Below are 71,195 nucleotides of genomic sequence, written 5' to 3'. Positions count from 1 at the left end.
CACAACCTTTCCTTCATGTTGTCCTCAATCGAATGTTTATTTTTCTTTTAATTATGCAGGCATCACAAGCCATATTAAAAGCAAAATCTAAAATCTGTTTTCATTGTCAAAAACATGGTTAGTTCTAGTTCTTTGCTGACACTAAAACATGCTTACTCTTTTAGCATTTCAGTCCAAAAATGATTTCATATCACACTTGGTTTATATTTGGTGCATTTAGATTAACACGTAAATTAATAGTGGTTAACATGTGGGAATGGATCCGACAGCTCAAAACTAGCTAATTCCTAACCTCCGGCATCTTCCTCATCATCTTTAAAATGTAATATTTGACCAGTGCGAGGCCATCTTCTTCCCATTAGATCACACTAATCTGCGTACTGATCGAACAACTGATATAAAACCCCAGCAGGATGACTAACACTTGATGTCGTTGACTATTAAGTAGCTGGGGATGGCAAGATATATAGTACCTTAGCTTGTTCTCGATTTTTTTGCCTTTCAAACCTGAACATCCGAGTAAAATAAAATGATAAGACTACCATTGAAGTCTCTGTACTATAAACTATTGGAGTTATGTTAGCATGTACGTATAGCAATTAGACCATCAGAGTTGCTGTCAATTGTATATCCATTGCACAAGGGAGCAGCAATACTTTGATTTCAGAATCACAGGTTGTTGGTCTTTCAAGTCTTGGACTTCTGTAGTCATTTGCTTTCTGCATGAATGAGTAGTACGTTGTCCCGTAGATGTACATAAAGAATGCATTTTTCTTTTGCTAGATTATTTGACATGTTATTTGCTAGACTGAAATTTGCAGCGCGGATATGATTCTACCTAATCATTATTAGGGGTTCACACAATATAACATCCAACCCTATATATCAGCTGATAGAGAAACTGATTTCCTGTCATATACCTTCATGTATATAGCTTAAAAGGCTTAACAAGGTCATCAGGCAGGTCTTGCAAAGACTGAACTCTATTGCCTTAATTGCAGATGGGAAGCCTTGGAGATCCCTGATGAGAAGTACATAATCAGGATCAGCGTTCAAAACTGCTTAATCCATTGCAATTACAATGGTATTCAAGTAACGGCCTAGTATGTAAATTTGATGGCTTATTGTGCTCCAAAATCTCTAGCAACATATTCATTCAATTAGTGTTCCTTACAGTTTATTGGCATTGTTTTGAAAGGGCAGTGTTTGTGGTCTAATTTTGGCGCAGCTCTAGTTTCTTTCATTTCGATCAGCTGAATATATAAGATATTGTCTAAAATTGAGGTTGGTATATTTAGCATTATCTATATATCGTACTTGCCAAGTTTTACTAATCCCAGGAAGATTTCTGTTCTCTCTATGGGTTCCCTTGTAGACAGGTTAAATGAAAGCTAAAGTCGTCAATGAATGAGAATATTTGGTGAGCAATAGCTATTGTATAAAAAATGGAGGTTCTAATGTTGGTATGTAAACTGATAGAACTTAAACTCACAACAACAAATAATGAATTCATCCCACATTGACTTCCAGACAAAGATATCCAACATCAGGACTATAAATGAAAGCAGTGCCTCCTAAATACACTTACGGAGCCACGCGTTGAGCACATAGCGAACTATTCTTTCGCCTTTTACTAAAGAATACCGTGTGCGCGGCGCTTTAAGTGGCATACGCCTATTTTTTGAAGGGTGTACCTCTGCGGGTGCCCCTAAAATTTCAGTCCAATTTTATTCTTCAATGTCCCTCTTTTTATCTGGATATATTAGCGCCTTTTTAAATATCTATAAATTGTTTTTACTGGAAATAATTGAAAATCTGCTAGCTGGAAATAAACTAGAATGAGTATATCTTAAGCTTGTTAGATGTATCTACAAATAATGCATGCACTTTTGTTTGATATTTAGCATGTTTAGGCTGAAATCATTATTACACGTGCATCCTATCAGCCGAGTGAAACTGATCTCCTTCGTATAAATAGTTTGAAAGGGTTCATAGATTCTATCACGCAGGTTTTGTAACTGTATCGCCTTGATGCAGAGGGAAGCGTTTGGAAGAAAGGTTCTTCAAGAACCGTACTGACCACTGAGAAGCACCTAATTAATTAGGATCAGAGTTTGACTACTAAGAAAGGTTCTAAAACAATTCGTTTTTAATTCAAAACCAGTTTTGGGTGGTCTGTAGCACAGTATAGTAAATTTAGTTTCCAAAACTTCGATTTGTAAAGAAAAAGAGAAGAGAAAAACTGCGGATGAAAATCGAACTCCGGTGGACTTTGGAAGTGGAGTCCTAATACTAAACCAAGCCTGCAAAAGCTTTAGGGTTTTGTGTTCCCTAAATGATCATAATGTTTTATTGTTGCAGCCTCAAAGTCTGCAGCGACATTGTTGTCAATTTTCTTGTTTACACAGTTTTTTTTTTACATTAGTCTGAACTCTGAACGGGGCAGTGTTCGAACTATATTTGGAAGTTCTAGACTTTTAGTTCTTTCTTCTTGATTTATTTTTTTGGACAAATTTCTTTCTTCTCGATCAGCTGAATAAGATTTTGGCTAAATTAAGTGTGGTACTTACTATTAATGACGAATGATACTTGCAAATTTTAATAGTATTGATTGAGGCTGCTTCTTATCATCTTCTGTTCACCTATGTTTCCATATATATCAACCACTATACATGTGTTGACAGGTAAGATGAAGCAGAAGTCTTCAATGAGTGAGAGTTTTAATTTGGTAGGCAAGAGCTCTCTGTATATACCCAAAATGGAGGTTGAAATGACACGAAAAGGTTGAATTGGTACAGAATAGTTGAAGCTATCAGTAACAAGTTATAGAAATCCAAAATAAGAAGTACAAGAGAAAGCAGTTGCATCTAGAATTGCTCACGGAGCTCTGCGTTGAGTACAAAGCGACCTGTTCTTTAGCTAAAGATTGCGCACGGTATGAACGCCTATTTTTGAAAGGGTGCACCTCTAACCTCTTTGTGGGTGCCTCCCAAGCTAAGTAATTATGTGATAATGAAAATATAAGATAGAACAATAACGAGTAATAGCAGCGGAATATGTAAAAGAATTTTATTTTTCTATTGAATAAACGATATTACAATGATTACACTTTAATCAATAATAATGTTATTCTCAAAAGTAAAAATAATTCTTACTTGATAGTCACAACTAAGTATGAAACAACCTCACTAAGATCGTTGTAGTCACACGAATGATCAGCCTCACTAAGAACGTTGATGTTGCCACTAAGGTCTTCAATCAAGTCACACAGATCTCCTACTACTAAGCTCTCCTTTTTGTGAATTTTCTTCTCTTTGATTTCACCTTCTTTCTTCTCTTTATTTATTGTCCTTGTATTGCATAGAGGCTTTATAACCTACTGCCTATATATCCTATATATACCAGCCGGCCATCAATCCTTTAACCCTAGTACAATTAGGCAATCAACCTAAATCATTTCCTAATACATCCTTCTATAGAAAAGGAAAAACAATACATATGGAATACATTTTAATATAAATATATTTGAAACTATTTTTCAAAATATACTTTATTCTACCCATATATAATCCCATATATATTCGATTCAGCCAAATCACAAAATCCTTGCTGCAAGATATTTCCTAGTCCGACTAGGAAATGTCATCAATGCTCCCCCTTTGTTGTGCTTCACTCCTTTGGGCATTCATCATCATCATGGAAGCCAATTCATGTATCTTCAATCTCCCCCTTTGGCCTTCCATGCACCTTTCACCATCAAGTACCTATACACTCACAAAGAACACTATAAGTACACGATTAATGAAATAACCTAATCTAAATCACAAGTTGAACCTCCCCAATTCTCAATATGAGAATACATCACTTGGTATCAAGAATCAATGATCATCCTTTTCAAGATATCAAGTGACATGATCATAGGTTTTAATAGACAAAAACCAATAACAACTTTAAAATTCAAATAAACATGAATAACCAAACATAGTTTGTGCATAGCACTTAGGGTACAAAGCAAAACCAAACTAATTGAAAATAGTTCTTAGTAAAATAAAACATGTTAAAGCTTAAATAAGGACTTGATGTCTCCCCCTAAGGTGATGAAGCCAAATGAGCATCCTAGGCATGGCCACCACGGTGCCCACGTCCTCAACGAGCACTCCGCCTATGACCACCTATGGAGTTGTAATTTTTCCATTCATGGGGAGCAATCTCTTCATTCTGAAAAGCATGACCATTGAATGTCGGAGGAGAAGGAGGAGCATCATCAACAACTACCACCGGAAGTGATTCTTGGGAATGTGGTTGAGGTCTTTGAAGATGTTCGTGATCAGCCAACCACGCCGTCCAAGTTGCAAGCATGTTACGCTCGGCACGACGCTCTTGTTCCTGAAAGATGGTATCCCACAATGGACTCCCCTCCGTTGGAAGAGGAGGAGGGGAAGGGAAGAGTCCATACGAGCTAGAGAAGGACAAAGACCCGTAAGAAGCATTCGGTCCGGCAGGAGGAGCTTGAGGAGGTGAAGTCCACATCATGGATTGTGTCTCCGACCTGAGATCAATGAGCAACTGTATGGCTGCTTCCATCCGATGGAGGTGCCTTGTGACATTGTCATGACCAGTTTCGTGCAACAGCTGCACACAATTGATCTGTGTTTGGAATTGACCACCAATCCGTGAGAAGGCGTGATTGATTTCAGCTAGGGTGACTGAACGAGCAGAATCATCTTGTTGATGACGAGGGGCAGCTTCACGTCGGGCCTCCTCCGTCTCGCGTCGGTTTCTCCTTGCTCCATTCATGATGATGACCTGCACACTTGGGACAAACCGTGATGACAACAAGTAGGGAGAAAGATGAAGAAGTAAACACAATGAAAACAGATATATATAGAGGCACCAATGCAAGAAACCCTGAAAAGGAGTAAAGAGGAAAACCAAACAAAGGTCTAAGCAAGTATATCGGCAGAGAATCAAATCTTGGAGGATTCCAAGTAACCCTAGCTGCAAAAGGAAATGAAAACAACCAAGACACATGCATATCTTACATGCCGTGGTGAAGAAGAGAAAATCACACAACATCAAGCAGCTATAGGAAATCAATCTGAGGAGATGAATGTGCACCAATGCATGCACCATGCAAATCTAGATGTATACGGCAAAGAATGCAGGTGGTGAAGCTCATAATGAAGTACACCGAGCCATAAAGAAATGTAAAGATTAACCTAGTAAGAAGGAACAAAAGATGCACCAGATTTGATTTCCTTTTGCAACCTGGACGACATGAAGATCTTGAACACAATTAGGACATATAAGAGATTTCCTTCTATAATTTAAAAAAAAAACTGGTTAACACCGAGAAGGAGTATATGATAGATCAATAAGGAATGACATAGCAGAGAAGATTTACATGCATGAAGTAGAATAAATTATGAAAGGGAACAAGAATCAAAAACCCAGCAGAGAACATCGTTACATCCAACCTTACATACAACCTTTTGCAAGTAAGCAACTAACACCGTTACCCAAATCGTGAATAAACCAAGAGATGACTTGTACACGGAACTTGAATCTTTCTAAAAAGATCAAGCAGACCAAACTTTGAAACTAGGACATCTTAGACCGTATACTCAATGAGCTCGCAATAAGATTTTGAACAAAATGAAAGAGACCACAATGTTAAGAAAACACGAGACAAGTCCAAGCATATCATACAACTATAGAAAGAGTTAGTACAATGACCTGAGCATTCTTGTTAAGCAAGACAATACACTTTATCAACCACACAAACAAGCATGCTTGAGTAATATGCATGATCATTAGCTAATAGTAAGATGTGATGTGCATTTGAATATACTTCATAATGGGAATGAAATAGAGGAGTGATTAAATGCGCAAGCCAACTTAAACGACACTCCCCCTATCTCTCCAGAAAATCACCTTCTAACACCATAATTTGTATTATATATAATTTTTTTTCTTTTCTGATAATGATAATATATGCTCAGTAGATTCCTGAGGCAAATTTTCAACCACCGTGGAGACCAAACCAGCCCATTCCAACATGTATCGAGTAGTTAGTCAATCCCTGGAGAAGAGAGCTAGCCTGGCCTAAGATTATCATATCCTCCGAGGAGACCAAACCAGTCCATTCCTCTAGGAGTCGAGTAGTTAGTCAACTCCTGGAGATGTAGAACTAGCCTGACTTAAGACTGCATGCACACAAATTTATTTATTTATTTATTTTTCTTGCATACAGTCACAATCTATAACATGTATTGACTACACCGGCTCCTGATTAGGTGACTTAACTCAGATTTGTCCACCACTATGAAGTATGTGTATGTGAGAATCAAACATAAAAGCTAATGATCATGAATAATGCCCGAAAACACTGGAGGTGTGATCCAAAGTAACAATGTCATGAGCCCTAGAGAACTAACAGGTAAAATGTAGTAACTCATCCATAGTAAGATAAGATCAAGGACAAGGAAAGGTACCTTGACATATGTACTCACCAAAGCTGTTATTTGTCAATATTGAGAGCAAATGCCAATGACATTACTTAAGGTCAGAAAGCGTTCTGTATCCAGTGGTTTCGTGAACAAATCTGCCCATTGATAATTTGTAGGAACAAATTCTAATGATAGAATATTCTTATCAACAAGTTCACGAATGAAATGATAATGTATATCAATGTGTTTAGTCCTAGTATGTTGAACAAGATTTTTGGAAATATTAATAGCACTTGTATTATCACAAAAAATCACAAGTTTTCCTTGTGAAATACCATAATCCTTAAGCATATTCTTCATCCAAAGCATTTGAGTATAACAACTACCTGCGACAACATATTCAGGTTATGCAGTAGACAATGAAGTACAATTTTATTTCTTACTATGACATGCAACTAAATTCTTACCAACAAAAAAACAACCACCACTAGTGCTTTTTTGATCTTGCAAATTACCTCCCAAATCTGCATCAGAATAACCTGCAATTTAAGCATTAGTGTCATACGTATAAAATACACCACATGTTATACTTCCGGAAACATAACGAATAATTCGTTTAACAACCTCCAAATGTGATTATTTTGGGTTCGCCTGAAACCTTGCACAAACACATACACTATAAGATATGTCAGGACGACTGACAGTAAGGTAAAGCAAACTACCAATCATACTACGATATTTAATTTGATCCACAGACTTACCATCAAGATCATGACAATCATGACATAAATTTGTGGTGGTGCTCATAGGTGTACTAACAAATTTCTTCTCAGTCATATCAAATTTCTTAGTAAGATTTTCAGCATATTTTGATTGGGATAGAAAAATGTCATTCTGATTTTGTTTAATTTGCAGGCCCAAAAAGTAAGTAAGTTCACCACACATACTCATTTCAAACTCATTAGTCATAATTTTAGTGAATTCTTTTACTAAAGCATCAGAAGTAGACCCAAAAATAATATCATCAACATATATTTGTGCAACCATGAGATGACTTCCAACATGTTTAACAAATATGGTTTTGTCTATAGTGCCTTGAAAATATCCTTGGGAAATAAGATAAGTAGAAAGTTTATCATACCAGGTACGAGGAGCTTGTTTAAGACCATAAACAGATTTTTTAAGTTTCCAAACGTAATCAGGATGATGAATATCTTTGAATCCTGGGGGTTGTTCAACAAACACTTCCTCCTATACTTCATCATTTAAAAAGGAAGTTTTTACATCCATTTGAAATAACTTAAACTTATGGTGACATGCAATGGCTAGCAAAAGTCTGATGGATTCAAGTCGAGCCACCGGGGCAAAAGTTTCATCAAAGTCCAAGCCTTCGACCTGTGAATATCCTTGAGCAACTAGTCTAGCTTTATTTCCTGTAATCGTGCCATGTTCATCCATTTTGTTCATGAAAATCCACTTAGTACTAAGTACTAACAACATTAGTATTCTCAGGACGAGGAACAAGAATCCATATCTCATTCTTTTTAAATTGGTTGAGTTCTTCTTGCATCACATTGATCCAATCATCATCTAGGAGAGCCTCCTTAATGTTTTTAGGTTCAATCAAAGAAACAAATCCGAAACATTTTAGTTTGTTAGTTTCTTTAACTTTTTCTTTAACAAAACTTACTAGAGCTTTGTTTATTTCCACAATCTCTGTGTTGGAGCATCCAGAGTCATCTTCTGTGCCTTAAGTAATCTCAACAGTTTTACATCTTGTGCGCATGCCTTCACCAGTATCTCCAATGATATCATTAGATGAATGGTCTTTTCTAACCTGCTTGAATCCAGTTTGATATTTTACTGCAGGTTGTAAATTTTTGTCCACTTCCGTGACTGCTTCCTGTGATTGCACATTCTTGTCTTTTGAACTAGTTAAACTTTCATCAGATAAATATGACTCATTAAAATTATCATCAACAGATACATTTATGGAATCCATGACAGTTCGAGTTTCTTTATTATACACTCTATAGGCACGACTGTCTAGAGAATATCCAAGAAAAATACCTGAGTCTGATCTTGGAACAAATTTAGCTAGATGTTCACGGTCTTTTAAAATATAACAAGGATTTCTAAAAATATGAAAATAATTTACATCGGGTTTCTTACATTTCCATAGTTCATATGGAGTATTCTTTGTACCTTCAGATAATAATCTTAACCTAAATGTTATACCTAATATCAAAATACTCTTAACGTAATATATACTATCGCATAGTAATTTTTTCTAACTCATAAATTATATTACTAAAATTATGAGACGTTACATCATATGCTGTCCTGATAGAAAGTGAGTCATGGTGCCCGCAAACGGCACGTTCACCATCTACAAATAAGCTCGATGATAGATAGCCTCAAACATAGGAACTAAACCATAACAGTGATAACACCTAAGAACTCAATTGGTGTTGTACACACCTTCTGATCACATAATAATCATACCCTAAAATCCTTGTTAATCACGATTAATTACTTTTTGTAAAGGATAAAATTATATTATATACAATGGTCTAAATAACGGGTATCGGCATCATATCGGTTTTGTAAAATAAGAATATAACGGGAATATATCGGATTATATCGGATTTATCGTTTTTGCTAATTTTTAATTAAACTTAATATATTTATAAACATATACATCAAATATACTAAATAAACTTGAGAAATTAAAACTTATAGTAGTAAATGTACTAAATAAACTTCATAAAAAATATTTGATTATTTTGACAATTAAAATACATAAATAGTATTAATTAATAAAAATAGAAGTGATCATAAACTCTCTCGTCATCAAATGCGATCGACGACATTTTCATTTTCTTTAAATTATTTTTTCAAAACGACATGGTTTTAATTTTTTTTTTAAAGAACACTGATATATCGGGTCAAACTTATTTAACTTGATTGTTCGAGTTAACCAATATAATAGATTGATAAATAACTTATCATATATTTTCTCTTAATATCATAAATATATAGGGACATTTAGAAGATTGACGGAAGAGATTAACGCCGACTCATTGTAATAAACGTGAACCAGAATACCTAGTAAACCCAAAACCTCAGCCTTTCATGCTTTGGGAGCTTCTTATGGGATTTGCCTTTCCGAAAGTACATAAGCTTTAATCTATGGACTCGTCGAAGCCTTATGTCCGACTCTCTGCAGCACAAGACATCTCAGAATCATCTAACCCACAACAGAGGCTTGGAGTTTCCAGTTCATCTTCACTTTCAGGTTCTGTTCCTATCCGAGCTCCTCTTACTCTTGATTCTGATTCCGACTCTGAAATCAACGGTGGTAATGAACTGGGTTATATTACTAGTAGTAGTAACATTAGTGTTGGTTCTGAGTGTGGGTCTGTGAGTGGGGAGGAGTTTGAAACGGCGTCGGAGAGGCCCTCTGTGGCGGCGGACTTGGTTGAGGAGAGTGGCTCTGTTGAAAGATATGAGGTTTTCTGGCCTTCTGTGTCTGACCCAGATGAGGATGAGGATGGGGATGTTGTGGGGAGAGTTATGGTGGGTGATCAAGTTTCGGAGGGAGTTTGGCCCATTGCAAATGTATCATGGGAGAGTGATGGTAGTGAGGTAGTGGATGAGGAGATTGAAGAAGAAGAAGTGAGTGGAGAAAATGCTGGATTGTTGGGTCATGTTAAGGCTCTGGTCTTTGGGTTTGTGGAGCAGGTTAGTATTGCGCCTAGAGTTAAGATATCTGAGGTTGAGGAAGGGGAAGAAGATGAGTCCTTGGTTTTTGATGAGTTGAATTTTGTTGAATGTGGAAATGAAGATTCTGTTCAAGCTGTTGAGGAGTGTAGTTTTACCACTGCTGAGTCCAGTGAAACGAATTCTGCTGAGTTGAACATGAATGTATTGGAAGGTGGAGAGAAAGATAAGTATGTCGAAGAAGAGTCATTCGTGGGTGAAAGTTGTGAGAAATTGGAAGAATTCGGTGTCGAGGGTAACGAGAAGCAGAGTATGGGAAGTGGTCATTTATCTGAAGCTGAGGAGGATAAAGTTGAAAGTGATTGCGTTAACTCGATCACACCAAGGTCTGTTTTGGGTGAGAATGTGGCCACTGGACTTGGGATCCAGAATCCAGTTGCTAATTGGGAGGGCTTGGTTTCTATTGGAGATGCTGGTGTGCAATTTCAAGGCAGTGAAGCTAAAGTGGAAGTCCCTTTCAAGGAGAAGGGTCTCACTACGAAACAGGACCCAATCAGCTTAGGTGTGTTTGTGGAGAGTGCCACACAAGAGATTAAGGTCTTTGAGGTTGAAGAAGAGGAGTTAGTGACAAAGAAGGACTCCTTCAATTCCTTTACTAAGCAGTCTGAGCTCGTTACAGAAGTGAAGGGTGTTGAGAATTCAGACTCGGAAACCATTCCAGATGAGTTGATCAAAGAAAATGATCTAGGTGGTGAGGAAACCATGGAACCAGATTTATTGGAGAATAGCAAGAGTATGGCAGAAGAGTCTGTAATGCATTGCCTCAAAAGCAAATCATGTGATTTTCATATTACCGGAAGTTCTGACGCCAATACGTATTCACAGCCAAATCTAGTTCTGAAGATTGTATATTTGGGTAAGCGCAATCTGTCTGAAGCTGCTGGGGGTGGTGAATATGTACTATGTTCTGATTTCATAAAATCGATCACACCAAGTTCCAGTGTGACTGATGAACACATTTTTGGTGGTGAAACCAAGGTGAGAAATTGTAAAATAGGCAGAAGACTAGCTGGCGTAGCCGTAACTCATTTGGGTGAGGATGCCACCACTGGACTCAAGATTGAGGATCAAATTGTTATTGGGAAGAACTTGCTTTTGACTGGAAGTGCTGGAGCTGTGCAATGCCAAGGTGATACAGCATGTGGAGCCAAACTAGAACTGTGCCTCAAGGAGAATAATTTTCCTATAAAGCAAGGCCAAACCAGCTTGGGGCTGTCTTTCATGAAGTGGGGTGGGGGTCTTGTTCTAGCAACTGATATACTGTCTCGGTTCACTGTTGGAAATTCTAAAATAGATGTTCATGTTGTATTGGACAACAAGCAGAGGGGAAAGATTGCTATAAGAACCAGCAACTCGGATAAAATCCAAAGTGCAGGGATTATTGGGATTCTATCAATTGCAGTTTCAGTCTTTGGGTTTCTGCGTTCGAGGTTCAATGTTCAGAACTGAAGATAATAGCTGTTCTTTGTTCATTGTAAGTCCAGTTTTCATGGTGTAAAGATAGTATAGCCCTGTCACTGTGGCTTATTAATCTGTAGTACTTGGAGGTCTCTCCACTGTAGTATTTATGAGAGAAAATGCAATGAAGTCTTTCATGACTTTTATTATTTTAGTCTTAGTTTAGTCGTCTCGTCACGATGGTGCATGATCTAATTTCATTCTTGTGATGGAAAGACTAATTTCAGAAAAGAAGTCTATCTGTATAAATATAGAGTTTTTTTTCACCAACAGTCCTTCAACTCTGGTGTACCTACCAATGTGATACCTCAACTTTTAATCGTACCAATATGATACCCAGACTCTAGTATTGCTATCATTGAAGTACTTCCGTCAGTTTTTTTCAACTTCTCCGTCATCTTGGTGACGTGGCAAATACGTGAGGCCCACAAAGAGGGTTAAAAGATAAAATTAACCCCATCTGAGAGGAGCAATGTTTTTCCCGCCCTTTACCTTGAGAAAGACACCCAACAATTCCAATTTTCCCTCCATACTCCTTAATTTGTGTCTCTTATCTAAACTAAAGAACTACCCCCAACCAGTCGACCACAATCTGATAAAACCTAGATCAATCTCATTTTCTATTTTTACCCTAGCACTTGTTAAACTAACAGAATAAATATAGAAATTTATATAGAACATCTCATTTCCACAATCTCATAAGAATATAGAAACACATAACTTAACGAAATTCAAATACATGTTTAAGTACCATTAGTTGCCACCTTTTATGTTGATCTGCCATGATTTTTGCTTGTAAGAACTAATGGTACTTAAACATGTATTTGAATTTCGTTAAGTTATGTGTTTCTATATTCTTATGAGATTGTGGAAATGAGATGTTCCATATAAATTTCTATATTTATTATGTTAGTTTAACAAGTGCTAGGGTAAAAATAGAAAATGAGATTGATCTAGGTTTTATCAGATTGTAGTCGACTGGTTGGCGGTAGTTCTTTAGTTTAGATAAGAGACACAAATTAAGGAGTAGGGAGGGAAAATTGGCGCCAAAATTGGAATTGTTGGGTGTCTTTCTCAAGGTAAAGGGCGGGAAAAACATTGCTTCTCTCAGATGAGGTTAATTTTGTCTTTTTAACCCTCTTTGTGGGCCTCACGTACTTGCCACGTCACCAAGATGACGAAGAAGTTGAAAAAAACTGACGGAAGTACTTCAATGATAGCAATACTAGAGTCTGGGTATCACATTGGTACGATTAAGAGTTGAGGTATCACATTGGTAGGTACACCAGAGTTGAGGGACTGTTGATGAAAAAAACTCATAAATATATGGTACAAAACTTTGGTTATCCACCGGAATCTCCTCACAGGAACATCTAGAACCCTAAGCAAGAAAGCATTGGTTAAATGAATGGCTGTACATTACATACACCCCTCTTATTAGTTTTTGTTTCTTGGTAGGGGTGTAAATGAGCCAAGCCGAGCCAGATATTAGATTGTTAATGTTTGGCTCGTTTTCATTCGATCGAGCTCGAGTTTGGCTCAAATTTGATTTATGTGCTTCATGTTTAAGCTCAGTTTGGCTTGAAAAATCTCGAGCTGAGCTCGGGCCGGCTCATTTTATTAGATGAGGTTGAACTCAAATTGAGCGCCCTTGAATCATATGAAATTAAAATGTTAAAATTTAGAAATTAAAAAGAAAATTTTTAAATCTAATGTCATAGCATTACACAAAATCCATTTTATTTGTAATAAACTAAAAATAACAAATCAAACTCGTTATTGAATTTAAAGTCTTTAACTAATTATTCTAGAAAGAAACATTTTAGTTATTTCGAACTAATCTCATCAACAGAAGAAGATGAAAGAAATATGAATATTAAGTTTGAGTCCGATACTGAATGAGTTAGGAAATAATTTGGAGAGAAATAAATTGAGATTTAGTATTATTGCATTTGTTTCATTATTTATATTTTCTTCAAATATTTGTTATGGATGTTCTACTTAAGTTATGTGAATTTAGTCTATTTTAAATATTTTTAAAATTAATATTAAACATCATTATATATTTTTATTTATTAAAATAGTTTAAATATATGTATAAAAATAAATAAATATTTAATAATTCAAAACCGCCTAAGCGCCGTCTAAGAGACCGCCTAACCGTTTAAACGCTAAAAGGTGGCTATCCGCCTGAATATTGCCTAACGCTTTTTAGAACTTTGGAAAACATCAACTAAACCTCAACTCAATGGTGTTTGGAAACCTCAAGAACATACAACATAGACTGCCTTGGCAGTAAATTATCACTTTAAGATTTACCCAATAGGCAGATGTAAATTTCACAAAGAAGGGTGGGCAAAATTGTCATTCCCTGCCCACTGTGACTTGCTTTTACTTTCAAACCCGTTGCGAGGATTTCAAGGGGATTACAACAAGACCATGAAATCCCTACTGGTCTTAAACCCTCTTCAACTCCCCAAACCCTTCCCTTCCATCCAAACCCTAAACCCTAATCACCTCCCGCGTCCTTCAATTCAGCGCCATGCCCGCCGTTCCAGCACCAACCACGCCGCCGTTTCTCTCCGCCAGCTCCGAATCCGCTCCGCTTCTTCCAACTCCGTTGCAGCTCTCACCACCGCAGACGAGGACGACGCAGAGTCCGCCGCTCAGCTCTTCGAGGTCTGCATTTCCTAATTCAGTTTCCATTTCTCCTTGCTCGTTTCGAAAAATTGCGAAGTACCTTAGCTCAGTGAATTGAATTTTCCACTGGTTATCAATTTTCTGCTTGGTAGCTGAGAAATTGAGATTTAGAGAGGACAAGACTTAGATTCTTTATCGAATTCGGAGTGATTTTCGATGATATAAGCTATACTTCTTCAGTACATTTGATGATCAATCATTCAATATAATGATTTGTGTACTGGATTGTTTGCACATGTTTACTTTATGGATTAGAATACAATATCGCGCTCTCCGGTGTATAGCATATAAGAAAGTGAAGAAGCTGAAGCTACTTGTTGTTTGGATTAAATTAGTGACCAATTTGTTACTGTTTTTTTTTTTGATATAGAAATTGAAGGATGCCGAGAGACAGAGGATAAATGAGCTGGAAGAACTTGAGAAGAAGGCGAACGTACAGTTGGAGAGGCAGCTGGTCATGGCTTCAAATTGGAGCAGGGCCTTATTGACTATGCGTGGCAAGTTAAAGGGGACAGAGTGGGATCCTGAAAATTCACATAGGATTGACTTTTGTGATTTTTTGAGACTGCTTGATTCAAACAATGTTCAGTTTATGGAGTACTCGAACTATGGTCAAACAATATCAGGCAGGTTTTATTTCCTCTCTTCTTAACCGTTTTATTTTTACTGTGCTCATTGATCATTTCTATCTATCTTTATCATATCTGGTTTGGGGCAGTGGTCTGAGTATTTTCTTTTCGTTTTTAAGTGTCTGGGTGTCAGATATGGTTCCCTACCTTAAGTTAGTCAGTGCAATTGGTTTCTTCAGATTAATACGTTTGGTTTTGCTTTTGGCATTCAGTTGCATTATAATGTTTTAAAAAGGCATAAACTCTTAAACCTATTTATACATTAGCTTTGATATGTAGTTCTGTTCCATCTTTCTCTCTTTAAATTATGTTTCTGAGATTTTTTTTTTTGGTTTCGTTCTTATTAGTATCATTTTTCTAACTGATTGCCAATATCTGCAGTGATCCTACCTTACTACAAAGATGAGAAAATGGGAGAAGTGGATGGGAATTCAAAAAAGGAAATTATTTTTAGGCGTCACCCGGTTGACCGTATGCCAATAGATTGTTGGAATGATGTTTGGCAGAAATTGCATCAGCAAATAGTAGATGTTAAAGTTTATGATGTAAATACAGTACCTGCAGAAGTGTATTCTACTGTGGCTACTGCAGTCATATGGTCCATGCGGCTTGCCTTGTCAATTGGATTGTATGTGTGGATTGATAACATGATGAGACCAATTTATGCGAAGTTAATACCAACTGATTTAGGAACTCCTACCAAAAAAACAAGACAACCACTCAAGCGCCGTGCCCTTGGATCATTGGGAAAGAGCCGGTACGTGGAGCATAACAATTTTTTTGATTGCTTACTGTGGAAAAATCACCATGCAATGTCTTTTATAAATCTGAATTCAGTTGATTTTTGTTTTTGGGCATTCCTAAGTTATTTTTGGGTTGTTACCTAGAGTAGATTTGAAGTTTGTTGCAACAAATGGTTACCAATATTTTCTTTTCATATACCAAGAAGTCCAAGATTGTTTCTGAAACTGACTACCTTGGCTGCCATCTGTTTCTAGTAATTTGCCAGATTGTAAATTGGTAGGTGCCATGTTTATATTACTTTATTTTGAAGTGGGCTAATGTATCACTTGTTTGCAACCTTTTCTACTGTTTTTCAATTTTGAGTTTGGCAGCTCCTTTTGTGTCTTTTTTTTTGTTCTTGTATATGCCAAAAAATGATTATTTTCGAGATTACTGATTTTGTGGTTCAACTTTTCCGAACTTTATGCTTAGAAAATCCTACTGTCAGAACTTGGTAACATTCAATATCCTTTAACTTAATTGGAGAAATAAATTCTGTTAGCAAGCACTAGAATTAAGGTCTAACTCTACCTTCTTTTTCACCAGGGCCAAATTTATTTCTGCAGAAGAATCTACTGGGATTACCTTTGATGATTTTGCTGGCCAGGAGTATATAAAGAGGGAGCTGCAAGAGATTGTACGAATTCTAAAGAATGATGAAGAGTTTCAGGACAAAGGCATCTACTGCCCGAAAGGTGTACTTCTCCATGGACCTCCTGGAACAGGAAAAACACTGCTGGCTAAAGCTATTGCTGGTGAAGCAGGCCTGCCATTCTTTGCAGCAAACGGCACTGATTTTGTAGAGGTAAGAGTATAACCTGGGGCAAAATGACACAAGATTTTGGAGTAATGGTTTTAAAGATCAGAATGGCATAAAAATTTATAAATCTTTTTGAGATCGAACAACATAATTATGTAACCATTTAGATTATCTTTAGCCATTACCTGAAGCACTTCGGGATTTCCTTTACTTAGATTTTTTTTGTTGTTGTAGATTTCCTCTTATATGTTGCTTTGATTCTTGATGACAATAAGTATTACTTTCATCCCAGAGTTGTCTGTTGCCTTTATTAACCTCCAGCGTGTAATAAAAAATTCATGTTGTTTTATTTTCTTAAAGAAAATAATCTATTTATACATTTTTCTTTGCAGATGTTTGTTGGTGTTGCAGCATCTCGTGTGAAGGATCTATTTGCCAGTGCCAGATCCTTCACACCCTCCATTATATTTATTGATGAGATAGATGCCATTGGTAGCAAACGTGGGGGACCAGATATTGGTGGGGTAAGTTAACATACATCTTTCTTTTATTTTCCTGTCCAATCTCTGTATGCATTTGTAAATAATTGGGTAAAGGAAAGTGAAGAAGGTAACACAAGGAAATAGTTTGAATATGAATGATGTATTGAACTTCTAGTTTTTACAACTGAATCATATTTGCAGCTACAATAGAAACAACTATATATAGACTAGCAAAGCAAACAACACTAAGAAAAGAAACTGCACTAAGTAAGCACTAGCTAAGAAAAAATAGCACTAACACTAAGAAAAGAAGCTGCTGCACTAAGTAAGCACTAAGAAAAGATAGCACTAACAATAACACTAACAATAGCACTAAGTAGACAGCACTAACAATACTCGCCCTCAAGCTGGATCGAGAGAATCTTTCGAACCAAGCTTGAACAATAGACGATGGAACTGAGCAGTAGGCAATACTTTGGTGAACACATCGGCCAGTTGATCAGAAGAACGCACAAACGAAGTGGTCAGAATTTTGTTTTGGACTTGATTTCGAATGAAATGACAATCCACTTCGATATGCTTGGTATGTTCGTGAAAGACAGGATTCGCAGCTATGTGCATTGCTGCTTGATTGTCACAATGTAAAGTGATAGGATTCTTGCACTTGACACCAAGATCTTGAAGAAGAGCCTTCAGCCATATCAATTCACATGCAGTAGAGGCCATTGCCCTATACTCAGCTTCTGCACTTGATCTTGCCACCACTGACTGTTTTTTACTGTTCCATGTGACTAAGTTTCCACCTACAAATGTGCAAAAACCAGTCGTAGACTTTCGATCAAGGGTGTTGCCTGCCCAATCAGAGTCAGAAAAACCTTCCAAGACAAAATGACCATTATTTTTCATAAACACTCCCTTAGTCACTGTGCCCTTGAGATACCTTAGAATTCGTTTGACCAAATGCATGTGTGTAGATGTATGAGCATGCATGAACTGACTCACCAAGCTAACAGCATATGAAATATCTGGTCGTGTAATTGTGAGGTATATGAGTTTACCAACCAATCTTTGATATTCTAAGATGTGAGGGAGAGGATCACCTGATGCTTCAATATCAAATTTGCTTGGAAGAGGGGTAGGAGTTGAACAGCTAGCCTTCATGTTAGCTTTTTCCAGTAGCTCAACAATATATTTCCTCTGATTGAGAAACAAGCCAGAGGGTGATTGATCCATTTCAATTCCTAAAAAGTACCTCAGTGCACCAAGATCTTTAATGGCAAACTTGGTATGCAAAGTACCTTTAAGAGACTGAATTTCTTCATTACTGTCACAAGTGATAATTAAATCATCCACATAGACGAGAACAATGAGTCTTCCAAAAGTACCAGTTCTGACAAACATAGATGAATCAGCCATGCTCCTTTTAAAACCACATTCAAGAAGAACAGAGCTGAGCTTAGAATACCAAGCTCTTGGGGATTGTTTAAGACCATATATAGCCTTATGCAATTTGCACACAACCCCAGCTTCATTTGCTTGATGATGCCCCGGAGGCAAGCGCATATACACATCTTCTTCTAATCCTCCATGCAAAAATGTATTCTTAACATCCATTTGAAACAAGGACCAACCAGAATTGACAGCCACAGATAACAATACACGAACAGTGTTCATTTTAGCAACTGGTGCAAATGTTTCCTTATAATCAACTCCAAACGTTTGAGTAAAACCACGAGCTACTAACCTTGCCTTGTGTCTCTCAATTCTGCCATATGAATGAAACTTGATTTTGTAGATCCATCTGGCTCCAACTACATTATGGTCTTTTGGCAATTGAACAATGCTCTAAGTATTATTTTCATGGAGTGCTCGAAGTTCATCTTGCATAGCCTTTCTCCACACTGGTGACTGATTGGCCTCTTCAAATGATCTAGGCTCAGTGGTGTCACACAACTTGTTAAGAAAAACAGAATGGGGAGCTGACACATTGTTTAGAGTAGCAATATTACCAAGAGTATGTAGAGAAGTGGGAGTTTCAAAACCAAATCTCACATTTGGTTTCCTAGTTCGACTAGGATACCTTCTTTCTGGTGGATCTGCAACATTGTTCTCGACGTCAGGCTCAATGACTGCAACTGGATCAGGTTCAACATCTTCAGGTTGATTAACTACAACATCCTCGATGACCTCATCAACATCATGAACAGCTGAAGAGGGTTGATCAATGCAGTGATCATCATTTGGAGCTACAGTGTGAGGGACATGAACCTCACTAGGTATAACTGGCTGAGGAGCTGCAGATTCAAATAGCTCCCCCTGAAGATCATTATCTTTAGCATGAAAGAATAGTTGTGTTTCATCAAATCTCACATCTCTGGAGACAAACAACTTCCTTGATTGAGAATCATAACACTTGTATCCCTTCTGTGATGAGGAGTAGCCAAGAAAAACACACTTGATGGCTCTTGGATCTAGCTTGTCTTGATTCTTGACATGAGTGTGAACATAACACACACAACCAAAGACTTTGAGATGATCAATGTTTATTTTTCTTCCTTTGAGAACCTCAAATGGTGATTGGAAGTTAAGAACTCGACTAGGAAGTCGATTAATGAGATATGCAGCTGTGTGAATTGCTTGAGACCAGTATTTCTTAGGAACATGAGCATGAAGCATAAGAGCTATAGTCTTCTCCAACAAATCTCGATTTTTTCTTTCTGAAAGACCATTTTGTTGAGGTGTACCTACACAACTTGTTTGATGGAGAATGCCTTGTGAACTTCAGTAATTTTGCATGACTTTGGATGTGTATTCAGTCCCATTGTCGGATCTTAATATGCAAATATTTGAAGAAAAATGAGTTTTGACCAGATTATGAAAGTCTTAGAAAGATTGAAACACTTCACTCTTTGATTTTAGGAGATACAAAAACGTAGTTCTTGTAAAATCATCGATAAAAGTTACATAAAATCGATAGCCATCAAAAGACTACCCTTGCAGGTCCCCAAACATCCGTGTGAACTAACTCAAAAGCTCGAGATGTTTTTTGAATTAGAACTAGGAAAAGGCAATCTGGTAGATTTGGACTTATGACAAGTCTCACATTCATGAGTGATTTTATAAGAATTAGGAAACATAAATGACATGACATTTGATGAATGGTGAGCTAATCTCATGTGCCACAGATTTGGAAGAGGAATGAGGCTTGTATCTACAGCAAGACTTTGATGAAAACTTGAAGAAGCTAAAATGTAGTAAAGACGATTTAGGAAAAATCCTTCACCAATCTTCTGTTTTGAAATACGATCCTGAAACACAACACTATTAGTTAAGAAAAAAACATGACAATGAAGAACATGAGTGATTTTTCCAACTGAGAGTAGTTTGAATGGGAATGAGGGAACAAACATGACATGAGTACTTATGATTAGAGAAAAGCTTAAGTCTACCCTTTCCTAAGATTGGAACTTTCTTTCCATTTGCAACGGACACGTGTGAGAGATTTGAAAGTGTGAAAATCTTCTAAATGGGATGCACCATTAGACATATGATCTGATGCGCCAGAATCCACAAATCCAAAAGTCATTATTCTTGCACAAATCTAAGGCAGTGGAAATTGCACAAATGATACCTGGAATCTCCTCTTGCCCTGCAATATTTGAATCAGCAAGATAGCCTGTAAACTTGCCAAGCATGACAGTAGCCCCCTCACTGTCACAGTTGTCTTGTCTCTGTTGAATAAAAGCTGCAAACTCATTGATGAGATTGATGGGATTTGCAGTGAAGTTGTTGAGATCTTGTGAGTTAGAAGAGCTGCAACTTGTTTGATTAGCCTTAGGAGTATAGACATGTCTAAACTGTCCCCTCGAGCTTTCATGAAACTTGTTCTTCAACTCAAGATGAAGAATCCAGCAAGTTTCCTTCACATGACCTACTCCAGTCCTTCCAATCTTCTCACAGTGTGTGCATTTCAGATCTGGGCGTCTGCCTCGATATGGTCTGTTGTTGCTAGCAAAAGCTCTAGCATCAGCAGCCCTCTCCTCTCTTTCAACAATAACAACTTCAGCATTTGTCATCACCTTCCTTCTTGTCTCTTCTCTTTGAATGGTGGTTCTCACATTGAGAAGAGTAGGCAGCTCTGGTGACATGAGAAGATGACTCTTGATATCCTCATATTCAGCTCCAAGGCTAGCAAGAAGCTCAAATATTTTATCTTCCTCTTGTCTCTTCAAAAGTATAGCTCTCTCAGTGGTAAAGGGCCTGTAGATCTCGAGCTCATTCCATTTTGCAGTTAATTTGCCAAGATGTTCAGTGAAGGTTGGATTACCTTGTCGAAGATCAGCCAGCTCCCTCTTGATTTGGAACACTCTAGCACTGTTGTTTAGATCTCCATACATGCCCTTGATTGCATTCCACATGTCAAGAGCACTTTCTGAGTATTGAAAGATTGATTTCAGCCTTGGTTCCATGGAGTTGATGATCCATGACCTGATCAGTTGATCTTGAGAAAGCCAAGCATCATACTCAGCATCAAAAGTAATGGGCTTCTTTGCTTCCTCGTTAATGTAATTTGTCCTCTGCCTTCCTCCTATGGCCAAAGTCATGGCATTGGCCCATTGAATGTAATTGAACTCATTGAGCAAGGTGGAGGTGAGACGAGATGATGTGTTGGAGTCAATGACATCTTTAGAATCAGATGAAGAGTTTCATGCAAGCTTATCCCCTCCGGCCATGATGAAATGATAATGAAGATGAAATGAAAATCAGAAACAGAAGCAGGTCCTATGAGGATCACTGCTCTGATACCATGAAGAAGGTAACACAAGGAAATAGTTTGAATATGAATGATGTATTGAACTTCTAGTTTTTACAACTGAATCATATTTGCAGCTACAATGGAAACAACTATATATAGAATAGCAAAGCAAACAACACTAAGAAAAGAAACTGCACTAAGTAAGCACTAGCTAAGAAAAGATAGCACTAACAATAGCACTAAGAAAAGAAGCTGCTGCACTAAGTAAGCACTAAGAAAAGATAGCACTAACAATAACACTAACAATAGCACTAAGTAGACAGCACTAACAATAGAAAGATACCAACTACTGGGATGCTTTTACTTTCCATATGGTGTTGCTGCATTAGGCCTCATGTACACCATGTGACATGGCCACTCTCTACGCATATGACCTAGCTACAATTGAGGAAATTTTTTTGCTGGATAAATATTAAAGAGTGTTTTTCACTTTGAATTCCACAGGTTATCCAATTTTGTGGCTATAGATCAGAGAGCTTGTAATTAAATTTTAGCCAATGGTGCAATTGTGTGTGTATTATTTTCTTTTATTTTTTGTTTTCAAACAAAAGTGCTTGTATTAGAAAAGCAGTCTTCTTCTCGTTTTATTAGACAAGCCAGTGGTGCAATATTCTTTCAATCTGGGTCTGTGTGAACCTTTAGTTACAAACCTAGTTTCACATTTTTCAACCGATCTGTTCGCTTTTTTTTTTTGAATAAGATATGTTCGCTTTCTGCTTCATGGAAATTACTCATCTCCAACCAACAGGCTTCTTAGCATTGGCCTTCGCAACCAAATCCAAAAATTATTTCTCTGCTGTGTATTCATCTGATTAGACTAGCACTATTCCACTTGAGGAATCTATATGCAGTCTGTAATTTTCTAGGAATGGGCACAGATACAATTGATACATAAAGGTTCTGTATAAGACAAGCAGTGAAGTGACATAAATTAAAATTATGAAGTTTACAGCTAATTGTTTCCTTATGCATGACTAATACATCAGGAGGATGCAGATTTTGCTGATCAGGATAAGTGTATAATTGGTTTACATGTTGTGTATTCAACTGTATTTAACACATCTGTGCCATATGGAATACTATCTGGTGGAAAATCAAGGTAGAATAAAATGATCTTCGTTTTGCCAGGCTGCCACTTCTTCGAAATGCAGATTCCATGCATTTTCTATGAAGTGGATCCGACAGTTCACCTATGATCATTGAGTTCTAAGAACCTGGATATTCTTATTTTAATATACAGCAGTAGCATTGTAAGAATGTGCAAATTGTATTGTGAAGGGTGGCGCAGAACGAGAACAAGGTCTACTTCAGATACTGACAGAGATGGATGGATTTAAAGTTGCTACCTCACAGGCATGTCTTTCATCTCTTCTCGAATTTGAAAAGGGTATTCTGTAATTGAAATGCCAAACATGCTTTTTGATTGTTCAGGTTCTGGTGATTGGTGCAACAAATAGGCTAGATATTCTAGATCCTGCTCTTTTGAGGAAGGGTCGTTTTGACAAGATCATAAGAGTTGGTTTGCCATCAAAGGATGGTAGATATGCCATATTGAAGGTATGTTTATGAGTTTTCTAGCATTAGATACTCTAGGTTTTTATATGTTTTGCATTCCTTGCATCATAACCCTACTATTTATGCAAAATTAGGTGCATGCAAGAAATAAATTCTTCCGTTCTGAAGAGGAGAAGGAGACTCTTCTTCAGGAAATTGCAGAGCTTACAGAAGATTTTACTGGTGCAGAGCTGCAGAACATACTGTAAGCTATATATATAAATGGACAAGGATGTAAGATAAGCTTAATTCCCTGATCAAATAATTCTCATGCCTATGTTATTGTAATTGGATGGCAGGAACGAAGCTGGTATTTTGACTGCCAGGAAGGACTTGGATTACATTGGACGAGAAGAGCTACTAGAGGCTTTGAAAAGGGTCTGTGTATTTTTTTGCGCCCAATTGTCTCCCTTTCTATATCTTTAGTATAAAAATTAGGTAGATAAGTATACTATCTTACAAGTTACTTGATTATCAAATGTTGCAGCAAAAGGGCACATTTGAAACTGGCCAGGAAGACAGTACTGCAATGCCAGAAGAATTGAAATTGAGATTGGCGTACAGGGAAGCAGCTGTTGCCGTCCTAGCATGCTACTTTCCAGATACATATCATCCTTTCAGTGAGGTAAATGGTGTTACCGTGTTTCACTTAGTGGCTCAAGTACTTTGTAGAAACATGCCAATTTTATTCTTTTTATCTTCTACAGACAGATATCAAATCCATTAATAGTCAACCAAATATGCGCTACAATGAAAAATCTGGCAAGGTCTTCTCAAGAAAATCAGACTTCGTAAATGCAATAGTGCGTGCATGTGCTCGTAAGTTGCAAATAAAATGTCTATATTTAGCAAAATCATTTTCTCTAGCTTATTCAGTTTGTCATTTTTTTTGTTGCACCATCAAGAGTTGTTCTTTAGTACGTAACTTGAGTCAACGTACCAGTAATTCTTTTATTTTATTTTATTAGAAATCTACTAATGTAGGTCTACCTTGATAGTTGTGTTGCAAAATATGAGAAGTTCTGTTAAGTGTTAACTTTAATCTCACTTTCTGTTCTGCTGATAATCGGTGTTCTATTATGGTACCTCTTTGTGATATTCAGGTGCTTATATTTTTCACGATGTAACTTACTTCTGGCTTAACTTATAGAGTCCAAAATCTGAAGTTGTATTAGATAGATACTTCACATTTATTAACTTCTAGAGACTCATCCAATAATAGAAAAGAACTTGCATCTTTTCTAAATTTTTGCATGGGCATTTGAAAGTGAACGCTTTTCTTGTCCTCTGGTAAATACCATTATCAGTTTCATTAGGTGAATGAATTAATAAGGTAGCTCTGGAGAAATAAAAGGGCAGAGTACCCAGAGCCTCCTTTATGTCTTGTGTACAAAGTTTGTTTTGATGTTGAATAAGAACTTGCAAACTTCTTTGCCTTAACTTATAAGATAATGATGAAATCATCTTTTAATTTATCAGAAAAGGTACACCTATTACTGCTAATTTCAGGATTAGTTAAAAGAGTGAAAGTTGATGTATAAATTTAATTAGGCCATTTAAGATGGGGCCTGGGGTCTCTTAGGTTGAGAATATTTGGCTGAATGGATTGGTAGTGTACATAGTTTTATGAGATATGGAAAGCTTTGAGCATCAAAACCTCACGGTTGAATAAGAATTAAAGGGTGTAGTAACGAGTTTGGGGAGTGAAGAAATAAATGAATTATATGGAGTCAATATAATTTCACGAGCTTAAAGCTTTGTAAGAGAGGGATAAATTAAGTGATTATTTGAAAAGAAAAATAGGAGGTTTGTGAAGTGGACAGACAAAAAAAGACGTACCATACCTGAGGTCAAGATAAGGAGACTGGATGGTTTAAAGAGGGATTGGAGGGCGGGGGTGAGAAACTGCTTTTGGGAAGGTAAATTTGGTGTGAAAGAGTTGAGATCAACAGTGCAATAGAGAGCCAACAACACCAGCTTTTTTATGTAGTTGGCAATGGGTTGGGGGCTAATAGGTAATATACACTTTTACAGTAACCATAATCTAGTAGTGGGTAAAGAATATGACTCGAGCTGTTTTGGCAAGCTTTACCACTACTTTTTTCTGCCTCTTTGATTCACAATATTTATATTCTTAGCAAATGTGTAAAATAAATGGTTTGATTTTTTTGTTTGCTTCAACATGTAGCTAGAGTAATTGAGGAGGAAATGTTTGGGGTTGACAATTTGTGTTGGATCTCTGCAAAAGCTACATTGGAAGCCTCGAGGCGTGCAGAATTTCTGATTCTTCACACAGGAATGACAGCTTATGGGAAAGCGTTCTATAGAAATCAAAGTGATCTTGTGCCAAGCGTATGTAACAGAGATGGAGTTGAAATTGCAATATTTTATATCATTTTGCAATAGCTTGTCATGCACAATAGCGTCATAATTTTTGAATTTAAAACAGCTTGCAGCTAAGCTTGAAGCACTACGTGATGAATATATGCGTTATGCTGTTGATAAGTGTTCGTCCGTGTTAAGAGAGTACCATTCAGCAGTAGAAACAATTACAGGTTAGTGCTGTATTTTTTAATGTTTTTTTATTAACAGAATTCATCAATTGATTGCCATGACATTGTTGGCTGCATTTTATTTCTGTGAGAGTTATTAAGGTTGACATGCTTTTATGTCTTGCAGATGTTTTACTTGACAAGGGAGAGATTAAAGCCGAGGAAATTTGGGACATATACAAAAGGGCACCTCGAATACCTCAGGTAGTCCTTGAAGTGAGAAATCAATAGTAGTTATTCATTGTGTGGTTTTCCCTTGGAAGTTTAAGACGGGGAAAATACTTGTGTTCATACTAGTATGGATGTGTGCGTCCATACCTTCTCATATTTCTATACTTTTGGCAGTGTAAATCCAAAATTTTAACCGTTCAATAGATTAATAAAGATCATATTTTCAAAATATGGATTGAAACAAAAAATCGTTTGATAGGTCGATTGAATCAAACATATGAACAGCTATAGTGAAAGTTAGTAGTCTCATGATCAACTGTTCATTTGTTTGATTCAATCGACCTATTAAACGATTTATTAAATATGAAAAACTTTTGAACGGTTAAACTTTTAGATTTACACTACTAAAAGTATGGAAATAAGAAAGGGTATGGACGTACACGTCCATATTGGTATGGACACAAGTATTTGCCTTAAGACAGTAGTATATGATGCGTCAATTTACCCACTGTGTTGGTGAAGACAGAAAAGATGGGTTGGGAACGGACTTTGTAAGTCCATTTACTATTAATGTGTTAATTCTGACTGTTTGGTTTCACCCTCTTTTCAGTAGGGTGTATATAATACATCTGAAATATACATGGAACAAAATGCAGTGAATTTCAAACATTCTTCCTTTTATCTCTGTTTGAAAATCTTTTAGTGTGTCCCATGTGTCTTAATAAAAAGGTCTATTTTGGAATATATATATATATATATATATATATTCTAATTCAAGTAGATTTTGATTGGGTGAGCTTACAATTAATTTGATTTATTTTGATTGGGATACCAAACCAATTAGGCCTTACTTACTGGATCAACTTTTGAACTGAGCTTTTGTCTTCTGCGTGAGCATCAATTAAATTCACGACATTTCATTTTCTGTATTTCCTGCGACCAGGAATCTTTGTGATTTAATGAATTTTCTGCGCCCCTCATGTTAATTTTGATGTGCAACTGTAGAGGTTTTCACAATACATTTGTTTTGTTAACTGGATATTCGCAATGGGAAAGCAGTTACTAAACTTTAGTCTAATGTTGTTTTTGTTTCTAATTAAAGAGAATATTTGAGATAAATCTTTTGTAGTAAGCACGTGCTGTGGTTTCCCTACCTTCACTCTACATTACAGTTGTTGGTCGTACATACTCTATTTCTTGAGTTTTTTATTTACTAAAACAAAAGGGCATCTTTGAAGATTTTTTATTGCCAAGGAACCAGGATGAAGTTATCATCTGATTTAAGTATTCAAATGGGTGGTCCAAAACTGGCCATTTATAAAATATTATCCCTGGTATTGAGAATGAGGAAGAAAGACTGATTTCTAGTCCAAATGATTTGAGCATTCTAAGATGTTGCTCTTGCTTGCTTTTCAGTCTGCAGTGAATGCGGTTGATGAATTTGGAGCCCTAGCTTATGCGGGGCGTTGGGGAATACATGGGATTACACTTCCGGGAAGAGTTACATTTTCACCAGGAAATGTTGGTTTTGCAACCTTTGGTGCACCCCGGCCTATGGAGGTATTTGAACAATCAGTCTTCCTGCATTTTTCCTATTGCACTGTTATACGAGAGCATGCTAATTAGTTGTTTCTATGATTTGTTGGCCAGACCCAAAGAGTCAATGATGAAACTTGGGAGCTAATAGATGACATCTGGGATAAAAGGGTTCAAGAAATTAAAGCTGAAGCTTCTGCAGAGGTTGAAGAAGATAGAGAGAGACCACAACTTTTGATGGCTGGCCATTTCCTTTAAAGGTAATTTCTTCTCTTTTACCTTCCGTAAATTTGGTGTAGTAGTTGAGAGTCTGCAATAGGAACAAACAGCCACATATTTTTTCTCTTATAAGTTCTTGTGTCTCCACTCATTGCCAATTTGTTCTGCTAATTTGCATGGGATGAATGATCACATGTTATCCACATTGCCACATGGCTGGATTTAAACTTATTTGAGCTTTAAATGATGTCTAGACTCTTGAATTAAAACTAGATCCTTGAAATTATGTCTCCCTTCATCAGAGCTATCATGACAAACTATGGGAAAAGAAAATCTCTGGTTTGGCTCATGTTGTAAAACGCCACACTAATTTTAGAGGATAGCTGAGCAAACGAAGTCGTTTTGAGTTGACCTGTACTTGGTTATGACTCTCGAGTTGCAACAGTCACCATGATCCTTTCAGATGCTGGAACAAAAACCAATCCAACTACAAACATTGCATTCAGTATCTATAACTTTCACAATGCTGAAGCCCTTTTTCATTTAAAGTTAACAAGTTGAATGTATATTTGTAAGTTAACACCAACAATTTTTCAACATAAACACTTTACAGGGACTTGTTCTAATCCAGAAGCCTTTTTTGAGGTTGATGAACTGCATGTCATTCTATTGCCCATGAGCGTAACATGTTGACAAATTCCAAGGTAAAGGAACTTTCAAGCATTCACATTTACTTTGGCGGGGGTCTTATCCTTAAGATTGTTGAGTTTGTTCTCTTTTAACTTTTGGGTATTAGTAACCTTTAATTTTGTTTCCTGTGTCTGCAGGTATTTTTGTTGTTTGGAGTCATAATCATTGAACAGATTCTTGTATGATCTTAGGATGCTTCAGATCAAGATTTTTCGTCAGGACATAAGCTACAGTTGGTGGCTGTGAATCTGGGTTTAGGCGACTATTGTTGTCTGGTATGTTGAAATGCACTGGTAGTTGCAATCACAGAACTGTAGTGTACTGTAGGTGAGCATTCCAGTATTTTGGAGATCGTGTTTTCTGTTGGACGGAACACAAAAATTTTCAATGCTGGAATTTTTGATATAGTAAGAGAAAGATTACTGGACAAGCAGACATGCATCAGTTAATGGGTGTAATATAGTAGCTGATTTTTAAAAAATTATATGCTAATTTTATTTTAATGCAAATGTTATAATGTTTGTCTTTTTTCTTTCAAAACATGTTGAACTGTCATTTTACCCAGTTGCAATGAGTATGCAATTTCCGTTTCTATTTTTCAGGCTCCCAAGTTACTGTCATTTTTTTTTGTTCTGCTCTTGCAAAGCACACACAGATATATATATATATATAATTTTTTTTTGGTTGAATAAACTGCTGCCTTTTGTTCATTCAATACAAATATTTTCTCTCATATGGTTCTGCAGTTTTATATATTTTGTCTGGGAATGTTGATTACTTGAGGACCGACAGGTTTATATATTGTCTGAGAATGTTGTATGGATATAATTATTGGGGGATTCAAAATTGGGAAATTTAGTTTTATAAAGCTATCTAATATGGGCTTTGTTGCAATAACAAAAGACCATGTACATGTGGTAGGCTCGTTGGTTTCATTTGATTTATGCTATTGGCGATGGCTATAGAGATGATTTGACTTATGGCATTTGGTCTGTTGTTTTCCACCATGTTCTGGAAGACTGCTGATCACAATTTTAAAGTTCCATTAGCTGATCACAATGCATAGGAATAGTCTACCAAAGAGATGAGAAATAACCTCACTCAGCTGTGTCATTCACATGCCACATCATGGTTTTTTATCCTAGTTTGTCAACATGCTTCATTGCCTAAAGGGGCTAAAAGTTTTTTGCTGCATACTCTATTTTAGGAGACTCCTGTTTCTTAGTTGCTGAGGTAGATCCGTAGATGGCTTCTGCTGCCATCATATAAATCATCAAATCATCTCCTTCAGATTCTTCTCCTCTGGAGAGCATCCCTGGCAGGGCTTGTACTACCCAGTGTTCTAAATATCGGGATATATCAGCGATATATTGCTGATTTTTAGAAACAGATAGGATAAATGTCATATCGTCTCAATATATCGGTCAACTCAAAATATCGGGTCAACATGTGATATATCGGGTCAAACTCGATATGTTGGCGGACTCTTTTTTTGGTGATTTTTTTTTTAAGGAAATGATGTCGTTTTGAGGAATTTCAACGCAAATAGGCAGGGCTTCGCTTCTTCGCCCTTCGTAGCTTCAGATCTTTTAACGCAACCACAAGCTCAACCGAGTGTGAGAGAAATTAGAGCACATTTCAAGGGTACACACAAAGAAAAGGAATAGACTAGATACTGCAAGGATGAACAAGTTGGTATATGTTCAATTCAATGCCAAAATCATCAACAAAAACTGAAGGAAGGATAAGGGAAAGGAGGTACCACTTGCCAAAGAATCTAGGGAAGCACAAGAATGGCTTGTTGAAGGTTATGTCATTGAAGATTTGACAATAGATGAACAAGTGTCCGAAGTGGGTAGTGAGATACCACCCTTAAGGGAAGTCTGAAAGTAAGAGAGCTTTATGAAGACGATTTTATCTCGTAAGATGAGGATGAAGATAATGGAGAAGATGAGTTTGACTTTGATTCCGATGATGGGAGAGTTTATAATGCATGAATGCATAATCAATATCACAATTTATCTTTTGTGCACCTATTTTTGTTCAATTAGTACTTAATAGTTAATATTATTTGGTATATTTTAAATATTTTGAAGTATATGTTTATAAAAATATTAAATTTAAATAAAAATTAATAAAAACGATAAATTTGATATAATCCGATATATCTCCGTTATATCTTTATTTTACAAAATTAATACGATGCCGATAACCGTTATTTAAACTATTGGTAGTACCTGCTACTCTGCTGGCAAAGCTTTTCATGGTATCACTTTTATAGTTCTTGTTGAGATTAGACCTTTTGGCATCTTTAGTCAGAGAAATTGCATTGTTCATCAACGTACTGATATAATGTTGGGAGTCCTTGCATACAAGCTCTTTATACGAGCCAGAAATACTATATCGAAAAGAATGAGTTTTCTATATACTTGAATCAATAAAAATGTATATATGAACATAAAATGTAAAAAATGAAAATGTAAAAATAAAAAAGAATTGGAGTTAGACTCTGAAGGGCAAGAAGTTGGTGTCTATGTCTTGCTGAAGGCAACGGTTAGGAGGATATTGGGGCAAGAGATTTGCTATGTGCGTAGCTGTATCCATGTATGACACAAATTTACTGATTAGTAGCTCGTCTTCTTTCTTTGCGTCATTTGTATGATTGCTATCTTGTGTAAGTTTGTACTGGCAGTTCTTTTTCCCAATATTAAGTAGGCTTTGGAGTGCCTTCTTCTTGATAGTCCAGCTGCTTCCTCTCTTGAAGTTGAAGTCATAGAGAGTAAGGAACCTCTGTCCATAAGCTGCTATAAACTCCAACGCAGCTATGATGAAGTCGAATTCATCGTTAGAAGTGTAGTATGGAAAACTGACTCGAGTCCATCCGGGTTTAAATCCCACATAACCCTTCTGTATGGCACATCTGTAGGCATGCGAATTAGTCTCATCTATTCCAAGAAGAGTGTGACCATAGGGTCCTGCGCAATCGCAGCCACCTCTAGCCTGGATGCCAAATAGGTCATTGAGTAAGGCTGAAACGAAGTGGCCATGGAGGAGCTTATCTCTTGCGTTCTCTACTTTGTCATTCTCAGTCTCACTCCACATGTAGTACCCGATGCTTGAATTTGAAGTAGAACTATTAGTTGTTGAGTAAATGAGAAAAGACAAGATAGCTTGTCTCCTGGCACTTGTATTTCCCAGGATCTTTATGTTCTTGTTTGGGACGAGCCTCTGCATTGCCTTTTTGACATAGACAAGCTCCTGATTCTCTATCACTTCATAACCAATATAGTCCTTCACCCAAAAGGCCAACGCTGCTCTAATTGTTTGTATTATTTGAGGTGTTCCCCCATTTTCCCTTTCTTCAATGCTCTCCGAATATAACGTGTCCTGCATCACAAGTCTTGCAATCAATTTTCATGAAAATGAAGTTAAGTTGGTTGTCGGTTCTAAATATGAAGGGAAACAATTTCTAGTCTATACACGTTGACACAATTTCCATCACAGAACCTCTTGCATGCAAAATTCAATTATTTCGATTTTCATCAACGTGTATCATTTGTTCATCATTCAAATCAGAGACATTGAGTTTGTTGGTAGGTAATGTGTATTTATGAAGGTATATATCTTGATACAGATAGCTGGATATATTAATTGGCTCTAGAATTGATCGAATAAATTGACAACAAACATCATGCTAGCTAGTATGAATTTCGATAGTGGTCAACAAACTGTATTTAGCTTACCGACATTCCTGTATTTAGTTTGAGATTCTAGCTAAAGTCTACTATACTTGATCAATGTAAAATTTACTGAACTTGCCTTTTCACTGAAGCCATTCACATAATCAACCGTTCCACCTCCACAAGTTGATGGTGGAGAAAATCTGAGCTGATAGAGAGCCTTGCTCATTAGGAGAATGCCAGGGGAACCAGGACCCCCAACAAACTTGTGTGGACTAAGAAATACACCGTCATACCCGTCTATCTCCCCTGACTTCATATCAATTTCCACATAAGGTCCACTGTATATAATTCATGAACAAAAGATAGAAATAATAATTAGTTATTCTGCATTGTCCCTATACTTAATATGGTTCCATCCAGATAGAGTAAAGAGTTTGAAAGGTTTAGCAAATTTGGAAAAAGACCAAGTTTGACAGCAGAGCTACGGCTAGCATTGGTTATGTTTTCAAATCAGCTTTTGTTGTATGAATTACTACACAGAGGGCTACGCAATACTGACTATCTATAAGATAAGGCTCATGCATAAACTAGTGTACCTTGCGGCATAATCAAAGCATACAAATCCTCCATATTGATGAAGAAGTCGTGCAATTGCTCGCGTATCCGAGTAAACTCCGGTGACATTACTACAAGCGGAGAAGGAACCCAGAATTGGTCGGTTGGCATGTTTGAATGAATCGAGTTGATGTGTAAGTTCCTCCATATCCAGTAAGCCATCATCATTTAGACCAATCTCAACTACTTCAGCTAGGCTTTCCCGCCACGAAAGAAGGTTTGAGTGATGCTCATAGGGACCAACAAACACCACCCATCTTTCATGGGTGGCAAGAGTGTTTATGATCCTCTCTCTTAAAATTGATGGTATGTCAATGCCCATCACCTCTTGGAGTCTTTTAATTGCTGAAGTGGTGCCTTGACCACAAAACATGAGTGCATCATCTTCTCCACCTCCTAAGCATTTCTTGATGTACTTGCTTGCTTCATGCACCATTTTTGTTGTCCGACGACCAACATAACTCTCGCAAGTGTGAGTATTTCCTTCACAACCCAAGAACCCTAATTAGTACTACATATTGTAAATGAAATTAACTCAACATGCAAAGACTTGGTTTACAACTTTACATGATCATTTTTTAATCGATTCTAGTGTATGGAAATCATTTTGAATTCGGTTACTCGAGCTAAGAAGGCCAGAGCTACAAGGATCAACAAAATACAATGAAGTAATGAATCGATTCAAATAAAAGTATTTCATTTTCTAATGTTAACGTCAAAGAAAATTAATTCTAATGACGCAAGAAACCAAAATTGATTTTGAACCGAAGTTATAGATACCTACGTACGTAACGTACCATAGAAGGGAAGAACATTGTTGATGATGAAGTTTTCGATATAGTGCAGAGAGCGGCCGGAAGCAGTGTGATCGGCGTAAGTGAGTCGTCGTTTCCCATAGGGAGAATCGAATTCTGCATAAGCACCGATAACTTGAGAGCGAAGCCAAGACAATCTTAGCTCCGCCGACTCGCTCATGGGAACCTCCTGCTCCAGCTTCCTGAATGATTCTTCAGTACTGCTGCTATAGCAAGGATCAGTATAGTTGTAAAATGAGGATTCAGTAGCTCGAGTGGAACCAGTTTTGCTCTTGTTTTTGCCCGTGCTTATTTCCGGATCAGTAACACTTATGTTGAGCATCTTTCTCAATTCGAACTGCATGTTTGTGTTTTGAAGAGTCGAGAAAGTAAGAAATTAAAAGAAAATGGTCGATAGAATTAATGTAGTAGAAGAAGAGGAAGAACTGAAGAAGAATGGTTTGGAAGGAAGTGGGAAGTAGAAAGCTATATAATCGATCTAAAAGATTTGAGAGATCCAGGGGATTTATAAAAGGAGGCTGCATTGAATCCATGGGACCTATTATAATATTATTAGTTACGTAATGAATATGAGTCCATTGGGTCGTATGACTCGTATCACCAGGTAGCTTCAACTGGCCGGATCGTGGTTGCATGTAGATCACCAGATATGCAAACAGTTTGCCGCGCCCACTTTAACTTATGGTCGGCATTATTTGCTCGATCACTTCCTAAGTTAATCAGATCGCTGTTTTTATTTTTTATTTTTTTTACTTTTTTCTTACTTACGAATGGTTGAAATTTGGTTCTTCGTGAAAGTAATACAGATGCTATACTAGCTTCTACAATCTTTCAAAAAAAAAATATTTTTTGAGAAGTACGCGTTTGGGGGCTGAAGCCCATAGCTAGGTTTATATTCTATTTGCACAAGCATATAATTCATCATCAACTTAGTTAATATGGAATGAATATGCCTTCTTAAGACGTTAACAAAACTGTAGCGAAACCCAAACAGGTTTGATATATAACACGGCGAAGGAGACCAAAGTTGGTACTAGTGATCGTAACACAAAAAATAGTAATCAATTGACTGTTGTATCTGCACCCCCTTTTAAAATCTTGCTGTGGATTGATATCGAAAATCATTTTGCTGTGGAAATTGCATCAAACCAGTTTCAGTGTTTATGTACCCTATTTTATCTATTGATGGGTATCTAGACATGGGATTTGATATTGAACGAGTTCGATTTACTTAGGGTGTCAGAGAATTGACTTGTTTATCGTTGACGATATAGAAAGCTAGAAAGGTATGGTCGCATGGGTACGGGACATCACAATCATATGATCATTACCCATAGAATTTTGACATGGTTACTTTCTTTGAAAAATGGAAACAAACAACAGGCTAATAACCCTATCTTGATAAAAACTATGCACTACAAAGAACCTGGTATACTTAATTACTTCGAAACAATTTCTAAGACCAAAAGTACCCACAGGTTAGGGTTCCGTTGGAAAATGAGCATGCACGTTATATTGGGCTTTATTTTATGGGAAAATATCCAAAAGATATTTGAAATATCGTGAAATGTATTTTTTGTTACTATGAATTTTTGTTATCCAAAATGGTACTTGAACTATTGCACCGTTACCCAATATGGTACCTCTATTAGTTTCTCCGTTAAATTGATGATGTGACATGTATTTAGAAGGACAAAATGGTCTATACACAATTTTTTTATTTCATATCTCTTTTCCTTTAAAATTCTCACAAATTCACCAAACTGACTGAAAATTTGTTGGAATTGACAAATCATACCTATATTATTTGCAAATTTATTTACAATATTTTTTATGAAATTTGTAATTTTAAGAGGAAAATCAACTCTTGTATCACAAAACATAACACAAGTTTTAGTATATATATTTGTTTAGCAATAATAACAAAATTAATTTTAAAATTATTGTTTTTCCTATTATTTACAGTAAAACCTCTATAAATTAATAATCTCGGGATTGATAAAATTTATTAATTTAGCGATAGATTAATATATCAATAAATTAATAATGTATTATTATTAATTTATCAAGATATAATAAATGTTTTGTTTCATTTTGTCGAAGAAATTTTTTTTTACTTATATTGTTTAATTTATTACGTATACCTTATTAAATATATTATTTTTATGTATAACATTGTTCAAAATATTATATTGTTTAATGATGATTATATTAATTATTATTTTTAATGAAATCCTCATCAATTTTAAATTTGTTATATAAATTATGACACTAATAATTTATATATTTGAGAGAGTCTAGCTAAATAAATTCTCTAACTTCCATTATCTTTGTTGTAGGGAAAATGGAATGAATCTACTCATCTAATTGATAATCCCTTTTATATAGGGGTCAAGATTACAATAGAAATAAATGGTAATTACAATGACAATTAATGCTACATAATGGTGTTTGATCCGTTACATCTGTTGACCATAAACGTCATTAATTTATTCCTTTATTTGCATTAACGAAGGCACACTAATGGTGTTTTTCCTTCAACACTCCCCCTTGTGCCGAGTTTAAAAATATAATGGTGCATAAGATGTTGCCTCATTAAAAACCTTGTCAAGTAACAAAACCCAATAGGAGAAAATAAAACCTTGGTCGAAGGAGAAAAGAGCAGAATGCACCTATTACATTTAAGATTAACATATATGTGCTAGACTCCCCCTGATCTTTACATTAATCATGGGAGTTTGGATAACTTTTGCATATTTAATGATGTATCTTATTTGGTACATATTTCTTTACGCCAAATGTGTAACGACGTGAATAGAATTCATTCTCATCATGTCGTTTTATCTTTTCTTTATAGGAACTATAAACCTAAACTTTTAGGTATTGTTGTTGCGTGGGCGCTAAGCTATACATCGAATGAGAGGTCGAGTCAAGTATATTGTGTTAAGTGCAACAATGCGTCTTTGCACTTGTATAGGGAATCTCATTTCCTGACACTTATTCGTCATCTTTCATTTAGACGAAAACGGATCTATCTTTAAAGATTCGACTGATCATGGGAGCTATGGAAGCCTCAATTTTAACATTTAGAGTGCTTAAAAGCCGATTGATGGTTTAATCATCAATATTACAGTCCTCAAAATCTATTTGAGACTGTGTCTTCCCAATGATCTTTTTCATTCTCGACTTAGGATTTGTAATGGCGACATCTTTTTAGTTCATCAAAAGACTCCGCAAATCCATATTGAATACGCAATGACATAACACATCTGATCCTTATTCATAATCAAGTATTTTACTTCGTGAACGTTTCAATTGCCTTTGTAACGCTACGTGATCTAGAACCTAGGAAGCACGGAAACGTGCCTACACATCTGATCCTCATCAATTTTAAATTTATTATATAAATTATGACACTAATAATTTATATATTTGATGGGGTCTAGCTAAATAAATTCTCTAACTTCCATTATCTTTGTTGTAGGGAAAATGGAATGAATGTATTCATCTAATTGATAATCCCTTTTATATAGGGGTCACGATTACAATAGAAATAAATGGTAATTACAATGGTAATTAAGACTACATAATGGTGATTGATCCGTTACATCCGTTGACCATAAACGTCATTAATTTATTCCTTTATTTGCATTAATGAAGGCACACTAATGGTGTTTTTCCTTCAACACTCCCCCTTGTGTCGAGTTTAAAAATATAATGGTGCATAAGATGTTGCCTCATTAAAAACCTTGCCAAGTAACAAAACCCAATGGGAGAAAATAAAACTTTGGTCGAAGGAGAAAAGAGCACAACACACCTATTACATTTAAGATTAACATATATGTGCTAGACTCCCCCTGATGTCTGCACCTCCTCTGATCTTTACATTAATCATGGGAGTTTTGATAACTTTTGTATATTTAATGATGCATCTTATTCGGTATGTATTTCTTTATGCCAAATGTGTAACGACATGAATATAATTCATTCTAATAATGTCGTTTCCTTTTTTCTTTATAGGGACTATAAACCTAAACCTTTAGGTATTGTTGTTGCGTGGGCGCTAAGCTATACAACGAATGAGAGGTCGAGTCAAATATATTGTATTAAGTGCAATAATGCGTCTTTGCACTTGTATATGGAATCTCATTTCCTGACACTTATTCGTCATCTTTCATTTAGACGAAAACGGATCTATCTTTAAAGACTTCGACTGATCATGGGAGCTATGGAAGCCTCACTTTTAACCTTTAGAGTGCTTAAATGCCGATTGATGGTTTAATCATCAATATTACAGTCCTCAAGATTTTATTTTGAGACTGTGTCTTCCCAATGATCTTTTTCATTCTCGACTTAGGATTTGTAATGGCGACATTTTTTTAGTTCATTAAAAGACTCTACAAATTCATATTGAATACGTAATGACATAACACATCTAATCCCTATTCATAATCAAGTATTTTACTTCGTGAACGTTTCAATTCCTTTTGTAACGCTACGTGATCTAGAACTATTTCTTGGGTGGATAAAGTCTGTTCTATGACTTTCATGTATATCTATTAATTTCGATCCCCATAGAGATACCTTATTTCATCATTCATAAGCTGCATTTGTCAGTTTTTCGGAAACTACCAAACTGATAAGGTAGTGGAGTGCAATGACTTCCATTACGAGAATATCTCTTTATGGTTCATTACAAGAGAATATTTCCTCGTAGTCGATTCAAGTGCGTTTGTCAAAGACCTTGCGCCATAAGGTGAGTCTATACTCTTAATTACCATACGCATCCTAACAAAGATATATGATAGGGTTTACACTTACGGTGTCGGCTTCACCTGCCCAAATACCTATCTCTTTGTTAGTGAACTTTAGTTCATGCTGGATCGCTTCTTTCCATTGGGCCAAAATTACTACGTTGTTATTTCTCAACGAAGTATGGTTCGATATGAAGACTCAATATCCTACATCCTCATGTGGTTTGTATTTGGTAGAGATCTCTATATATTCAAGGATTTATTCTAACATCTGAGGCGTCCCCCAGTGATAACCAAAATCCAAGAATTCTTATGAGGCGGATTTGAGATTATGGATCAATGGATCCAATTGTGCCAAACTCGCTTTCTTCCTTTAATCGAGTATATATCGAACATAAGGTGGTCTCCCCCTCTTCCTTGGAGAGCCGCGGCCTATGACACCATTTATGCCACTTTATTTTGCCAACATGCCACCATCTATGGTGGCAACGCAATGCCCAATTCCTTTTGGGTGGCGTCATGTCCTCTTCTTAGGACCTTGAACCTTGCAAGCGATCTCTAATCATATATATATATATATACAGTCTCTATCCAGAGTGAACCTTCACTCTGAAATTACAGAGTGAAGTTCTAATTTTGACACACTTTTAGGTCAATGTTTTCCACCATAAGTGATTCAATATTTAGGTATGTTATTCAAGATCATCTCTACAAAATTTCATCTAATTCGGACATTGCTAAGGTACTGAAATTAGATTAAATGAATGAACGAATTAAAGTTCTTCAACGTGAACCGTTCGTGTAAATATCGATTTTGAAAGCTCAAACCATTGTTAAATTGGATGAAATTTTGTATAGATGATCTTGAATAACATACCTAAATATTGAATCACTTATGGTAGAAAACATTGACCGAAAAGTGTGTCAAAATTAGAACTTCACTCTGTAATTTCAGAATGAAGATTCACTCTGGATAAAGACTATATATATATATATATATATTTAACTTACCATAACAATAAGTGGTAAGTTGACAAAAAAACAGGAAATAATTAAATGGTAAATTGAATAATTACCATATAATATTTTGGTAAAACAGAAATAATGAAATAGTGAATTAAAAATCACTATGTGATAATTTTTAAAATTACCTTTTAGTTTACCACTTCCGTAAATTCTGATTTCCCAATTTTTTTTTCGTGGATCGGATTGAGTAGATCCGGGTTGGGCACGTGGGTGGGATCGACAGATCCGGGTCGAATGCGTGGGTGGGATCGACGCAGTGAGAAGGAGGGTGGCATGCGGCGCCGATGGATCTCATCATCAGGTGAATTATGGTTTAATAGCTTGATCACGTTGTGCCCTAGCTATATACTTGAGATTAACATGTAACAGGTCGTCAATATTCAATTATATATAAGAACTTCAAGCAGTAAAAGAGTATAAGAATTTTCTTATCGTTTGGAAATTTGTCATGCCCCCATTCGCTCATGCGGCTGCGGTTTGAGCTCCCAAGTTTGTCGTCGGCCATTATGTGCATCCCAGGCTCGACATCTTCGAACACCTACGAATTGACACATTCTCTTTCTCAAGACCTTAGTGTCGCATGACCGCATCACTTGTTTTTAACATCCACATGAAACCCTAAATTTAGAAACAATAAAATCAGCATAGAAAAGCTCACATATAATTGAATTGTAATCAAACATGAATTGGTATAAATTATCTTGTTGCTCAGGTATCAATCTGGTTGCCCCCACTCTAGCTTGGATGAATATAATGTGTCAGAATAAAGGTTGTGTAGGTTGAAGGGCTGCGGCAGAATTTTGCTAGGGTTTTGATCTCTGTTCTTTTCTTTGAAAAACTCAATGGTTAAAGCCACATGCTGATAACGTGTTGTAGGGAAAATGGAATGAATCTACTCATCTCATTGATAATCCCCTTTATATAGGGGTCAAGATTATAATAGAAATAAATGGTAATTACAATGACAATTACTGCTACATAATGGTGTTTGATCCGTTACATCCTTTAACCATAAACGTCATTAATTTATTCTTTTATTTGCATTAACGAAAGCACACTAATGGTGTTTTTCCTTCAACAATCTTATAAATTTAGTGAATTATTAATTTAACACGTTGGCTTCGAGTTGAGACCGGAAAAAAGTTTTATTTTAGCGAGGTTATTATTTAATCGGGTATTATTTAATGAGGTTTTGCTATATTTGGTAAAAAAAAAACTCTAAATACATGTCACATCATCAATTTAACAGAGAAACTAACGAATGTACCATATTGGGTAACGGTGCAATAGTTTAGGTACCATTTCTGGTAACAAAAATTCGTAGGTACATTTCACGATACTTCATGTATCATTTTGGGTATTTTCTCTTATTTTATTGAAGTATTGATCGCTTGGTCACTCACCCTTGCTCATAATGTAAGCCAAGATATTCAATCTTAGAGATACATCAATTTGTACGAAGGTGATATCGAAGGGGGGTAAGGAGGTTTTGTTAAAAGCGGTGGCTCAAGTTATTCCTACGTATACGATGAGTGTGTATAAACTTCCAAAACTTGCCCATGTGATGAATTGAACAAACATTTGGCCAACTTCTGGTGGAAAAAGTCGAATATTAAGGGTATGCACCGGAAAAGGTGGGAACCAATGTGTATGAGTAAGAGAGATGGTAGTTTGGGGTTTCGAGATTTTCATATTTTTAATTAAGCTCTTTTGGCGAAGCACGGTTGGAGGTTGACTAGACAGCCTAGTTCTTTGGTGGGATGTTTGCTGAAGGCTAGGTATTATCCTAATTCCAATTTTCTTGATGCCGATTGTGGTAGGCGCCCTTCTTAAATTTGGAGATCTATTATTTGGGGTGGTGAGTTGTTAAGGAAAGGCCTGCGGTGGAGGATAGGTGATGGAACTAAAGTGCGTACTTTCTTGGATGCTTGGGTCCCTAAATTGCCTGAGTTTCGTGTAAGCTACAAGACTGGTTTATATATGCCTATGAAAGTGTCTGAGCTATTCAATGATAATCATTGTTGGAATTTGAATGCTTTGAATCAGATCGGTACGGTGGAGGAGGTAAATGCAATCAAGGCTATCCCAATAACTTGTGGTGGAGGACCAGATCAATTGATATGGAATTATAATAAAGATGGGAAGTTCTCTGTTAGAAGTGGCTATTGGTTGGCAGTGAACGATCCTGACGAGGTGTAAATGTGCAAGGTCCAGATCCAGTTCCTGTGGATTATTGGAGACACTTAGGCCACTTTTGGTAACTAGAAAGGAAATGAAATGAAATCAATCAGGAAGGAAAATGTTTACATAGGAGGTGGGGAGGGAAAAGTGACGAGCACTGTTGGTAGGGATGAAAGTGAGGAATTTTGTTCAAGAGATTCTCTTTATGTAATTTTTCTTTGGTGCAATAAAGTATCTTCTTCTCAAAAAAAAAAAAATTACACACACATGCACACGCATACAACACATCATAATACTAATTATTACTAAATATTGAGGACTACATTACTATCGATCCCCTGATCATCACACATCACCATTTTTGCCAGGATTGTGGATTTGTGTTGAAACTAGTATACATTTGTTTCGTGAGTGCCCAATGATTGATCAAGTGCTTGTGGCCTCCGATGATGCAGGGCGCTTTGTATGCAATTATGTGTACTATCATTCCTTTCGGTTCGTAGAGCAAAATGGGATCAAATCGCTCTTTGTGCATGTGACTCTCTTCTTGACTATCGATGAGGACAATGTCAGGGTAATTTTGATCACATTGACATTGTTGTGCTCGTCTATAATCCCTTGATGCTCAATGTGCTTTATAAACTTTTACAAAGAACCTGCCTAAATTGTTACTATTTCAATTCTGAACAAGCAAAGAGCTGGTAAGTGAAGTTTTGGGGAGTAAATTTAGTGTTTTGATGGCTTAATATGTTTATGCCTTGACTGATTGAACCTCTGCACGCAGTTCTTTTTCTTTCTTGTTAGCTGTTTAAGTTTCTCACTTGTTGCGCCACACAGTCTTATAAGTATTTTTTTACTTCTATGAACTAAAAATATGCTTGCCTGTATTAGCAATTGATTGATTTTTTCTTCATTTTATTTCTGTAGTGTTAGTGGTGATACAGTTAGGCCTGCTAGTGTTTCTAGTTTTGATGAGGAAGAAGATTCTGCTGCATTGGTAACAGCAACTACACCAAGGAGGCAATGACTAGAAACTCTAGTTACAAGTATTTTTATGTTATAACAAGCTCTCTCTTTTTCAGTCTATATACTATATCTACAAACCATTCATACTTTGATATGGTTTATTTAGGAGATTGCAATTGTCATTATTTTCTGTTTCTTTTGTTGTATGTGAGAAGTTTAGGCAATATGTTCTTTTTTTACTCTTTGTACTCTTTTTATCAATAGTATTAATGAGAAACTTATTTTGCTGAAACTTGTATTCTCACTATTATACTTGACATATGATAGAGAGAAAATCACTTATGAACTAAAAAATGAAGAAACAAGATTAAAAAGACAACAATTCAAAATAACAAACTGATGTTACAATTGACTATTGATATCAGTTATGTCTATAGAACATGTGTCTGATTTCTTATGTAAAATGATGTCTTAAAAAAATCGGAATTGGTTTCTTATAAATTAAAAGATGTCTAAAGTCATTTATATATCCGGCTTGTTCTAAGAAACTGATGTCAAAAGTCATTTTTAACAAACCAATGTCATAATTTTGGTGATTATAGACATCACCCACTATGACATCGAATTTTTTATTTTATTAACATCGGTCAGGAAACCATATTTGTTAGCATAATTCTAGTAGTGTAGACTCATAACACACTCCGGCTAAGATGCATGGCCTTCCGTGCTTGGCTGATCGGGTTTAATTAATTTCTTTATCATGTACGCATTTTTCATCTCTTTTACGGGTAGTTGTTTCATTGTTTGGTGCGAAAGGAACAGCTTGGTTTGGAAAAGAGGTAACTGTACGTAATTCTTAGCTCATGGCAAACTGGACGCTGCAATGACTTGACGACTATCAGAAAGTACATTCCCGGAAGCTCGAACCGGAAGGCCAGCGCCCAAGTGAATCTGGTATAAGACCACCAACGAGGCAGCGACGAGATCCATAGCTAGGTCAAGTCGTCTGTCCAGCTATTCCCTAATCAACGTCGACAATCCCATCGTTTTAGACTTCTACTAATACAATACAAAGACATATATTTCATAGGTTGGGACGTTGGGTCACTTGGGTGGCCGGGTCTAATCCCTGACCAACGACGATGACCGTTTTCTAGTACTAAAGTATGTATTTGATCCTACGGAATGTGGAACAGTTCATCAAATATTAACATCTGGCATGTGCGCAGTCATTTACTCTTTAGTATATCTTTTCACACACAAAAGCCAAACTTAGCTTGTATTTGCACGTCTATTTTTCTATTCTTGCTGTAGAGATACATGCATCGACCCATCGACGTATCAAGGTGCTCTACTCACTGGGTCATGACCAAATAGCATATTAATATTCTCGTATCTTAATGTTCACATCAATATTATCGTACCAAAGGGCACAATATTCTCATGCCTTTTTTGCAGTCTTGTTGCCATTCCCTAGTCGGAGGAGGCCGGCCATTGACAAGTTCTTTCATGGTGAAGTCAATTGCAAAATCGATTCCAAATAATTGGTTAATACAATCAAAACACGATATTTTTAAGAGTGCGGCTATTGTCATCCGCTGTCTTCTTTCTTCACCCCACAATCATATTTCTACCTAAATGTTCAATTTTTACCCTTAAAACAAAAAAAAATCATAATAAAGTAAAACATATTTAACGATTAATAAAATTAAATAATTATTTAAATTTTAGTATTAAGTAAATGCAACACCTCCAATAACTCATCATATGACCGTTTGATACTATTTTTCCTGCATATTGTATTATAATTAAGGTCTTTGTTTTATCCATACCTTTCAGACTGAACTATGTATATATTCACAGTGAAAACCCTAGATGAAAGAGCGTTGACGTGAGCATTGTGCCTTGTCCAGCGGTGCACCTTCATGGTGTTGTCATTGAACGGGAAAGAAGAAAGGATCTAGTGTCTCGCAGAAGGAGGTTCGGCTGAAGTCGATACTGCAGAACAATGTCATTGCTAACGAGGGATCTTGGACGGTCTGGGGAGGAAGGGGTGCAACGGTTGGCTCAACCTCGAGAGAGTGGCGTAGGGTGGATTGTGGTGGTGTTGTTGGTGTGACGGCAGTGCTGGAATTTGCTGCCCTCAGATCGCATTTGTTTTGGGGGTGTTGTTCTTCCATCTTGGTTGGAGTGGCAAGTTTTGATAGGGGAGTTCAGGATTGGCGGTCGTGCGATTGGGGGAGGGAGGTCGTGCAAGATTCCGGAAGGAGGGCGGCGGTGCTACTGTGGTCTGAGCCTTGAGCTATGGCTCTTCTGGGCCTAGGTCTAGATCTGTTATAGTTTTTTATTTTATTTTATTTTATTTTTATTTTTCTTGTTTTTTAGGTTGTGCATGTCGAGCTCGTCTTTGATAATATGTTAGGTTTCATCTTGAATGTATGTCATATTCGTCCTGACTCTATTTTGTTTTGCTTAGTTTGGTTCTTGTATTCCCATGTTGATCATGGAGTTCCCTTGTGCATGGTGTTTATTGCTTAGATAGGTGGGCGGGATATGTGTCCCTTTGGCTTTGCCATGAATCCTTGTCTACCCTGAAAAGGTGGTAGCGGGTGGACATGTAGATGTTTTTCCATGGTTTTTGTTTGTGATTTGAATGAAAGTATTCATCATCTTTAAAAACAAATTAAGGTCTTTGTTCATAATCTTCAATATTGTCACCTTATATATAATATAATATATATATATATATAGTTCGACTAGAGAAAACATCAAGTAAAAAGAATGAAAGTTATATAAAAAAGAAGAGGTTGCGAAGAAATTTGAATAGAGAAAATAACATAACACAGTAAGGCGAATTAAAAGAAAAATAAAAGAGAAATTCATTCAGTTTGACATTCTTTTAATCGTGTAATTTTACAATTTTAATAATGTTTTAAAGGTTAAAATTGAATATTTGGGTTTAAATATGATTGTGAGATGAATAAAGAATACGCGGTCAATTGGTAATAGACTCACCTTTTTTTTAATAGTCTTGTCATTTGATAAAATCTTGAAAATTGGATTGGACCGTAAAACTTCATAGGCCCGAATCGCTTAATTGGTAGTTAGTTACATGCCACTTAAACCGAAAGGAATTGAATTTTCTTAAGCAAAAGTTTTTCACATTAATTAAGGTGCAAGTGAACTGACAGTCAGTGTGAAATTTCAACCATTTATTTAAGTACAAATTACACAAATAATACTATAAAGGGTGGGTGAAATGATCGAAGTTGTAAAGGGAAAATAGCATATTGGAAACAAGGCCAAGGAAAACAACGTCCACAAGATTTAGCCAATGAGGTGTCAAATACCACTAACATAATTGAAGAACTAATAACCTACTTGACTTGCACATTATTGGTGCAAGTTAAAGAAATAACCTCGTATGTAATTTGTATATTATTAGTGCTTGTATTTACAACTCCGTAGTCAGATTCCCGTCGGACTCCCGTTGTGAGTCTTGATCTTCGATAAAATAGCTATTGACTTGTCTACCTTTTTGTTAAAAAAAGAAGTTTTTGTCCTTTCTTCTAGGGAATGTCGGCGTCATGTACGTTCTCCTTTAGATCCTTTCATTTTTATTTCAAAAAACTATTGGGTGGTTCTAATTAAAAAAAAAATCAAGTCAACCAAGCCTCCCAACAAACTTGTGTGGACTGTGGACTAAGAAAAACACCGTCATATGCGGCTACGAAAATCATGTTCAGTTCATGGACTCGGAAGAGAAAAATAATGATTAGTCTCTAACCTAAATTAAAGCGCCAAAATAATAAGCATAAGTAATCCAAAACAGAGCATGTAATTATTTTCTGATATTACATTGAAGAAAAGCGGGGGACTAGACCAATACCGCTCTCAACAAAAAGCATAGAACAAAATACTCTAGCTAAGATATGCTTTGTAAGCAAACGCGTCAAAAAAGAAACCCAATAACAGGATAATTATTTGCGTTGATAAGAAATTCTAGAAGATGCATATGAAATTAAAGCTTTTACATAAAACAGAATCAACAGGCAGTTGATTTATGAGTGTGTATAATGTATATATGTATACGTGCATGTAAACGAAATTTTATGAAGTCTACTTAGATCCTGAATTGCAAGCAGTTGATGTGTACGTCTTCTTCAAGCTTACGCTTAGGAGGAAACTTGGGCAAGAGACTTGCAATGTTCGTCGCCGTTTCGAGATAGGAGGCAAATTTACTGATCAGCAGCCCTTCTTGCTTCTCTGAATCAATGATCCCACGATTAAGCTTGGCATGGCCGTTGTTCGTCTTCCCAACAGAAGCTAGGGTTTGCAGTGCCTTCTTCTTGACAGTCCAGCTGCTTCCTCTTTTGAAATTGAAGTTATACAAAGAAAGAAATCTCTGTCCATAGGCCGCTACAAATTCCAAGGCAGCTAGGATGAATTCGAATTCATCATTTGACATGTAGTAGGGAAAACTGACTCGAGTCCATCCTGGTTTCAATCCCACATAGCCCTCCTGGATGGCAGATCTATAGGCATGCGAGGTAGTCTCATCGATTCCGAGAAGAGCGTGGCCATACGGCCCGGCGCAGGCGCAGCCGCCTCTAGCCTGGATGCCAAATAGGTCATTGAGTAAGGCTGTAACGAAGGAGCCATGGAGGGGCTTATCTCTTGTGTTCCCCAGTTCCTCATTCTCAGTGTCTCCCCACATGTTGTACCCACTGCTTGCATCTGAAACAGGACTATTACCTCTGGTGTAGATAAGGAAAGACAAAATGGCTTGCCTCTCGACGCTTGTATTACCCAAGATCCTTATGTTTCTGTTTAGGAGGAGCCTTTGTAGTGCCCTTCTAATAAACATCTGCTCGTATTTCTCTATCACCTCATAACCAATGTAGTCCTTCACCCAGAACGCCAATGCTGCTCGAATTGTTTGTATTATTTGAGGTGTTCCCCCATTTTCCCTTTCTTCAATGTCCTCCACATATAATGTGTCCTGCAATGCACATCCTACTGTCAGTTCCTTAGGAATTGCCTTTTTCCGATTGAATATTAAACTGACAACAAAATGTTTTCAAAAGGACGATCACGTTTTTTGAACTTTCATGCTAGAATGAGTTTCAATATTCTGTTCGATTGACTTGGAATTTTTTTTTTTTAAGTTTTCGAGTTTTTATCATAAAAATAGAATAATTTATCAAGTAAAAGTTTGTGGAACTTACCTTTTCACTAAAGCCGTTGACATAATCAACAGTTCCACCTCCACAAGTGGATGGTGGAGAAGATCTAAGCTGATATAGAGCCTTGTTCATTAAGAGTATGCCTGGTGTACCAGGTCCCCCGATAAACTTGTGTGGACTAAGATAAACACCGTCGTACCCGTCTATCTCCCCTGACTTCATATCAATTTCCACATATGGTCCACTGTATATAAATCATACACCAAGAAGAGAAATATATATATATGATAATTAGTTTTTCTTTCTATGAAAAGAAAATTAATCAGACTAAATTATTCTAGATTAATCTGTTACTATATAATAAGGTTCCATCGATGGGACACCGAAATAAACAAGAGTTCTTTAGATAAATAGACGGGTACGTAAGAGTTTGAAAGTTTAAGCAAAAGCTTGGAAAAAGACTGAAGTTTAAAAAATAGAGATCACAGTAAGCTTTTCCAAATCATTTGAATTTGTTTAAATATTTTTATTGAAACAAAAGATTTGGCCATACAATCGATGCATGCATAAACTAACGTACCTTGCTGCATAATCAAAGCAAACAAATCCTCCATATCGATGAAGAACTCGAGCGATTGCTCTTGTGTCCGATGAAACTCCGGTGACATTACTACAAGCTGAGAAGGAACCCAGAATAGGGCGGTTGGCTTGTTTGAATGACTCAAGTTTCTGTATAAGAGCCTCCATGTCCAGTAAGCCTTCATCATTTAGACCAATCTCAACTACTTCAGCCAGGCTCTGCCGCCACGAGAGGATATTCGAGTGGTGCTCATAGGGACCAATAAACACCACCCATCTATCCTGGGTAGAGAGAGTGCTTATGACCCTCTCCCTTAAAATTGATGGTACGGTAATCCCCATCACTTCTTGAAGTCTTTTGATTGCTGAAGTGGTGCCTTGGCCACAAAATATGAGTGCATCATCTTCTCCGCCCCCTAAGCATTTCTTGACGTATTTGCCTGCTTCATGCACCATTTTTGTAGTCCGACGACCGACGTAGCTATCCCCGGTGTGAGTATTTCCTATGCATAGAAATGTCCCAATAACACTAATTAGTATACATATATTCCAAATAAATTAACTAGACAAGAGAACAAGATATTTAAAGTGAGTTTTGATTGAAGTTTTCGGAAACCGTTTTGATTTTTTGGTTCATTAATCTGTTTAGCAAGAAGGCCAAACTGGCTCGGATGAATAATCTGAATATGAAAATATCCGACAGTAAGACGGGGACAGAAAATTGGATTGCACCCGAAATTTATCGTGAAAGAACAATAAGCATGAAGTACAGGTACCAACCATAAAAGGGAAGAACATTGTTGGTGATAAAGCTTTCGATATAATTAAGAGAGCGGCCGGAAGCAGTGTGATCGGCGTAAGTGAGTCTTCGTTTTCCAGAGGGAGCATCGAATTCTACAGAAGCACCGATGACTTGAGAGCGAAGCCAAGATAGTCTTAGCTCGGCGGAGCCGCTCTTGGGAACCTCCTGCTCAAGATTCCTGAATGATTCATCGAAAGTAGCACCGCTGCTATAGATAGGATGATCATTAAACTTGTAAAAGGATGATTCAGCAGCTGGAGTAGAACCTGTTTTGCAGTTGCTTGTGCTTATTTCATGACCAATATTAGAACTATTGTTAAGGATCAATCTCGATTCGAACTCCATATTCAAGAGTCGAGAAAGTATAAGAGATGGAAATGGTTGATGGAAAGGATCAGAAGAGAAAAAGAAGAACGAGTTGGATGAGTATGGATGCAGAACGTAGGAAGCTATTTATAATGAAAAATCCTAAGGTTGCATTGAATTCAGGGTATTAGGATATTATGGTCTTTTGGCACGTTCGAATTCCGATTATTATAATTTAAGGCGGCAATCGGTTCTTCGCAATAATTAGCTCCATTTTTGTTGGGCGACTTGTATGAAAATTCAGAGAAGCTACTAATTCTTTCAGATAATGGAAAATGGTGGGTGGGGTAGTATATAATTCTATCAAAGAATTGGAAATGGTGAGTGAGGTAGTATAGGTGGAAGTTGTTTGTCTCTGAATGCCAATCAGAAAATATATAATTCTATCTTCTGTTTGACTCACGGTAAGGTCTTGAAAAATAGCTGCATAGGCTCAAAGAACCTATTACCTATGCATTGTAAGTTTTGCTTCAGTGTAACTAAAGAAGTTTGTTATTGGTAACATTAGAGAAAAAAAAACTGAAATTGATATCTAATTGTTTGGATGTTTTTGTAATAATTTAGGGGTTAAAATATATATTTAAATATTTTAAAAGTGAATTGGAGGTTTAATAAGCAGTAGATGTCCAACTATCAAATATACGGCCATACTGGTATGACTAGAACCACCCATTAGAGTAGCCTAAATTTCAACTAAACAAAAATCTATGACATGTTTGTGACTGTTTATGGAAGTGTCTTGTGACTCTTGTTACTCTTGTCTGCTCTACATAAACAGTGAGTTCCTTATTTGGTTAGATATGATATTTGGTGCTGCCTGAAGCTAATTGTCGCGAAATTTTTTTTTATCTTCAGCAACAACAAAAGCTAAATTATTGAACTTAAAATATGTAATCGTATTATACATTCAATAATATTACCACTATGTTACTGTACGTAATCCAAAGCAAAAATTAAGAATCGTCAATATAGCAAAATTATTGGCTAGTTGGTGCTTGTTTAAATATTGTATGTAATTTGTATAAATTCGATCTTGATAGTATGTTGAAACTTTGTTTAGATATTAATTGTAATAAGGGGTTGAGATTTGATGTGCCCTCTCTATTTGACAATTTTGCCAATAAAGACCTGTTTCAAAGAGTCACATAAGTTATATCATGGTTTTTTTTTTGTCACAACTATTTATCTAAAATTCGTCAGATGTCCTTTCGATACAGTCATATCTAATGAATTGTGGTAGCGGACAGAATGACCAATTTGGGCCTCACCAATGACACATTTACTTGGTATGGGGTCCCCCTAATGTGCTCATTAAGTTCTTACAAACTGATTATTTAAGATTTCCGAATTATCGGTTTTCATAGTAGAATGATATACTTTTTGTATCTTAATTATTTGTTTAAGATTTGATTTTTTTTATCTTGGCAAAGGTTTGGTCTAGTCTCCCTTATTATGTTTTTTTTTTAATAAACGAAACCGGGCATGGGGCTGACCCTCCCAACTAGGCTGAGTTCCAAACCCTTAAAAAAAAGGTTTTTTTGTCACTAGTGTTGTTAAATTAATAAATAAAACAAAGTTATTTGAAAACGTAAAATATAATTGCATTCAAATTGGAGCTCTTTAGCTATAATTGCATACAAGAAAGTGTAGAAAAATTATTATATGCATCACATATACATATGTCTATGAGGTCACAACTCACAAAACCCATCTCGTAATATACCTTAACCATTTAAATTTGCACCTTCCAAATTGTATCAATGCAGAGGACCGGCCGGGAGGACCAAGTAGCACATTGATATAATTCTACCCTACTTTTCTATATAGTTGACTTCCACCTTCTAGTTGTTATAGACCCAAAAATTGTTCTCACTTGTTTTATACGCTCTACCGGATATCTTGCTATTGACAATTCTAGTATCACTAATCTTGGCACTTGATGATGAACCAACTGTGGATGTAGGTTACTTCAATGGAGGTCAATTCTTCTTCCTAATTATTTTGATAGAACATGATCTTTTAATTATATTTCCAGCAATTCTTCATGTTGGTTGATTGCTCAATACCCCATTTGGTTTAGTGGAATCCGTTTCTTCTTTTTGGGAAGGTCGTGAATTCAATTTACAACATACTATATTATTGTGTTTGAGTTCTTTGATCAATAAAAAATATATATTTAAACATTAACCTCAACTCAAACCACCAGCTTTAAGACGTTAATGAGCAAGCCAAATGGTAAATATCAATAAAAAATTGATACTAATATTGTTTGGATAATACACCGAGAGGGACGTACATTAATATGTACCTCGTAAGCTCATATAACAGTCCTCATCAATGAGGACATCTTTTTTAACAGAAATATCAAATCTATCGAAAACTCATTGGAAAATTATACTATACATTAATGTATACTATACATTCTATATTCGACGGTCGATGTTTTTTTAGTGAAATCAGAAAAAATAATATTCACTATTAATCGTTAAATGTGGGATGTATAACATACATTGATATAAGACTTACCCGCCAGTGTCATTTCCACTCGAGCAAATGGCCTAGCATATCGTAGACAAGTCAAACCTCAATATTTTAGAAGGATCGTAACGTGCCTTAATTGTGTAATATCTAGCTAGCTACTCAAAAGCTGAAGTTCATTTAAAGTAGCACAAAACAATATGTGACTTACTGACTAAGTCCTGATTGTCTGAGTTTCAAGAGTAAAGTTACTCGTGGGCTGCGACATCTTTCCATTAACTTATACCTCAATTTGAGTTCGAAAAACTAAAATATTTGATGACCAAATACTATAAACTTAATCAGGACGTCGCTAATTATATTTGAATTTCTAAACATCGATCGCAGATTCCCAGCCCATGCCATATGGCCAGAATTTAATAATGGATATATGTTTACTGTTTAATTTGTTCTCATGGTCAAAATCAGGCAGCTGGATCAACTTTCATCTTGTTCTTGCTATCGTCAATTGATTAGTCATGAGTTTTGATATATTCAATTCATTTTCGATTTATATAAAGTAATAAAATGATCTAGAGACTTAGTTCCTTGTTGAAATAGAAATTCTGCAAGATACTTCGTGTTATCTGATCTTTCTCTCCTTTGGACTACTTACTACGTTAGGATTGCAGACCATTAAACATGTACTTGGCCACTAGGGGAATGATTGTTAAGATTAAAAGCTTCAAATATTATTGTCAATAAGTTGAGAGTTTCGCGACCCATATATTATTAAAGATCACAATGTAGTATATATTTCGGGGTTAATGTATTATATATCAATGTATGATATATATCTCACATTTGACGGTTGAAAACGAATATTATTTTCTGATTACACTCACAAAACAATATCGACCGTTAGATATGAGATGTTTAGTAGAATTTTCCTATATTTTGAAGACTTTTGGCGGATGGATCTTGATCGAGGTCTCATTTTCCGTAGATACAGAGGTGAGGCTATGAGATGTTTATGCATTTATAGCAGCTAGCCTGATAACTGATCAGCAACCTTGTACCATTGATCGGTTAAATCAACTCTTTTTTGCATGTGGTTCATGTATTGTTCATAAATCCGAAGCTAGCCCCATGGAGGTGGCGAGTAATGCAAACGTCGAATGATTTGTTTTGAAATTCACTTTTGTTATTAGAATCAACATGTACGGTAATTCTAAGATGAGTATTTTGGCTCACATATTAATTTTCATCGACGAGTCATATCTAAAAGTTTTTCTTTCTTAGCCACCAAGAATGTATTATGAAAAACAAAACAAAAGGAATTGAGATCTCATCCCATTACGTTCACATCCATGACAAAGAAAAGAGTAACAGGTTCATGAACCCAAAAATTCCAGCTTACTTACAAACTAAGCTGTGGCGTTTTCAAAAAAAAAAAAAAACAAAGCCGTGGAATATTGCTTTAAAAGGGATTACGGTTCAACTGGAAAATGATCATAACTTTGTTGGTTTCTATAAATGACCATGACTTGATAAGTTTACCATTCTATGGTTTTGTCGTTGGAGGCCAACAAAGGATATGAATGCTCCTATAGTCCTGTGTGGACCTTCATCATCTTCCCCGTCGATTGATTGTTGAAAGCTGTTGTTCACTCTAATTCCCATGCCACCGGTCTTGCGGTCTAGAAGGAGCATCAGTGACTATCATAGTACTTTTATTAAACGGCATTACGGTTCAACTGGAAAATGACCCTGACTTTGTTTGTTTCTATAAATGACCGTGACTTGATAAGTTTAAGGAGCTTCTTCCTTTTACTTTGTGAACATCCACATTTTGTGTAATATACGCTCCAAATTCTTTAATTAAAACCAACAATTGACTCAAACTAGTGGCTATAGTGCTACCACGGCAGTAGGTTTGTTGAAAATGAACATTCACCCAATAAAGGGAAGAATTTTCGATAAGTTTACCATTCTCTGATTTTGTCGTTGGAGGTCAACAAATGATATGAATGTTCTTACAGTCCTGTGTGGACCTTCATCATCTTCCCCGTCGATTGATTGTTGTTCAAAAGGTATAAATGAGCTCAACCAAGTTCTTGGAATTCGATTACAAGTTGGTATGCGTCCACTTATATAGAATCAGCAGAACAATAGTACAATTGGTATTTCCATACAATTCAATTTGAATCGTTGAAACGAAATATGTTTTTTTTTTCATATTACTATTTCATAAAGATATAACAAACAAAAAATATGAGTAAAGGGCACAAATCATTTGTGACTCAAATAATAATTAAAAAGCCACATTTGTGGGTTCTTGGGGAAATGCCACACCACTAAAGGCCACAAATGATTTGTGCCCTATGTTCATGTTTTTAATTAGTAGTAAAAACATACCCAAATTAATGTAGATGATATGGATTATTGAATGACAATGTCTTAGTACGTAGTTAGTAGTCACATCATTTAAGAAGGTTGCTACTTGCGGAGAAAATAGAGTTCTTGACACCTTTTGCTAATAGGTGCATGGTACTGTACGTTACTTAATGTAATTTGGGTTTTAAGACTTTATGCATTATCCCCTGGCCTTTTATAAAAAAATATTATTTTAAATTAAAAAACAATCGTTTACTTATTAATCTAATGGTTTTAAATTATTATAAAAATATTTTTTTTGTTTTTTATCATTTATTCTTTTTCATTACAATAATACTTTTAAAATACAATTTAAAAATTGAAATTTATGAAAACATGCTTGAAATATGTATGTGCACGCGTGATATATATATATATATGTATACAAAATATATTTATTTTTAAATTTCAGAAGATGTAATGTAACTATAACATTTATATTTAGATGACAACTTTTGGTAAGATTCTTTTGGTTTTTTTGTCTGAAAATGTGAATATTCTTTTGTTAGGGTATAATCGATTTAAGGGTATATGTAAGGTCACAAATGTTATTTTTCCTAGAGTATACATATCTTAATTAATACCATATTTAATACAATTATGTCGATGATAATCTTTCTAATAACAAATATGTCAAGATTCATGACTTTTTTATTTAATTAATTTACATTTACGATTAATTAATGTCTATAATTAATTAATACAATTACCATATAGGCACCCCACACGCATATATATATATATATATATATATATATATATTTCAAGCATACTTTGTATATATCGTAATTTTTTATTACATTTTGAAAAATAAATTATATAAAAAAGAACTACAATTTTGTTTATAATAATCTAGAGCCGTTGGATTAACAAAAATATGATTGTTTTTTCATTCAAAAATGATATTTTGTGATTATTGTAATTGCTGACATGACAAAGTGATGTAGCATGACACGTAAGATTGAGAACGCCGAATCTGGTGTCATATTATGACGCTAAAATATTTTCATTCTCTTTTTATCTGTCTTAATTATATGGATAAAAATGGACACGTTCCAGTGTCAATAGCTATACGACGAATAATGTATGAAATGAGGAAATTATCTTTTCCCTGATCGGTTGGGTACGGTGTCCCTCCAATATTGTAATTTGGTTTAAAAATTGAATACAAGAGGAACTGGTAGCCTACTAATGTAAGAGTGTTATGTACATAATAGTGATAATACTGTGTATATATATATATATATATATTAATATATATGCACTAAAAAAACGCAGCCGAAATGAAGTTGTGCAGTATCCCGATCAAATTAAGGGTCAACTGGAAATTATAATCCCGATACGGTCACTTGACGTACCAACTCAATGGTTTTGTCGTCGGAGGCCAACAAAGTTAAGAAAGGATAAGAATGCTTCCACCAGTCGTATGAGCAATAAATCTCTGTGTTACTGACTTACTGTGTACCTTCATCAACTCCCCCTGTACCGATTTGTTTGTTCAAAGCTATAAATGAGCTCAACCAATAAGTACTTAAAGTTCGACTACAAGTTGGTCTGCGGCCGCTTAGGTTGACTTGCCAGATTTCTGAACATGCAGAGCTGGTTGTTGTCGAACGTACGTTGTAGTCAGATTCTTAAATCATCGACCAAATATGTTCTTTTTTATATAAGATGACAGTCGAAAACCTGAAATCGAAGAATACCAGATAAACAATCTAGTTTGCATTGAATGACTATGTCCAACATGTTATTGTTTTCCGATAAGCAACGGCCAACTAGTTAATATTTGATCTCACATCTAAGTAGTGATAAATAAATAAAGTTTATAAGTTGATGGATAATACCTCATTGTACGGAGATCTTTTGTGATCAAAACTCAACACATGTGAGATGACTAAGTTGTGACAGTATCGGTACAATTGGTTTACGATACTATTTAACATAGTATCATAGCGAGTTCATCTCCAGTTGCGTCTCCAATCTGTTATGGGCCCGAGTTTGGTGCCACTTTGTCATGGTCTCGAGTTAGGTTCCATTATCATGTCATTGGAGAGTTTCCGATTGGATGATCACCAAGTGTCGTTGGTTACTAGACCTTGGTTTATTTCGTTCCAATGTGTGTGATGTTAATATGTATTGTACAAACCTAAAAATTAGGTTGCATGTGAGTGGCGTGTTGGAGATGAGATATCTCACATCTAATAAGTGACAAATAAAATAAAACTTATAAGTGGGTGGATAATACCCAATTGTACTAAGACATTTTGTGACTAAAACCCAACACCTATGAGGTGGCTAAGTTGAAACAATATTAGTACAATTGATCCACGAGCCATGTTTGTTGCTGTTTAACAATTACATCATTTAAAGAGGTTGCTATTCGCAAATTTGGTCCAAATTGAGATATGGCAATGCATGCATGCACATGATCAATCGATCGAGCTAGTAAAAATCTTAGTCGAGAGCTAATTTCATGATCGTATTAGACTCTTAGTACGTAGAAGAATGAGAGTTACTCATTCGACCAGGGTTGTAATACGCACTTGTATGATAGACCTGGCAGGGTAGAGTGAAAGACGGAATCAACCAACTTATTTCGATAACCTAGTTGAATTCAGTACGTGTGTATACATATGTCATATAGATTGCTAACTCCCCCATAATATTTTTTTGGAAAATGGATTTACTTCATTCGGCAATAACGCCATGCACGGCCACAAAGACCAAACACAACAGGTAACATGCAACCTCTAATATAAGCTAAACCTGAAGGGAAAGTAGATAGATGCTCAAAAATGTATTTATTAATTAAACAAACTAAAATCGGAATAAGCAAGTTCAAACAAGCAACAATCAAGGAATGAAAATGCAAAGCAAATATGTAACTCATTAAAGACTAAATTCCAACGAATTAACCAACTGATTCGGGCCCATGGCATCAATTGCGTACTTTAAACAGAAGATTGGTCAAAACCTACCGATTGAAGAGGATCTTTCCCCATGAGTCAGAAACAAACCAAACTCACATGGGAAGAAAGACAATTGCACTAGCCAACCCAAAAGCCCAAAACCTCCCTCTCTAATCCCCTGTAGATCCGGCCATCTTCAACTACATGGTTTTTTCCACCACCTCAATCTGGTGGCCTGCTTGGCTTTGGTGCTATAGTGAGTCTAAGAGCGAAGCTCGACGCCGTCTCTTCCAAGAAAGGTTGAGCCGCCGCCGCCTCTAGGGAATTGAGATTGGAAAATCAGATCGCAACCCCCAATTCCGATCAAGGACCAAGAACACACCGATCTATCGCTGCCACACACCTCGCCGGAAACCTAAAGCCTAAACACCTTCAGCCTCCAAAGAGTCCTTCCAGCGCAGACTATAATACCGATTGGAAACAATCGACAAAGCCAACGACAACCTGGATTGCCTATGCAGCCTGACCTCCACCTATACTTGAATCACCTGCAGTATCCGACGCCAAGGCGTCCTGAAGCAACGTTCCGGTGAAAATGTTAACTCCCCGTCCCCATCACTTACGTGTACGATAAGTGAACTAAATTATCGCGCACCATCCACACGAACTAGTTGATTCATTACATTTATAATCATGCACAACTTAGGGTTTAGGGTTTAATACATATATAAGTTTGCGTCACATGACTCACATCAAACATACAGTATATATGTGCATTAAGAACTTTTGAAAACTTAAATCCAATTATATGTATCTACAAGAGTACTGTAGTCCCTAGTCAGACTCCAATTTTTTCTTTTCAAAAGCTAAGAAAGTCCAACCCATGTATTTCAAGACTTCATGTACTCTTTTCATTTTGAACTCATCAAGCCTTGAATAGTTTGATATATGGTTCATGGTTGGGGAATCAATGTACGTTGTTGCACTACTACACTATCGAACTCACTTATCTACGTACGGCTCTCCTTTTCCATTTCTTCATCTTCCAGTTGCCGGAAGCAGATAAGGATTTGACACCAAGTAACAGCGGTCCCAAAGGTCTCAAAAGACCAACTCTCCTTCAAAGGCCTTGTTATTGGAGAGCTGAAGTTCTATCGGAATCTTAAAATATGGCTTTAGTATTCAATTGGTTAATTTGGTACTTTTTCCCTTAATTTTACGTGACAAATTGGTACTTAATACTTATTATGTTGTAGTGCAGACTTTGAAAACAACAGATATATTAATCCTTGATTCCTTGGACCGGGGACGAGTCCCGACTTACATAGGTCATAACCAAGTTATATATTGTTACTATGTACGTATGCTCCATATGATGAAATGAAGATTAAAAGAACATATATATCAAATCAATTAGGAGCTTATGGCTGGGGTACGGTATACTATTATATGTGCTCAATCTAGCACTGGTGTCCAGATCTCAAGGCTTCCTATCCATAAAAACAAAAGATTTCAAGAACTGAAGAAGCTGAAATATTTTAAGAAAGGGCATAGTGCATATTCTATAGTCCAAAAGATTTTAAGAAACTGTAAATGAATCCATTGGATTGAGTGTCTAACCTGTTGTTATGTGCAACCCGTGAACCCCATGTTTTGGAGTTCACTTGCAATATGCCTTGCTTCCAGCCAAATAGGCTTGCATACAATAAGGCAAGTGCAACAAGAAAACAGATCACTTTGTACTGTAAATTAATTTCCTTAAAACCAGAACCATAGATTCTAAAATGTCCATATACACACTCCATACAATCATTTTATCTATTTCTTCCCTAAGATAATCATAAGCTCATTCTCTTCCTCCATCTATATAACAAATCTAAAAGCTGCAGAGCTCCAGAGAAAAAAAGAAGAAGATAGAACAGCATGGGTTCTAGTTCTACTACTTCTGCTACATTCTCCTTAGTTATTCTTCTGGTGCTTCTTCTGCAGCATGATCGTTTTGCGAGTGCAGACTCTAGCTTGATCCAGAAGACCTGCAAAGCCACCAAGTACTATGCCCTTTGCATGTCATCCCTCAAGTCCGATCCCACCAGCCTAACCGCCGACGGCAAGGGCTTGGCAGCTATTATCATCGAAATTGCCACCGCAAATGCCACCGCAACCTCTTCTTATTTGTCCTCCCAAGTGCTCAGCTCGGCCAACGACGCCAACGCAAAAAAGGTGCTGAAGGAGTGTGATGACAAGTATGGCTACGCCGGCGAAGCCCTGCAGGGTTCACTGCAGGACCTGGCTGCGGAGTCTTATGACTACGCTTACATGCACATAAATGCAGCTGCCGACTACCCTAATGCTTGCCACAATGCGTTTAGGAGTTTCCCGGCGTTGGTTTATCCACCGGAGCTGGCAAGAAGAGAGGATGCTTTGAAGCGGATTTGTGCAGTTGTTTTGGGAATTATCGATAGTTTTGGCTGGGATTAGTGTACTGATTGCCTAGCAAGCTCGTGTACACGTTGCTAATTAAGCTATTTCAAATTTTCAATAATGCATAACATTCTGAAGATCGATAAATATTTAAATTCTTTTCTTTCTCAATTATTCTGTCTATTTACTTTTGGCAATGTCTTTTTGACTCTAAAGGAAAAGCAAGTAGACAGGGATAACGAGTGCTCAGTAATCACGCACTAATACAATTTTTCTTTTGACTCCTCTTAATATTCATTTGTCCATGTCCCTAGCTTTGTGTTGGAAATTTGCATCAGAAAGGAAGATTCTTTATGAAAAAAGAGGGCTAGAATCGCTAGATCATCAAAACTAGTTACTATAAGAAAAGAACTGATGCTAGTTTTGCTACCCGAGTGAACCGGCCAGCCAGAACCAAGCAAGTACACTTTGCACTTCGGGTACCTTGCATTTGACAAAGAAGCACACACCATACCGGAAACATTACTATGTCTCAACTCCGGCAAATGTTGCCTCCATCACCTCCCATAATTCGGTCACAATCCGGATACGTATGGCCTGGACATGGTCATCATCATTCCAACTCTCAATCAACTCCCATACCCTGGCCGGCCGTTGGTGGCTAACAAGCTCCTCCATTTTATAATACAAGTTTTTTTTTTAAAGAAAAAAATTAACTCAAAATCTACCAATCAAAGACACAGGCGTAAGAGTGTGTTAAGATGCTAGTAATCTATTAAAAATATACAAATTTGTCTGCAATAAAAATCCAACTAAAAATGCATTCTTAACAGTAAAAAAGGTAAATATCTTGTTTACTGTTAGACGCGCGAAAGGGGAAAACTGCCTAATCGGGTAAATAACATTTCCCGCCAAAATCCAACCCAACCCAACATATATATATATATATATATCTCTGTAACCCTAATTTCTCATCGATTACTAGCAGAACCAAATCCCAAATCAGTAAAGCCAGAAAATGAAAGGCGGCACGGTCCAGATCAACTGGCACGACTCCAAGCCCGTCCTAACCCTAGACTTCCACCCCAATTCCGGCATTCTCGCCACCGGCGGCGCCGAATACGACATCAAGGTACTCCCTTTCCCTCTCTTCTCTCTATTCAACATCTTAAAACCTTGGGCTTTCAACTCCCCTTGGTTTCATTTCGTCTGGGCTCACCTCTCCTCTGGATTACAGCCATAAAAATCATTGCTTTTGCTTTTGGTTCTTGATCTCGTATTTCTAATTGTTTCTGTGATATTTAATTGCCGAGAAAACCCTCGAATCGAGGGCAGTGTGATCGCGATTTAAGACCATTTCTTGTCAAGTGATGGATAATGAGAAGAAGGGTAGTGTAGAGATTGTAATAACTGTTTGATTTTTGACCAGCTTTGGTTGATCAATTCCGGCGAGAAGCTCCCCTCAGTGTCGTATCATAATAGCCTTTCGTACCATAGTTCGGCTGTGAATGTCCTTCGATTCTCCCCTTCTGGTAAGTGTTTCCTTGTATTCCGATGCTTTTGGATCTGTTTAGAAATGAGTAAAATGTGTAGTGGACTAGTGGTTGACGATTGGAATGGAACTATATAACTAGTTGCTAGCGGAAGCGTACTTTATCACTAGTTGCTGCAGCTTTTAGTGGTATTTATTCATTAGCAATGCTTAGTCCTGTTTTTGCTTAGTCCCAATTAAATGGTCCCTTGAGTTCGGTGGAAAGGTGATGTTGCGCGCAACACATGCAGTCAAGGTTATATGCGTCGAATTTGAATCACATAGTCTGATGACTTCTTTTTTGTCTCCAAAGGATAGCAGAAACTATTTAATTGTTTATCTTAAAGTGTATGTTCACTCCTTTCAGTTCATGCAAAGAATTTTGAAATGTATGATGTTTGTTTTGGGTTTGTGACAATAACTGAGTTACTTAGGGGTTATACTCTTTTGTACATGGTTCATTCCCCATTGTTAGTACCTGTTAGTGGGAGAGGTAGAAGGTAAATGTGGTTTGTTATTTCGTATTACAAATGCATTGTGCAGTAAACATTGTGTATTTTGGATGAAGTATCAAAATATATGATCTCTTTTACTGACTGAAAAATAAACATTATTCTATCATGACTTCACATTTTTCTTGAGAATAAGACGTAACTAGAGTGTACCTTTTCTTATATGGTGGCTGTAATCCTGATTTCGTGTTGAGTTTGTTTCGAACAATGCTTACTGATCTCGATATATAATATGACGATGAATATTTTGTTCCCTTTCTTTGATCTCGTGTTGTTGTGAGTATTGTAATTACCATAGTTGCTACTGAAATGCATTGTATTCGGAGTTGGTTGTTGATTTTAAAAATTATAGGAACTTTTACAAAGATAAGTATAGATTATAGGAAACTAGAATAGCCTTGACGCTGCAGTGGTTAAATTTAATGTCAACTAGAGTCAACCACTTTTGAAGTCCTCTTGATGAGGCTTTGTTAGTTTATTCAATTTTCTTTTTGACGGTTGTCTTTCATTGATGCAGGAGAACAACTTGCCTCTGGTGCAGATGGTATGTAGAATCACTCACATAAGCTCAGTTATTTTTCTATGTCACTCAAACAATTATTCTCATTCTTTTGATTGGTACATTAGCTAAGTAACGATGCATTAATTTTCATTTTCCTATTGTGTTTTCTGTTAATCAGGAGGCGAGCTGATTATATGGAAGTTGCATGCAACCGAAAATAGTCAAACGTGGAAGGTCTTTAAGTCATTATCGTAAGAAGTTTAATTTCAATTGTTGAACCTTCTGTATGCATTTCACAGTGGTTCAAACTTCAAAGTGCAGCTTGCAATACATTAGGCTTCGGCAGATGTAGAATCTCTGGTTGTGACCCACATTTAGATGTTCTAGAAGAGTTTTGTGTATTTCAAAAATACATATAGATTCAAAGGATTGAAATATGCCTGTATAATAACAACATTTATCCAAAAGATATATTCATTAGTCATTACTACTATTACATTACATAAACTACCGGATATGCCTTTACTAGAGCTTTAAAAGCATTATACTACGTCAATCATTTAGAAAAGCATTAGGAAGTCAAAAGATATGCCTTAACAATTAGACAGAAGATTTTTCCATATAAGGGATAGACCTGTGATCTGATTCTCTTCATGGCTCGTCCAGTTTGAAGCCATTAAACAAATTTTTATTCTAAGTAGCTTAAAAATCACGTCTGTGGTGTTGACATGTATGAGTTCTGAGTGTTTATCAGAGAGAGGGCATCCATCTATGTATGTGGACTGGCCTATACTTGATCCTGCTTTCATTTTGTATCCAGATTTCAACCAGTATATAAATCATTTTATGAAATTTTATAATCTCATTACTGTTATATAAGATATGAAGAATTAAAATTCCAAACGGCAGTACAGTTTCAGGTGCTTGTTTAAGTTGAATTCGTTCATCCATAGTTGTCAACCTAGTATGTTAAATCACTTAAAATGTTATCCTTTATCAGTCTCAATTTCAAAGTATATTGGACACTAGAGTTTTTTTGCTTTGGAGTGTTAAAAGAAATATTTCTGGCATGAATCTCATGTGCTTACTAACTTTCTGGCATAGGTTTCATCGGAAAGACGTGCTGGACCTCGAGTGGTCCACTGATGGTTTATTTCTCATATCCGGTTCAGTCGATAATTCATGCATCATATGGGATGCTAACAAAGGTAGGCAAGACCATGCATAAGCAGTTCACCATATAATGAATGTTTGAAAAATTGTCGGAAGAGATTCAAGTCTGATTTTTTCATGCTTGTATCCCAGGCTCTGTCCATCAGATTTTGGACTCCCATTTCCATTATGTTCAAGGTGTGGCCTGGGACCCATTGGCCAAGTATGTTGCCTCCCTAAGTTCAGATAGAACCTGTCGCATTTATCTTAAAAAAGCTCAAACAAAAACCAAAGGGACCGGTAAGACAAATTATGTTTGTCAACATGTTATTTCAAAGGCTGAAAACCCATCAGATGATTCTAAGGTCAGAAGATAATAGATTATCTACTATCATCTACTATCTATATGATAAAGATAGACTTCTGACATGCTCTAGGTTTCTTGTATGTTTCTAAATGCAGTCTGTGAAAAATCATCTCTTTCACGATGAAACGCTGCCATCTTTCTTCCGGAGATTAGCATGGTCACCCGATGGGTCATTTTTACTTGTTCCAGCAGGTATTAGCTCAACAGAATTATTACCTTATTCAAGCTACAGAAAGATATATTTGGTTCTATTAAACATTATGATTACAGATAAGGAAAGCCCCTTTAATAGAATGTCACTAAGTTTGGTATTTTGCTTCCGCTGAACAACAAAACACCAAGGAGAGGGAGACGTCTCTGGAAATGAACTTCTGATATTTGTTTCAATAAGTTTGATAGCCTATTTTACTATGGGTAAATGTTTGAAATTTGTTGAAACATAGTCTGTTCATGTCCTCTCTAGTTTTTCTTCCTTTCTTTTGCCATGTAAAAAAGAAAATGGTACCGGCTCACATTTCTCTGCTGACTCCCTACCACCGATCTACATTGATTTTTCTTTTCTAGTCTTTGTTGACATGAGAGTAATCTTTCATTTCAGGATCGTACAAAGTACCACCTGCAACGGAAACAATAAATACTGCTTATGTATTTTCAAGAAAGGACCTTTCAAGGCAAGGCATTTTTTAAATTCTTTATATTTGTTATCTTAATTTCTGAAACCTTTCCAATTGGTATGTATCAACTAATTAGTTTCTCATATTCTAGTTTATTTTGCATTGTGCTTCTCAATATATATAAACAGTATTGGCTTATAAATGAGCTATATAAAAGGAATTTTTCGCATGTATTTACATTCCCACATATATTGCAGGCCTGCTTTACAGCTCCCTTGTGCCAACAAAGCAATAGTGGCAGTTCGATTCTGCCCTTTGACTTTTACACTGCGGGGAACAAATCCATGTACTGATAATGCCGGTTCTATTGTTAACTTGGTATAATTTATTTGCTTATCTTTTCAAATCACTAAACGTTGCCTCTTCGATGAATCTGCAGTGGGTTTCTTCAAGCTTCCCCATCGTATAGTTTTTACCGTTGCCACTTTAGATTCTCTCTACATTTATGACACAGAGAGTGTTAGTCCAATTGCAATTTTGGCGGGTCTTCATTATGCAGCCATAACAGACATTACATGGTAAACTTACAGTTTCCTATACCGAACTAAATTTTTTTTATAGAGGCTGCAATAACAGCTTGTTTCTCGCTTCCTCGGATTTAATTGGCCACTATTAATTATTGCTCAACAGGTCACCTGATGGCCATTATCTCGCATTTTCTTCCCAAGATGGTTACTGCACTTTGGTGGAATTTGAAAATGATGAACTGGGATCACCCATCTGCTTGCCAGGTTTGTCCTGTATTTTCTATTTTTTTCATCACATTTTGTTTATTAATTGTTTCTTCGACTATTTGGTACCTAAAGTCCTTGAATTTTCTTCTCTAGAAGAGAAAAAAGTCATTGGTGATGAGGATAATAGCTCGTTGAAAAACCCAGAGAGCATGTTAATCGAAGCTACTACAGAAAACAGTCTCGCCGCTACTAAAGCCATTAATGAAGTGAACAAAATCTCAGTTAAGAAGGCAGACGATATGGTAATAGACACTGCTCCAAATAAAAGTCTAGATGCAGTTGATAATGAAATATCAGAAGCAGAAAGCAATAAACATTTAGAAGCAGAAAAGGAAGTTATAGGTGATGACAGAAGCAAAGTTGAGAAGCCAGACGATATGGTAATTGACGCTGCCGCAAATGATAGTATTGCAGCCAATATTAAAATATCAGAAATAGAAAGAAAAGAAAAGAAAGTCATGGATGATGACAGCAGCACAGTTAAGAAGCCAGTGGACATGGTAAGTGAAGCTTCCGCAAATGATGATCTTGTAGCAGTAAACGCTGGCAAAACAGAATCACCGAGTGCAGTGACGATTCTTGCTGTAAATAAGCCTGCTAAAAGGCGCATTGCACCCATGGCTATTGACCCGTGATAGCCACCACTCTCACCTCTGTAAATTCTCCAGTCAATATTGTACTGTTTTATCTACTGGATGCTGATTTCTGGTTTTTTTTCCCACTGATGCCATTGTGGATTCAGTCGTGTATTAGTTAGTGAAGCCAGAAATGATACGACTCCCTTGAAAATGTTTAAGCAATCCATTGATAATCAAATTTGGTGCTGCGATCAATATTAGAGCTCCTCAATAACATTAGTCAACTATCCCATTGTTTTAGATCAGTTCATTAAGTTAATTCAGTGTCATCCACTGATTTGCCGATGATGAACATTGACATTTCACTGTGTTGCACGGAAGAAGTCAGGAACCACATTCACAATTCCCTCTTCACAAATCTGCAGCTGCAATATAGAAGTACCCGAGCAATATTTTGCAGCCACACACTAGTAAAGGAGGGAATGTGAATGTGGTTCCTACCACGCAACGCAATATCTGTATATTTTACAAATCGCACTAGTAATTTCCCGTAGCATCCCTATCAAAGCCAATCAGTAGGGAACCCTCAACAGCAGAGAAACTGCAACAATATGAAACTGAAAATTCTAAACGACTAAACCTGCTACATATGCATCAGTATACAAAGTTACGGTCATTATTAGCTGATGCTTCAGGCTTTTATACAAATAGATTTTCAGTATCTTGGACATACAAGCGAGTCATTTTGGTGTTTGATCAGTGTTCAGAACTAATTCGCTAAGTTTTCAAGCATGATCTGATTACACTGAAGGCTAAATCAGCTTTCAACTCCAACTCCCAACCCCAAATTTCTTAATTGTTAACCTCCCCTGGTAAAAAGAGAATATCATTTTATTAGTGGACAACAGATATAAGACAGTATGGGAACAATGCATAAAGTTTCAATGGGGCTAAATAAAACTAGTCACTGTATTCATTGTCTAGTCTTACAATCAACAACTACATTGCAGATGCATCACTGCAGCAATGTGGCTGTTAAGCTCCTCCGGTCCATCTTGATGGTTGATGGATCAAAATTAAACAAGACAACAACATTTTCAGTCCCTCTTTCAGGCAGCAGTCACTTGCTCCAATGAAGAAGGGCCATTAGCACACTGCTTTTTGCTTTCACATTGATCATCATCTTTCTCTTCACTTTTCTCCCTCCCTTCTCCTTTCTGTTGTTGAGGCTCCTCCGATGAATCATCGACTGCTTGCAATCGTTTCCGCTGTGGAATCACTTGAAAGAAGGAAGCTCCCCAATCCTTGGTCTCCAAGAACTTGAGGAGAATCTCTACCACTTGATTCACAGTCAGCACCTGCAAACCCCAATACACAAAAGCACAATGTAATGCTCACTCTAACAATCCGGCTCAATACAATCCCAAAGATGACAATTACGAAATTGAGTTAGTACCTGGGAACTGCACATGTTCAAGTACTTCCCAATAGGGAGTTTCGCGGTCTGAATCCCCTGCTCCTCTGCTTTCTTCATTGTAATCCCCTTCCACCTATTCCGATCCACCAATCCCCCAATTATATAAATTTTGCTCCGATCCAGCTCGTCCACCACATTCTCCGAATCAGCCGTCAAATACACCAGATTCTCCTTCTCACCCTCCAAAACCTCAATGTAGGACCTATCCTCCCTCTCCACACTCCAATTATCGAACCCCGGCAGCCTCCTCAACTGCGTCCCCATCTCCCCCTTGCACCCAGTCAGCCACAGATGACACGGCTCACTACTCCTCCCATTCACCGCATAACAATACATAATCTGCAATGCCCACATTCTCACATTTCGCAAAAACAAAAACAACAACCTTGAACAATTCAAAAAAAACAAACCAACACAACAGGGAGTTGGTAACTGACCTGTTGAACTAGGCTGTTGATCTCGGAGGGTGTCATGAGGTGAGAGAAGTCGAGATCAATGACCACCTTCTGTCCCTCCTCTTTGGCTCTTTTGAGGCGCTCGTTCTTTCTGTCTCGCTCCTCAGACCTCTTGTCCATTCTCTCTTTCCTCAAGCTCTTCCTGGACTCTATCATCTTCAACCTCTCGTCTTCAGTTAGGCCGGCGAGAGTCTCCTCCCATTCCTTTCGCTTCCGCTCTCCCTCTCTCTTCTTGTGCGCTTTCTCCTGCGCTTTCTTCTCCGCCTTCTTCGCCTCCCACCTCTGCTGCTTTAACACCTTCTTCTGGGCATTTTTTGATGGTACTGCTGGTGGTGCCGCCGAGCAGTTGGGACATTTCGTGGCTTCTTCCCCATTTTCTCCGACCTCCATGATTTTATGAGATTTGTTTAGGGTTTTACGATATTTATGGTGTCTCCGTCGGGTCCCCGACCCGAATCCAACTTTCACGAATGGGAGTTAAACGGTTAAACCCAGTAAACACTGAGGCGGTAAACACTCTTAGATTTTTTTTTTATTTTTGAGAAAAAGTATGCATTTTTAGATGATATTGAGGTGGGAAGCAAATTTGCCCATTTAAAAATGGTCACCCATGTTTCTAATTACTTCAGGTTGTGGAGAAGCTTTTTTTTTTTTTTTTTTTGCGTGAAATGGGCGGATGTCCCTCATGATGTATCCATTAATGCCCTCTTAACGTTTTTTTTTTAAGAAAACATATAATATCATGTAATTTCCACATCACTTGTTGTTGTGTTGACATCATTCAAACAATTGATATAGACCCTTAAATAATTTTAATTTCACACGATATGCAAAATTTTGTGTCAAATTCGGTGTTCCTTGAACCAGATCCAATTATCAAACTTGACCAACTTTTGGTGGATATTGTTAGCATGCCGTTCATATAGTACAATAAATGGGTACAAGTGTATTTTCTAACTTATATGACCTTTTCGGGCTGAGATTTATCACCACCACTCCATCCGATCACGTAAAGGTAATTCCTCTTATCAGCATTGACAAGCTAAAATCATATGTTATGTATCAAGATCAATGTGTAGCCAAACGAGTATCAATTGAGACTATAATTAACTACTGAGGCATACTAAATTATTACCACAATGGTACTGCTGTTGATAGAGCGTTTTTTAAAACGTCTATAATAAATCCTGTAAAACATCATCGTTAGTATAGAATAAGTAGAGATCGTTTTTTTTTTCCGGAGAATTGAAAGAAACTCTAAACTTTTAGTGTTAACAAATAATGGGGGGTTTGAGATTGATTATTAACTACTAAAATAAAACCTAAATTACTATTTACATGATCGACTTCTCTTTAACAGACTTAAACCAAATTTACTATTACACCACATAATTACAAGTTTGAGCCTATCATGCATTCTAATTCGACCAATTACTTACTTTTCAGACACCAATACAATTAGAGCCTTAGGAGATCATTTAATCATGCAAGATTTCAATTAACATGTAGATTGACTTAGGGCCTAATCTAAATTTGCATGTAATCAAATTCAATAACACTTAGAGTAGAGATCAAACAAGATTACATTTAAGCACCAAATCTTTGTTTGAGACATGTGTCATGTGTGGTGTCACCCACCATGGTTTCACATGAAAATTTCCAGAATTTTTACCACTTTTAATCAACACAAACTGAACCTACTTAGGACATGATTCGATTATGTCAATATGGTTGATGAATCTAGCACTCAAACACAATCTTAGGGACTGCATCCAAGCACTAAATTCATATGCAAATATCTGAAAAATTATCTAAAAGTATGAGAAAAATGATTAGAACACAACAATAGAAATACAAACTTCAATAATTATAAGAACATAAATTCGGTATAGTCTAAAAAAACATATCAAATACAATCTGAAAATTATAAAACAAATATAAACCAATATTTCCACATAAACAACAACTTGTTCCGGAAGAATTATTATTCTACCCTTGTGTGTGTCTTAGCCTAATAGGTTTCCTGTTAGGAGATAGATTAACATCTCCGTAATAAATTAGGACTCCGAATCCTACGTGATTGTGGTTTTGTAATGCCTATATATAGGCCCTCATATCATTCAATAATACACAATTATTTCATCCTGAGACACGTTATCACGCACTTTGTCCTAAAACCCTGAACTTTTAGAGCCCTAAAATGTTTTTTCTTTTCCACCACCGGCCGCCTTCGTCTCCGGCCTCCAGCATTTCCTGTCGGCACTTCGTCGACGCAGCCCCTGTAGCTCCTACAAGCAGCCCTTGTAACCCCCTGCACGCATATAGACAAAGAATTGTAGATTAACACAAATAGATGAAGCCATGGAGATGAGTTGCGAGAATCACACGTTGTAGGAACCTTAGAGGTACGGCTGCAATAAGTGAAACGCGGTGGAGATGATGATGGTTTTGGGGTGGACGGCTTGGCTAATTTGTGAGGGAAGTTTATGGTGGTGTTTTGGTAGAGTTTTGGCTCTTGAATGCAAATGAGAAGTGATTTTATTTGAGAGATGAAGCCATGTATATGTAGAGGAAAGAAGGAGGGTAGCTGCATATTTCCTCATATTATAATGCCATGCTTTAATCCCTTAAATCATAGCAAGTTTTATTCCCTAAAACATGTCATGTTTTATTCCCTAAATTATGCCATGTTTTATGCCTTTAATGACCATCTTCCATTTAATTGTTGCATGACTTGGTTCAATCTCTTTTTCTTTAATTATCTCTTCAATCCAATCTGAAAATAAGAAAATAAAATCATAAGTAAGAGATAATTAGTTTCAAAACCTAACAAAGATTCTTAGTCAAAGTAGGACTCTAGACCAATTATGCGTTTTAACTCATGTAAGCACAAAAATACATCTAATACCGTCCAAGACTCTTACTACGACTTAATGACTCAAAAGTACAGCAATAAGGGCTAAGTAAAATACAAATTGAGGTAAAAACATATTAAGAACGTCGCACAAAGTGCTTCTATCAGCTGTGCTCATAACCCAATTATAAACTTCCCCAAATCTCCACCAAATGATATAATTTTGTAAGGTGTAGAGGCCTTACAGTCTGATGGCCCAACAGATAAGAAACTAGGTTTAGTAAAAGGTAGTTTTTCAAAAGAAGATCCAAGATTCTCAAAGAGGTTGTTTTGACATACATTGAAGAACGTGGCTTAGGGGTTGACGGCCTGGACATACCTTGATGTCAAAACCACCCTGATGTCCTAAATTGTTGGAAGGTAATTGCTGAAGCCATTCCTTGGAGGCATTACATGAGTGTATTTCGAGCATATAATTTATTTGAAGGAGCTGAAGAAGATTCATGGACCCCTGAAAGAGTACGAAGAGGTGAGAAAGTTCCATTTAGAACATGGGGCAGATTGGAAAAAATTGGCTGCCA

The 71,195-nt window shown here is 36.6% G+C and overlaps 6 protein-coding genes and 1 non-coding gene across 10 annotated transcripts; 4 read left to right on the top strand and 3 right to left on the bottom strand.

Moving 5' to 3' along the window:
- Positions 1-1,590: 1,590 nt before the first annotated feature.
- Positions 1,591-1,707, top strand: LOC126805324 (U5 spliceosomal RNA). The gene has a single exon (XR_007673998.1). It is a non-coding gene; the product is annotated as a U5 spliceosomal RNA (small nuclear RNA).
- Positions 1,708-14,126: 12,419 nt separating this feature from the next.
- Positions 14,127-29,176, top strand: LOC126789618 (probable inactive ATP-dependent zinc metalloprotease FTSHI 4, chloroplastic). 2 transcript variants are annotated; one of them, XM_050515822.1, is made up of 18 exons: positions 14,127-14,369; positions 14,761-15,016; positions 15,401-15,776; positions 16,349-16,607; positions 16,955-17,086; positions 23,139-23,213; positions 23,292-23,417; positions 23,510-23,619; positions 23,714-23,792; positions 23,902-24,039; positions 24,122-24,233; positions 25,603-25,766; positions 25,864-25,969; positions 26,094-26,170; positions 27,554-27,697; positions 27,788-27,933; positions 28,506-28,596; positions 28,720-29,176. In XM_050515822.1, exons 1-16 carry the CDS (start codon positions 14,130-14,132, stop codon positions 27,929-27,931), a joined length of 2,538 nt encoding a protein of 845 aa, XP_050371779.1. In that variant the 5' UTR covers positions 14,127-14,129; the 3' UTR covers positions 27,932-27,933; positions 28,506-28,596; positions 28,720-29,176. The 2 variants fall into 2 exon arrangements, with proteins under 2 accessions (XP_050371779.1, XP_050371783.1); XM_050515826.1 differs by lacking the exons at positions 28,506-28,596; positions 28,720-29,176 and adding an exon at positions 28,195-28,488.
- A 1,908-nt stretch (positions 29,177-31,084) lies between these two features.
- LOC126802591 (uncharacterized) lies at positions 31,085-34,038 on the bottom strand. The gene is made up of 4 exons (XM_050530238.1): positions 33,678-34,038; positions 32,862-33,363; positions 32,402-32,603; positions 31,085-31,969 (listed from the first exon to the last, which is right to left on the bottom strand). The coding sequence occupies exons 1-4, from the start codon at positions 34,036-34,038 to the stop codon at positions 31,085-31,087; spliced, it is 1,950 nt and encodes a 649-aa protein (XP_050386195.1).
- A 12,423-nt stretch (positions 34,039-46,461) lies between these two features.
- LOC126794772 (uncharacterized) lies at positions 46,462-49,585 on the bottom strand. Its single transcript, XM_050521552.1, has 4 exons — positions 49,168-49,585; positions 48,389-48,890; positions 47,851-48,052; positions 46,462-47,624 (listed from the first exon to the last, which is right to left on the bottom strand). Exons 1-4 carry the CDS (start codon positions 49,532-49,534, stop codon positions 46,746-46,748), a joined length of 1,950 nt encoding a protein of 649 aa, XP_050377509.1. The 5' UTR covers positions 49,535-49,585; the 3' UTR covers positions 46,462-46,745.
- A 9,577-nt stretch (positions 49,586-59,162) lies between these two features.
- LOC126794867 (cell wall / vacuolar inhibitor of fructosidase 2) lies at positions 59,163-59,919 on the top strand. The gene has a single exon (XM_050521663.1). It carries the CDS (start codon positions 59,281-59,283, stop codon positions 59,833-59,835), a length of 555 nt encoding a protein of 184 aa, XP_050377620.1. The 5' UTR covers positions 59,163-59,280; the 3' UTR covers positions 59,836-59,919.
- An 845-nt stretch (positions 59,920-60,764) lies between these two features.
- On the top strand, positions 60,765-66,046 carry LOC126794801 (chromatin assembly factor 1 subunit FAS2). 2 transcript variants are annotated; one of them, XM_050521592.1, is made up of 12 exons: positions 60,765-60,910; positions 61,208-61,310; positions 62,339-62,365; positions 62,502-62,574; positions 63,428-63,531; positions 63,629-63,840; positions 63,938-64,034; positions 64,441-64,513; positions 64,714-64,802; positions 64,896-65,034; positions 65,147-65,247; positions 65,347-66,046. In XM_050521592.1, exons 1-12 carry the CDS (start codon positions 60,797-60,799, stop codon positions 65,883-65,885), a joined length of 1,671 nt encoding a protein of 556 aa, XP_050377549.1. In that variant the 5' UTR covers positions 60,765-60,796; the 3' UTR covers positions 65,886-66,046. The 2 variants fall into 2 exon arrangements, with proteins under 2 accessions (XP_050377549.1, XP_050377543.1); XM_050521586.1 differs by having other exon boundaries at positions 65,344-66,046.
- A 542-nt stretch (positions 66,047-66,588) lies between these two features.
- LOC126794838 (tRNA (guanine(9)-N1)-methyltransferase) lies at positions 66,589-68,150 on the bottom strand. Of its 2 annotated transcripts, XR_007672186.1 has the most exons (4): positions 67,743-68,150; positions 67,285-67,644; positions 66,819-67,186; positions 66,589-66,697 (listed from the first exon to the last, which is right to left on the bottom strand). XR_007672186.1 is itself a non-coding variant. In XM_050521625.1 (3 exons), exons 1-3 carry the CDS (start codon positions 68,148-68,150, stop codon positions 66,938-66,940), a joined length of 1,017 nt encoding a protein of 338 aa, XP_050377582.1. In that variant the 3' UTR covers positions 66,704-66,937. The 2 variants fall into 2 exon arrangements, 1 of the variants encoding a protein (XP_050377582.1); XM_050521625.1 differs by lacking the exon at positions 66,589-66,697 and having other exon boundaries at positions 66,704-67,186.
- Between the last annotated feature and the right edge of the window lie 3,045 nt (positions 68,151-71,195).

The sequence above is a fragment of the Argentina anserina genome, chromosome 1 (assembly GCF_933775445.1).
Source record: "Argentina anserina chromosome 1, drPotAnse1.1, whole genome shotgun sequence".
Lineage (NCBI taxonomy): Eukaryota > Viridiplantae > Streptophyta > Magnoliopsida > Rosales > Rosaceae > Argentina > Argentina anserina.
This window is presented reverse-complemented; position numbering and strand designations above follow the sequence as displayed.

Bases quoted from the DNA above. Each gene is read 5' to 3' on its own strand.
- LOC126789618 (XM_050515822.1), top strand. From the start codon at position 14,130: ATGAAATCCCTACTGGTCTTAAACCCTCTTCAACTCCCCAAACCCTTC. The intron at 23,214-23,291 runs GCATGTCTTTCA...TTGATTGTTCAG, and splicing joins TTAAAGTTGCTACCTCACAG to GTTCTGGTGATTGGTGCAAC. The intron at 26,171-27,553 runs GTAGTCCTTGAA...CTTGCTTTTCAG, and splicing joins GGGCACCTCGAATACCTCAG to TCTGCAGTGAATGCGGTTGA.
- LOC126802591 (XM_050530238.1), bottom strand. From the start codon at position 34,038: ATGCAGTTCGAATTGAGAAAGATGCTCAACATAAGTGTTACTGATCCG. The intron at 33,364-33,677 runs GTACGTTACGTA...TGGGTTGTGAAG, and splicing joins CAATGTTCTTCCCTTCTATG to GAAATACTCACACTTGCGAG. The intron at 32,604-32,861 runs GTACACTAGTTT...AATTATATACAG, and splicing joins TGCTTTGATTATGCCGCAAG to TGGACCTTATGTGGAAATTG.
- LOC126794838 (XM_050521625.1), bottom strand. From the start codon at position 68,150: ATGGAGGTCGGAGAAAATGGGGAAGAAGCCACGAAATGTCCCAACTGC. The intron at 67,645-67,742 runs GTCAGTTACCAA...TGGGCATTGCAG, and splicing joins TCAACAGCCTAGTTCAACAG to ATTATGTATTGTTATGCGGT. The intron at 67,187-67,284 runs GTACTAACTCAA...TGGGGTTTGCAG, and splicing joins TGAACATGTGCAGTTCCCAG to GTGCTGACTGTGAATCAAGT.
- LOC126794867 (XM_050521663.1), top strand. From the start codon at position 59,281: ATGGGTTCTAGTTCTACTACTTCTGCTACATTCTCCTTAGTTATTCTT.
- LOC126794801 (XM_050521586.1), top strand. From the start codon at position 60,797: ATGAAAGGCGGCACGGTCCAGATCAACTGGCACGACTCCAAGCCCGTC. The intron at 60,911-61,207 runs GTACTCCCTTTC...ATTTTTGACCAG, and splicing joins GCGCCGAATACGACATCAAG to CTTTGGTTGATCAATTCCGG. The intron at 62,575-63,427 runs GTAAGAAGTTTA...TTTCTGGCATAG, and splicing joins AAGGTCTTTAAGTCATTATC to GTTTCATCGGAAAGACGTGC.
- LOC126794772 (XM_050521552.1), bottom strand. From the start codon at position 49,534: ATGGAGTTCGAATCGAGATTGATCCTTAACAATAGTTCTAATATTGGT. The intron at 48,891-49,167 runs GTTGGTACCTGT...TTCTATGCATAG, and splicing joins CAATGTTCTTCCCTTTTATG to GAAATACTCACACCGGGGAT. The intron at 47,625-47,850 runs GTAAGTTCCACA...TGTGCATTGCAG, and splicing joins TCAACGGCTTTAGTGAAAAG to GACACATTATATGTGGAGGA.